The following is a 72,089-nucleotide window of genomic DNA, read 5'->3' on the forward strand; positions in this document are numbered from 1 at the left end:
GACTAGGGGTTTTTTTTTTACCAAAAAAAAGTTTAAAATTGGGGCTCGTCTTATACATGGGTAGAGCTGTGGGGTGTTTTCTCATTTTGGAGTCCCCAAAAACAGGGGGCATCTTATACATGGAAAAATACTGTATCTGTACTGGAAAAAATCACCACCCCATGCATGAACATGAAACAAATGAGTGTAACAGTAATATAATAGGCATGTTTGAATGATTCAGTTTAGAGCTGTCTGATGTGAGGAGGAAGATGAACCAATTGTTCTTCTATTAACTTAATTCACATACCTCTTTAAAGAATCCCCATTATTCTTAAAACCCAATGTATGTGCATAGTGAATAATCTAAAATAAACAGCCAACATTATTTGGTTTTATCCAGTGGCTCCCACTGAGCCCTCTTCTTTTCAGGAGAGCATTGAGTCAGTAGATTAGAGAAGGGGGCATATTCCCTTTCCACGTTGCAGACCCATATGCATCCTAAAAACTTACTCAGAAGGTGTTGCTGGGGTGGGGTCAGAGCAGTATGGAAAGTGGTGCCGATGGAAGGGGAAATTGGCAAAAAACTGTATCTTCTCCTACTCCAGCACCGTAAGACTCCAAAGAATTAGAAAGTCACAGACAAAATTTATTACATCCTCTGAATTTTCTTATGTAGCTAGCGGCCAAATCAAGATAATAAAGAAATAAAGTGTTGGTTCATTGGCCCCCTAATCTTACCATGACTTAGTGTCGTGTCTTCATTCTTTCTACAGAATGTGCTGTCATTGAGACAGAGTTTATATGAAGTTACCTGGGAATGGTTATTACTGAGTCCTAAAAGCTCCCAGCTGCATACCTAATGTCAGGGGAACCCAAGTCTCAGGTAAAGTCCTTCTCATCTCACTTTCATTGCCCAGAGAGCCAAAAGTACAGTGAGCATGCTCTGTAGCCATGGAATGCTGCTAACTCACTGTCGAGGGTGATGATGGTGGAAATGTGATGGGAGGGGTAATGGAATGACCTATCTTGCAAAAAGGGCATCACCAACGCATTGACATCTCCACTCTTCAACTGCCACAAAAGCATCCTCCTCTGCTTTCATTTATGTCCACCCCCACAACACTCACTTTCAGACCTTAGCTACAGACAATAGGTGTCTCTCAAGGGCTATTTAGAAACTGTTATGTACTAAGCATGGATCCTAGAACAATAGGCAAATAGGATCCTAGAATGCAACAACTGATTGGCTTGCAGGAAAAGACCAATCAGGCTCCAGGTGGAAGTTAATCAGCCTATTAGGCTGATAGGATAGTAGAATGCAACAACTGATTGGTCTGCAGGAAAAGACCAATCAGGCTCCAGGAGGGAAGCAGAATCAGCCAATCAGACGGGACTCATTGTGTAAATAATGTATATAAAAGCCTGAGGTTTGGGGGGCAATTCAATCACTGTTTTACAAGCTGCAATAAAGAGCATGAAATCACTACAGGACTCTGAATATATTTCAAAAACCAACACAGGTCATCCAAAATGTGAAGTTAAATGTATCTCTCTAGGTTTACAGGAATCATTTAAAAAAGAAATGGTAGCCACAGGTCAGGGAGACATCAGGTTGGGGTGTGGGGTGCTAACCTACGGACTCAGGGTCCAATCCATGATTCTATGAAAATCCTCTCCCCTACCTGCCAGCGTCTATTGGTATTTAGAAGAAAGCTCCCATTTGAGTCAAAGAAAGGGGCTGGAGAGAGATTTGGGTAAATAGCTGGGAGGGAAATGGTAAAAAACCTTCCATTCCCTCCATAGTTGTGAGCTGAATCATCATCATCACATTATGATGCAAGCATTTTAATATTTTTAAAATATTAACAATGTTGACCCTGATTTTTTGTTATTAAAAGTATATCACTTAGGCCTCAGTTATGAATTTTATAGCACTGCTATTTAATTCTTACATTCTTATCTCACCATTCCATGAATGGTTCCTGCCCCCATTTTATCTTCACAACAGTGAAGGATGTTAAGCTGAGAGAGAGTACCTGGCCCAAGGAAAGTTTCTGAGTTCTCTGGGGATATGAACCTTGCCCTCCTGGGTTTAAGCTCACCATGCCCTGCCCTAGACGCAACATGGCCTCTTCATTTCACTCCCCCATTTAAAGTACAGAGTCCGTAGAATCAAAACAAGAGAGGATTAAATTAGTCATCTGTTGCTCAGAATACATAGATCTTCTGGGAACCTATAATGTTGTGGGAACCTATAATGAGCCACAAATCTGACAAAACTAGATCTCCGTTCGTCAATATTTCTATACAGCTTTCAAATATAAAAAAGAAAGGAGATATTAGGGGGCTAATCATTCACAAATGTTGTCCACGGTCCTTTACAATGCAGTTGGCACAGCCACAATATTGAAGGCATGAAATAATTTGCAAGGTAAGCTTTAGGAAGGAGAGGTGGCTCACATCCTTTGTCAGGAATGGGGAGGCTGTGGCTCCGCAGATCCTTTTGGACTTCAACTCCCACACTCCTTGACCATTGGCCATGCTGGCTGGGGCTGGTGGTCCAACAACCTCTGGAAGACCTTGGGTCCACCAGCCACCTTAATTTAAAATGGACCCCCTATCTTTCTACCCACGATTATCGGGATATACAATGCACATTGTAATGTTTCTGCAGTTTTCCATGACAGCGGGAATGCCATTTGGAACCTTGACAGCCTGACTTCATAGTTCCAGCAAAGAGCTTAAAATGGTGCACATGGTTCTCTCGTTCCCATTCTTCATCACAACAAACCTGAGAAGTTGATTAGGCCAAGGTTCATGACTGTGTCAGGATTTGAACTCAAGTTTCCCAGGCCCTAGTCCAACACACTAAACACTGCACCATGCTGGTTCTTTTCCAAAGGTGACACACTTTAGAGTTACTGCGAGGATGCGGAGAAAAGATTTTCAGTAGCTTAGAATTTTATACCTATCCACCAAGATAAAAAGCGCACACAGGCTTAGATTCCTCCCTTTCTCCTCTTCCATCCACCTCTGCCTTTCTTATGCTTTACTCTTCTAGCCCTATGTGTGTGTGTGTGTGTGTGTGTGTGTGTGTGTGTGTCTGTTTGTCTGTCCGTCTGTCTGTCTAAATATAGTAAAGGTCGGCATCCATTTTCCTGCTTTGTGTGTTTTCCTCATGTTTTGTAGGGGCCATAGCCCAGCAGTAGAGATAACGGTTATCTTGATTGAACTCAATCCTCAACATCAACACCATTAAATAATTTCAATTGGCATATTTTAACTTGGGGGTTGCACATGCAATTGTCGACAGCTCTGTAGTGACGAAAATGATTATGAACATTTATTCATTTATGTGTTTGCTTATATTTATCACACCATTCATCCAAAGATCACAGGGCGGTTCACAACGTTATTTATTTCAATGTTATTTATTTCTGTCCATCACTTTCTTCTCCCACCCCATCTCCAGTTCTAAAGCAGGCATGAAATACAACCAAACAACAGTCAGTGAGTTTATTCTTCTGGGCTTCACCGACATCCGGAAACTGCAGCTCCTGTTATTCACCACCCTTCTCTTTTCCTACCTTCTGGCCATCCTAGGCAATGCTGTGATTATCATGGTTGCTCAAATAGATCACCGGCTACACACTCCTATGTATTTCTTCCTCCAGAATTTCTCTTTCTTGGAAATTGGCTTCACCACAGCAATAATTCCCCAAACCTTGGTCCATCTTTCAACCGGCAATAAAAACATCACTTACATTGGTTGCATGATACAGTCCTTCTTATATTTCCAGCTGGGAACTACCGAGTTCTTCCTCTTAGCTGTCATGTCCTACGATCGATATGTAGCCATCTGCAATCCCTTGCGATATCCAGCCATCATGAACCATTACTTATGCATCACGCTGGTTGTGTTTTGTTGGGTTGGCAGTTTTCTCCTGATCATTGGTCCAGCGGTGCTTTTCCTACAGTTTCCAATATGCAAGTCCAACGTCCTTGACCACTTCTTCTGTGACAATACACCGTTGATCAAACTCGTTTGTGGGGACACATCGCTTTTGGAATTCTTTGGGTTCATCACTGCTGTGCTTTCTGTGCTGGGAAGCTTGACAATTACAGTAATGTCATACGCCAATATAATCCAAACCATCTTACATTTCCCCACTGCCACAGGGAGACAGAAGGCCTTTTCCACCTGTGCCTCTCACTTCATTGTGGTGTCCATCACCTACGGGAGCTGCATCTTCCTTTATATCAAACCAACAAAGAGCAGCAAAGTGGAGTTTGGCAAAATGGTGGCCGTCCTCAATACTGTTGTGTCCCCTTTGCTCAACCCTTTCATCTACAGCTTGAGAAACAAACAGGTTCAGGAGGCCTTGAGAAATTTGTTTGGGCAACTCAAAACCATTGCTAAGGGACCAGGGACCATCTGAAAAGGAACTGTGAAAAGAGATCATCTGAAAAGAGACTGTGAAAGGAAATGGGCATTTTATTATTCTTCAGAAGTATCCATCTTTGCAGAAGCTCTGCCTAGAAAAATTAGTGTTACACACCATCTTGAAACATCATCATTACCAATTCTTTTTTCTGGGGGGACACAAGGTTATGCATAACCCTAATCATTTTGTGAATCTTTGTACAGTGATACCTCGGGTTACATATGCTTCAGGTTACAGACTCCGCTAACCCAGAAATATAACCTCGGGTTAAAGACTTTGCTTCAGGATGAGAACAGAAATCGTGCAGCGGCGGCGCAGCGGCAGCAGGAGGCCCCATTAGCTAAAGTGGTGCTTCAGGTTAAGAGCAGTTTCAGGTTAAGAACAGGTCTCCAGAACAAATTAAGTACTTAACCTGAGGTACCACTGTACTTTTGTCCATTTGCTGTATTTATTTTTCTCAATTTGAACTATAAAATGGTGATTTTCTTGAGTCAAAGCAAGACTACCCCTAAACATTTTTAGGAACAAAAAAACACTGATCATTACTATTATTGTTCTTTAATTCTGTTAAATAAATGTATTGTTTAATTTAATTTCATTAAACAGACAAACATATCCATATACTACATACTGTTCTGGAAGACGCATTATATATTATGTTATATAGCACAAGTTCTACTTTGAATTAGGCTTTGCCAGCATCCTGTAGCTGAGATGGTTTTTCATGCAATTCCATAATTTGAGATTGAGGAAAGTAACATTTCCCACACCTGCCAATGCAAAATGATGTGCTTGTTCCCTGCCACCAACCCCAAAGCTGATGGTTTTGAACATAGCTATTCTCATTTGCAAATTTGGTAAGGAAACAGGTGTTGTGAAAGCCACCCATCATGAGTTGGTTCAGATGCTCTTGCTCTGGACTTCCTGAATTGAACAAGGATTTGGATTATTTGGCCTAAAAGGTATAAAGAGAGGTTTTGCAAACAAAGGAAGCTTTTCTTTCCCCCCTTTTTCCTTTTTCAAAACTTTTTGTTACAGTTTTTGACATGCCACAAGAAGTATCACGGGCCTATTTGAATTGGTTCACACTTATCCCTCCTCTCTTTCTTTTGAACTACACCAGTTTATTTGTCCTTTATTAAATAAATGTCTGCAGTCAAAAAGCACCTTTCAAAGCATCTTTAACTTGCCTGTTCCTCAGGCTGTACACAAAGGGCGTCATAAGAGGACACAACACATAGTTAAGAAATGGCACTACTTTGTTGAAATTATGCCTATCACCCTGATCTGATATGATGTACATAGAGATGCAGCTTCCATAGGTGACAGTGACAACAGTGATGTGGGAAGCACAGGTGGAAAAGGCCTTCTGCCTCCCTGCAGTAGTTGGGATGTGGAGAACAGTTGAGATTATATTCACATAGGACACAACAGTGATAGGTAAAGTCCCCGGTAGTGTAAACACTGAAAGAATAAAGGCGGAGAGCTCCAGAAAATGTGTGTCACCACAGAGAAGATGGAGTAATGGTTTGCTGTCGCAGAAGAAATGGTCAATGATGTTTGAATCACTAAAAGGAAATTGAACGAATAGCATAGTTGGGGCCAAATCACAGCAAGTGACCCAATCCAAGAGAAGAGCACCAAAAGTTGCAGAACTTCTCATTCATGATGGTGGTGTATCTTAGGGGATTGCAGAGGGCCACATATCGGTCAAAGGACATCACAGTTGGCAGGAAGAAATCTGTGGTTCCCAGGAAGAAATAGAAAAACAATTGACTTATACATCCAGCATACGAGATTGTTTTCCTGCCAGTTGGAAAGTTGAACAACACTTTAGGGATGGCAGCAGTGGGTGTGTCCAATTTCCAAGTTGGCACAATTCCGAAAGCCATTTGTTTTATTTTGTTTTTGCCTTAATGGCTATCCCACTTGTCCTCCAACCAAGATGCCATATATAGTTCTGCCTTCTCTATTTCATCCATACAACCATTCTCTGAGGTAGGTAAAGCTGATACATTTTGAATGGCTCAATTTCATCCAGTGAGCCTCAAGAGTGAGCAAGGATTTGTGCCCTCATCTCCCAGATCCTAGTCCAAAAAATGTCAAAGAAAAATGAAAAGTCCATTACATACTTATAAGTCTGAAGGAAGAGGAAATCACACTAGTTTATTGTCCAATAAACAGCTTCCTGCTTTATTGGGTCAACTGGCATGTTTCTAGGAGTCATATCAGAGCACACAGTATGGGCCTCTGTGGCATGGCTGGGCCAAGGCCTAGTTGCTTACCTCTCTTTCCCTTCATTTCAGAACCATTGAACCACAGCTGTCAGAAGTAAGCACTGCTCATTCCTATGGAGCTAACTCCTCAAACATCTGACCTGGTAAGGTGGAGCTGAGCATAGCCTTTCTGTCATCTACCAGAAGAGGAAGAGCAAGGTGGCAGTCAAGTCAAGGCTGCATGTGTGCAATGGCAGGAGAGCTGTATTGACCCTGATGGTGGGGCCACACAGCCCCACCATCATCACCTGCCCTCCCTCCTGGTATGTGGCAGTGATCTCACTGTTGCAATCTGCCCCACTGGATGAACCACTCCTGGCTCCTTTCCAGGAAACCGTGCCTTGAATTGCAGTCTTTCTGACCCTCATACATTGGATAATATATTCTGTGTCCTTTGCCTCATGTGTATGTGCCTGTATGCAGATCATGGATTACCAATAAGATGCCCCTCAGAAGTTGTTGGACTACAAATCCCATCAGCCTCAGCATGTATAGCTATTGGTCAGGGACAGCAGTATCAACAGGCCAACGTCATGTGGAGGGCACCGTTTTGGCTACCACTGATGTATATAGTCCACACCTGCCCACTTTTGTGGACTCCTGTGTTGGGGTAGGGGCTGTCCTGATAGGTTCCTGCACTTTAGAACTGACCACTTCACCACTGTCTACATGCTGGTCTATGAGAAGGAGATCTGGTATTCATTCAGTTGTTTTCTGATTTCCTGGTATCAACCAAGGTTACTAGAGGTCAACATCATCATCATTATTATTTTTTAAAAAGTTTAAGAAGTTTGTTCCTAGCAATCATTCCCTAGAGAATTAATTACCCTAAAGTGAGAGGCAAGTTTTGATCCTTGGAGGCATCTCAACTTAGATGGTTTAATTTTTAAGAAGTTAATAAGTAGACTGGAGCTTGGGAACTAATCAGTTGTTTAAAAAAGGTTTGAAGTTAATTATCTGCCAAATTTCTAGCAATGCTCTATGAAAAGGTCTATGAAAACTAGATTTTTAAAAGTCCTTTGTAAAAGTGTAATTTAACATCAGTGTAAAAAGACATACTGTATATTTAAAATCAACATGCTTTTGACAAAGGTCCTCCTTCTGACAGGTAGAATGTCATGATTAGAGTTGAGGTGAAAGTACTCATGGCATTTCACAACCACTTCCAGCTCTGTCAAAATCACTCTTATGGCAACTTTAACTGTGCACAAAAAATATTTTTTTTGCTTAAATTCCCACCACTTGCCCACACTCTCAGTTCCTCACAATTGCCCTCAGTTATGCCAACCAGTCAAATCTAGGTGGCTGTAAGGGACTCTGATCTGCTAGAATCAACTAAGGTTGCTGGAGGTCAGAAATTATTCTGTCACAGTTTAATAAATTTGTTCCTTGTATTCATATCCCTAGAGAATTAAATACCACCCAGAAAATGAATAAGAAGCACACCTTGATTCATAGAGGTATTTCAGCATAGATACTACTACTACTATTATTATTAAGAAGTCAATGAGTAGACTTGGAGCTTAGGAAAATATATAATAAAGTTTAAAGTTTATTATATAGCAAAGTTTCCTGCAGTACTTTTAGATAGTCTATGAATACTGGGATTGTTGGTTTTTTTAACAAACCAAGTCCCCTAACTTAAACATCAGTGTAAAATGATATACCTTTTAAATCAGCACTCCTTTGCAAAACTGTTGTCATTTGTATTCATTTCTGAAAAAAGCAGCTCTCTTTAGAAATGAACAAACACTTTCCACTTTGACAAAATCACTTTTATGGCAACCTTTTCAGTATTCTGGAGAAAAGTAAAATTAAAATTAAACACCACTTGTCGGCACCCTCAGTTCCCTACTTTTGCTCTCAGTGATACCAGCTAGCCATATCTGGGGGAGTGCACATTTAGATACTTATAAAGTACTTTTGGAAAGCATTCAAGGAATGAGAGGAGAGATGGGCTACAAGGAAAAGTTAGCATCCATTGATGGCGGTCAGGCCACTGCAAGCATGAAGAACTGGCAAACAGCTATTTCAGGAAACTGAAACACTCACCATAAAACTGTAAACTCCACTGTAAGGGAGTGTACAGTTCATTTAAATAAATTAAATGTCTGCAAAGCATTTCTTGGGGAGGAAGGTGTGTAGAAAATGGACCCATTTTTAATCACTGCAGACCGTCACTTAAACAGGCAAAGGAGAGGGGTGATGTCTATAGACAGAGCAAGGGTAGCTAACCTGTGGTCCTACCAAAGTTAACCACCACTGATGTACAGAGATCCAAAGATACATTTTTGCCATCTTCTAGTTGTTTGCTTGCTTTGCTCAGCATGCTGACAGGTCTAGTGTGTATGTTTTGATATGTATAAATAACAATTGGGGACTTCCTGCACTCGGCCAATTGTTTCCTGTCCTTAGTTATGGGTGCAACACATTCCCGGGTTTCTCCATCCTCCACCAGTCGCGGCCTGTGGGCCGGGGGGGAGGGGTGGCCTTATTAATCCGGGAAGATTGTCCTTTCAGGGCTCTACCATCGCCATCGATCCCCAGCATTGAATGTGTTGGCCTGGTGTGGGGCTCCGAGGAGAGCTTGGCTGTCTGGCTGGTGTACTGACCACCTAGCGCACCAGCAGCCACCCTGTCAGGCCTATTGGAGGCGGTGGCCAGCTGGGCCTTGGAGTTCCCTAACCTATTGGTATTGGGGGACTTCAACATCCATGCTGATGCCACTCCCTCCTCACAGGCTCTGGACCTGGTGTCTTCCATGGCGACACTAGGGCTCTCCCAGTTTGTTTCGGGCCCCACACATCAAGCAGGCCACACGCTGGATTTGATCTTTGGCGTAGGTATAGATGTGATCATGTCTCCTTCGATGAAGGTGCCATGGTCTGATCACTACGCTCTGAAAGCCAGGATTGACTTTCCACCCCCACCCTGCTTAGGTGGCGAGCCGATTTGGGCTCGCCCACAGAGGCTGATGGACCCTGATAGAATCCGCCAAGCCTTGCGGGACCTTGCTCCCCCTGGCGACTCATTGACTGAGCTTGTTGAGGGCTGGAATATCCAGCTCCTGGCAGCCATCGATGAGATTGCACCTAAGCGCCCTCTGCGACCCTGCAGAAACCGGGCTCCCTGGTTTACCGAGGAGCTCTGGAAAATGAAGCGGGACCTCAGACGGCTAGAGCGAGTATGGCGGGGTACCTGTGACGGAGCCTCAAGAACATCTTATAGGGCTTTTATGAAAACCTACGAGATGGCGGTGAAGGCTGCTAAGAAGTCTTACTTCTCAGCCTCCATTGCATCCGCTAGCTCTTGCCCGGCGCAATTATTTAGTACAATCAGGTCTTTAACGTCCCTTGAGGGACAGCCAAATTTAAAAAACAATTTGACACACAGCTGTGAGGCATTTGCGAGCTTTTTTGCGGAGAAGGTCTTATTGCTCCGCCCTGACCTCCCTGCCAATTTGGATACAATAAAGGAACTGGAGGCCCCTCAACTGTCCTCGGGTCCAATATTGGACCACTTCAACCGGATATCCCCAGCTGATGTGGACAGACTCCTCCGAGCTGGAAAGCCCACCACCTGTCCTCTCGACCCGTGCCCGTCTTGGCTGATTAGAGCGTGTCCAGACGAGGTGCGGGCCCTCCTGGGGGATATCATCAATTTGTCCCTTGTCACGGGGACATTTCCAGGGGAACTGAAGGAGGCAGTGGTGCGCCCGCTCTTAAAGAAAACATCATTAGATCCTTTAGATCTATCCAATTACCGCCCGGTTTCGAATCTTCCGTTCCTGGGTAAGGTGATTGAGAGAGCAGTTGCTGAACAGCTTGGTGGGTTTCTGGATGAAACATCGGCTCTGGATCCAGCTTCCGCGCTGGTCATGGGACCGAGACGGCTCTGGTTGCCCTAAAAGATGATCTTCGTAGACAGCTGGATCGAGGTGGGTCGGGGCTGCTGATTATTCTAGATCTGTCAGCAGCTTTCAACATGGTCGATCACGAACTTCTGGACCACCGCCTTGCCGACGTGGGGATCCAGGGCACAGTCCTTCAATGGCTGCGCTCATTTCTCTCTGGTCGGGGACAGAGGGTGGTGCTTGGGGGGGAATTGTTATCGCGCCACTCCTTGGTGTGTGGAGTACCTCAGGGTGCAATACTCTCCCCGATGCTTTTCAACATCTTTATGCGCCCCCTTGCCCAGCTTGTCCGGAGTTTTGGGCTGGGTTGCCATCAGTATGCTGATGACACCCAACTCTATCTGTTGATGGATGGCCATCCTGACTCGGCCCCAGACACACTGACCAGATGTTTGGAAGCTGTGGCTGGATGGTTACGTGGGAGCCGGTTGAAGCTAAATCCTTCGAAGACAGAGGTCCTGTGGCTGGGACGGGACGATATGGGATTGGGGGGGCAACTCCCATCTCTTGTGGGGGCACAATTAGTGCCAGCACCGTCCGTTAAGAGTTTGGGTGTAATCTTCGACACCTCCCTTTCCATGGAGGCGCAGATTGCAGCTGCAACAAAGGCGGCATTTTTCCATCTCCGCCAAACTAAGCAGTTGGCTCCTTACCTCTCTCGCCCTGACCTAGCCACTGTGATCCACGTGACGGTCACCTCCATACTGGATTATTGTAACTCACTCTACGTGGGGCTGCCCTTGAGACTGACCCAGAAACTTCAGCGGGTGCAGAATACTGCAGCGAGACTCCTTACGGGGTCTTCGCTGTGAGATCACATTCACCCGGTGCTATACCAGCTGCACTGGCTCCCGGTGGAGTACAGGATCAGGTTTAAGGTGCTGGTTTTAACCTTTAAAGCCCTATACGGCCTAGGACCCTCGTACCTACGGGACCGCCTCTCCTGGTATGCCCCACAGAGAAACTTACGGTCTTCAAATAAAAACATCTTGAAGGTCCCAGGCCACAGAGAAGTTAGGCTGGCCTCAACTAGAGCCAGGGCTTTTTCGGCCGTGGCTCCGATCTGGTGGAACACTCTGTCACAAGAGACCAGGGCCCTGCGGGACTTGACATCTTTCAGCAGGGCCTGCAAGACAGAGCTGCTCCACCAGGCCTTTGGCCAGGGCACAGCCTGACTCCCTCCCTCGGCAATCTTCGCGGAGCTCTGGCCCAATGGTTGCCAGTGGCTTGAATTAATTAATTTTATAATGAATTATTTTAGAGTGTTGTTTGTGCTGTACTTTTGTACTGTTTTATTGTTGTTAGCTGCGCTGAGCCCGGCATCGGCTGGGGAGGGCGGGATATAAATAAAATTTATTATTATTATTATTATTATTATTATTATTCCACTGTGGGGGGCAGGGAGGGCTGAGTGGTAAAGCATCTGATTTGCACACAGAAAGTCCTGTATTCAATGGCTACCAACTTCAGATAGGCCTGGGAAAGAGTGGAATAATCATCAGTTCCTAACCTGAAGATTGAATTTGGGACCCTCTGAGTATGGCAGTGGCTGCTGGGAGCTGTGGTCCAAACATGTGGAGAGCATGGGTTGGAGAAGGCTAATCTGTGCAAATTAACACAGCTTTGTTCAACTTAAAAATGAACATCCTCCTCCCAAGGGACCTTTAAATAAAGCTTGTCTCACTAGTATTCCATGGAGAGGATGATGGATTTAAGTGCCATGATAAGATTTAAGTGACACAGAAAATCTGTATTATAGATCTGGTGCTGATAGCTGCGTCATACCAAGGTAAGGCATATTATAGCATATTATACTGCTTCGCTTTATAAAGGTATTCAGCGTTTTCTTATTTTCATTATGGGCAAACACATCAATTATTCCTTTTTCTGAGAGAGACATATCTAGGGTAGTATCAGTGCCAAACTATATGATTAAATAGTTAACTAGTACAAAATTTTGGCAAATCAGCTTGTATTTACATATTTTTTTAAGTCTTCATGAAAAAAATTCCCCTAATGTGCACATTTCTTCCTAATCTACATGTTTTTTTAAAGCAATTTATCATAATATAATGAACTTTGACATGTTATTGTCACCAATGTGTGCATTTTTATGGACTTCTTATCCTAGTATATGCACATCTGCACCTACTACTTGGCTGGAGAACAGCATTCCAAAATTTCGAGAGCTGAATTTTTTGAAAAATGACACCCCCCCCCCCCCGTTTATGTGTTATTAGCGTTATTAGGAAGTTTTGAAAGCCTTCAGCAACACACATTTAACAACAATGTAATGTGAAGAATGTTGACGCTTTCCTTAACAACTTTGCTCCCACGCTTTTGCTGACTTGGTTCTCTTTCTGTGGTGATAATGTCATAGACCATTTTTTCTGCAACTATGCTCCAATGATAAAAGTTCCTTGAAATCAGGTGCAGCTCCTTCTGGCTCTGGAGGGCATTCTGTCTGGACTGGTGTTAGTCATCTCCTTGTCTGTCATGGGTCTCTCTGATGTCTACATCATTGCAACCATCTTGCACATGTACTCCATAAAAGGTCAGCAAAAGATGTTTCCAACCTGCGCTTCTCATTATTATTACTATTACTATTTATAGCAGAATTTGACATATTTGCCATTATATTCATAGTATTCCCTCCCTTCCACCTGTGTTCCTTTAGGCACTGTGGCTGGACTCCAATTACACACTTTTTGAAATCTTAGAGCTCTCTCACAACCATTTTGGACAGGAAGGCTTCTATGTACTCTGACTTCAAGCCACAGACGCCGTACATGGTAATTTTCTGACCTGAGCTCCATGACAGTTAGCAAAGCTGTTGTAGCAATTTCCTGCCACAATCCCCTTGGCTAAGCTTGTGATTTTGGTAATCCAACCATTGTCACAGTGAAGTCAGACTCTCTTTCAGGGCAGAGGCAGTCACAATAATAATAATAATAATAATAATAATAATAATAATAATAATTTATTATTTATACCCCGCCCATCTGGCTGGGCTTCCCCGGCCACTCTGGGCGGCTTCCAAAAGAATATTAAAATACTATAATACCTCAAACATTAAAAGCTTCCCGAAACAGGGCTGCCTTCAGATGTCTTCTAAAAGCCTGGTAGTTGTTGTTCTCTTTGACATCTGGTGGGAGGGTGTTCCACAGGGAAGGCGCCACTACCGAGAAGGCCCTCTGCCTGGCTCCCTGTAACTTGGCTTCTCGTAGTGAGGGAACCGCCAGAAGGCCCTCAGTGCTGGACCTCAGTGTCCGGGTAGAACGATGGGGGTGGAGACGCTCCTTCAGATATACTGGACCAAGGCCGTTTAGGGCTTTAAAGGTCAGCACCAACACTTTGAATTGTGCTTGGAAACGTACTGGCAGCCAATGTAGGTCTTTCAAGACCGGTGTTATGTGGTCTCTGCGGCCGCTCCCAGTCACCAGTCTAGCTGCCGCGTTCTGGATTAGTTGTAGTTTCCGGGTCACCTTCAAAGGTAGCCCCACGTAGAGCGCATTGCAGTAATCCAAGCGGGAGATAACCAGAGCATGCACCACTCTGGCGAGGCAGTCCGCAGGCAGATAGGGTCTCAGCCTGCGTACCAGATGGAGCTGGTAAACAGCTGCCCTGGACACAGATTTGACCTGTGCCTCCATGGACAGCTGTGAGTCCAAAATGACTCCCAGGCTGCACACCTGGTCCTTCAGGGGCACAGTTACCCCATTCACGACCAGGGAATCCTCCACACCTGCCCGCCTCCTGTCCCCCAAAAACAGTACTTCTGTCTTGTCAGGATTCAACCTCAATCTGTTAGCCGCCATCCAACCTCCAACCGCCTCCAGGCACTCACACAGGACCTTCACTGCCTTCACTGGTTCTGATTTGAAAGAGAGGTAGAGCTGGGTATCATCTGCATACTGATGAACACCCAGCCCAAACCTCCTGATGATCTCTCCCAGCGGCTTCATGTAGATGTTGAAAAGCATGGGGGAGAGGACAGAACCCTGAGGCACCCCACAAGTGAGGGCCCAGGGGTCTGAACACTCATCCCCCACCACCACTTTCTGAACACGGCCCAGGAGGAAGGAGCGGAACCACTGTATAACAGTGCCCCCAGCTCCCAGCCCCTCTAGACGGTCCAGAAGGATGTTATGGTCGATGGTATCAAACGCCGCTGAGAGATCCAGCAGAACTAGGAAACAGCTCTCACCTTTGTCCCTAGCCCGCCGGAGATCATCAACCAGTGCGACCAAGGCAGTTTCAGTCCCATGATGAGGCCTGAATCCCGACTGGAAGGGATCCAAATGGTCCGCTTCTTCCAGGCGTGCCTGGAGTTGTTCAGCAACCACTCGCTCAATCACCTTGCCCAAGAATGGAAGATTTGAGACTGGGCGATAGTTGGCTATCGTGGCCGCATCTAAAGATGGTTTTTTAAGAAGCGGTTTAATAACCGCCTCTTTCAGCGGGTCTGGGAAGGCTCCCTCACGGAGGGAAGCATTCACCACCCCACGAAGCCCATCGCCCAGTCCTTCCCGGCTAGCTTTTATAAGCCGGGATGGGCAAGGATCAAGGAGGCAAGTGGTTGGTTTCACTCGTCCAAGCAGCCTGTCCACATCCTCGGGGGTAACAGATTGGAATTGATCCCACACAACTTGACTAGACAGGACTCTAGCACTCTCCCGCCCCGGCCCTGCTCCCACGGTGGAGTCTACCTCTTCTCGAATCTGAGCGACTTTATCTGCAAAAAACTTTGCAAAGTCATTGCAGGAGATCATGTGGCCGCTACAATGGACATGGTGAGATGAGGTATTACGGAGCATGTGGCAAAGGGCAGGATGCCACCTTCCCTCCAGCTACAGAAACTGCCTATACTGTGGCAGCTGACTCTTACATCAACACTGGTGAAACAGTGAAGTCCTCTGCCAAACTTTAGCTGAAGGAATATATGGCAAGGCTTGTGGTATCCACAACTCTATCCTCAACAGTGCACTGATACCGTTCCGCTTCTGTTCCATAAGGTAACTGCTTCACTCAGCCTAAGTTAGGACTGAGCATGGTGATGTGCAAATTCAGTAACTGTCTTCCTCACACACTATCTCACAAACACTGTTATTAAGTCTTCATTAAGTGGAAGTACTAACCATTTGTGTGAATGTCAATTACCAATAAATATTGGTGGTCCCAATGAATTTCTTTGCAGATATGTTGTCAGACAAGGACTTTGCAAGTGATCAGTTCAGTGTTTGCATGTGTGCTTGACTCTTTGCATGTGTGCTTTGGATAAAAATGGCACTTTTATATGGACATTTTGCCTCTGTCTTTGCAGGTATGGTCAGTTGCATCCAGTTGTGTGAATTTCCCCTGAATATTTAGCTCAGCTGGAAGAGCATGAGACTCTTAATATTATGGTCTTGGCTTCAGGTCCCACACTGGGCAAAAAGATTTTTGCATTGCAGGTGTTTTGACTAGATGACCCTTGTGGTCCCTTTAACTTCATGATTCTATGACTCCGATTCTGAGTCAATGTATGAAACAGGAGGCTGAAATATATGATTACCTGGTCTGATCCAGGCAGGCTTGGCTTAACTTCATAATGATGATGAGGAGGATGATGAGACTTATCTATACTCACCTTTTGCCAGCAGATAACTCATGAAAGTCAAGACTTTATGGAGAACCAAACAAAGATCAATGAGTTTTTACTGCTGGGATTCACTGAGAACGCCAAACTAGAGATATTTTTCTTTGTCCTCTTCTTAATCATGTACCTGATGGCTGTAACGGGAAACATGATCATTATCACCGTCACTCTCATGGATTTCCGCCTCAGGACACCCATGTATTTCTTCCTGCGGAATTATGCCATCTTGGAGATTGGATACACCACTGCTGCCATCCCAAAAGCATTGTTCAACCTTGCATCTGGCAGGAAAACAATTTCATATGCTGGATGTATAAGTCAATTGTTTTTCTATTTCTTCCTGGGCACCACAGATTTCATCCTGCTGACTGTGATGTCCTTTGACCGATATATGGCCATCTGCAATCCCCTAAGATACACCACCATCATGAATGAGAAGTTCTGCACACTTTTGGTGCTCTTCTCTTGGATTGGGTCGCTTGCTGTGATTTTGGCTCAAACTTTGCTATATATTCAATTTCCTATTTGTGGTTCAAACATCATTGACCATTTCTTCTGCGACAGCAAACCATTACTCCATCTTCTCTGCGGTGACACACATTTCTTGGAGCTCTCCGACTTTATTATTTCGGTGTTTACAGTACTGGGGACTTTCGCTATCACCGTTGTGTCCTATGTCAATATAATCTCAACTGTTCTCCACATCCCAAGTGCTGCAGGGAGGCAGAAGGCCTTTTCCACCTGTGCTTCCCACATCACCATTGTCACTGTCGCCTATGGAAGCTGCATCTCTATGTACATCATACCTGAGCGGGATGGTGGGCAAAACTTCAACAAGGTTGTGGCCATTCTTAACAATGTGGTTTGTCCTCTAATGACCCCCTTTGTGTACAGCCTGAGGAACAAGCAGGTCCAAGATGCTTTGAAAAATGTGTTTGCCTGCAAGCATGTATTTAATAAAATGCAGAGAAACTCATGCAGTTTGAAATGATGGAAGGAAGAGGGAGTTATGAACTGGTTAAAATAGACCCATGATACTTCTTATGGTGTTTCAGAAGTCAAAATAAATAGTTTTCTCGTTAAAACAAAAGCCTTCACTGGTGTGGAAAACCTCTGAATTATCACCAGACCCTTATTTCATATTCGGAAGATCATAGAATCATAGTTTTAGGCAGTGTTATTTTTCTATAAAAGAGAAGACGGACATCATGGAGTTTGAAACAACGGGAGGAAGGGGAAACGTGAACTGACTAAAATAGGCTCATGAAACATTTTGTGGTATATCTGAAGCCCAAATAAACCAATTTCTTTTAAAATAATCATTGGTTTCCAAAAGTCAATGAACTTGGCATTTCATGTGTGCCACTTGAATTTTAAGCAACAGAAAACTCTGTTCTACATAACTGGATACTGGTAATCACTCTTACTCCCAGTATGGTTGTTTTAAGAAAACTTAAGCTTTTTGTGGACATTGTGTTTTTATTCCTTTCACACATACCAATCACTGTATCTTTTTCAAGGAAGAACTCTTTACTGTAGAAGATTAAATAGCCCTTTAAGTGCCACTAGGGGGCAGCAAATATAAGGAAATGCTATGCAGTTTTGTCAGCACAACAACCGTCTGAGGCAGGAAGCCTGTGCCCCTGTTCATATATTCTGCCAGGGTGGTTCCAAGTCACTGGTCACACCTATAGCATACATTTAATGCACTCCTATACCACTTTAAAAACCATGGTTTTCCCCAAAGATTTCTGGGAACTACAGTTTACTAAGGGTGCTGGGAATTGCAGCTCTGCAAAGGTTTGACTAGCAACCCTCATGCGACCTCCGTTCTTGTGAAAACTGGGCCTTCTGGTTGGAATACCCTATTGTGAAAATGGACCCATTTTTATAAACTGCAGACCATCACTTAAACAGGCAAAGGAGAGGGATGATGTCTATAGACAGAGCAAGGGTAGCTAACCTGTGGTCCTACCAAAGTTAACCACCACTGATGTACAGAGATCCAAAGATACATTTTTGCCATCTTCTAAAAGGGTCCTTGGGCAACATATATAACCACTCTTTCTAGTTTGCTCAACATGCTGACAGGTCCAGTGTGTATGTTTATATATATATATATATATATATATTTAAATAATATTTATTAATAATTTCAGAATTACAGAAAGAAAAAACAACAACACTGCAATACATAAAAAGAAGAAAAAACACAAAACATAAAAACCAATACAACAATACAGCAAAAAAGAAAATAAAAAGGGGAAAAAGACACAAATCCCATATTGCATATCTTTAACTTCCATTTGCTTGTTTCGTTGACCTCCTCACACCTCCCTTTTTGTATTCTAGTTTAGTTAGTTTTTTCAGCAAATTCTTTTCATCTTTCTCAATTTTTATTAGATGATTTATCTTAACAATTTAACCTATTAATTAACTCGACAGATCCTTTCCATCTCTCCCCATATTCTGTTATTCAAATTACCTTAATTTATTTAACCTTATCTTACCATAAAATACCTTAAAACTTAAAACTTAATACTCAGTTATACATAACTCCTGATATCATTTCTGCTAGAGTCATATAGTTTCATTCCAAAATTTTCCATAATTTTCATTAATTTTAGGCTAATTCCCTAAATAATAAAAAAAATCTTTATAAATTTTCTTCCAGTCTTCATCCAACGTCTCTTCTTCCTGGTCTCGGGTCATGTCAGTTCTTACTGTCCATTCCATCTAGTCCATCAACCTGGTAATCTTATGTCCGAGGCCCTTAAGTCTCTTCCATGTCCCTTCTGCAGATCTTCTTCTTCTTGTTTATACTTGCACTTTTCCTTGTCTTTTGTTGGTCTCTCTCTTAATTTCTTTCCTTTCTCATTGAGGAGTAGGTCTCTGGGGGGTTCCAACCCAAAGTTATCTCCGTCTCCCTTCATCAAACCAACCCATTCCCCACAGTCCCACTCCCCACAGTCATCAATATAATCCAAAAAATATTTACGAGCATATTTTGAAGTCTCTCCAAAGTTAAAAGCCTCCTCAGCTCCAGACTCCCCCTGGCCCACTCCAACTTCAATCTTCAAAAACAGCGGCTTATGCTCCTGTAGGGCCTTGGGCCTCTCCATTTGTATTATTTGAGGTGCAACCTCAGCCTCCTCCATTATCTTCTGCACTTGCCCAATCAATACAGGTTCCTGAGTTGGATCCTGGATGGTTTCTGTATCACTATTCACTATTTGTCCACAGTTATTGGCCACAACAGTCATCAAATCCATTTTCTCATTCATCAAATCCATCTTCTCATGCATCTGTTCCAACAAAGCACTTGTCTTGCATAAAGCAAGCACCAAAACTTCCTTCCAGCTCATATTTAGTCAAGGTCAAAAGGACCAATCCCACGATCTTAATCTCACAGCTGTGGAATCCTCAAGTAGACTGCAGCAACAATTTAGCAGGCTCCCTCTAGAGGAGACAATCTTTTTAAGGCAAGTCCAACAAAGGAAAATTACTTTCATTTTTCAGATATTTTGTTTCTTTAGAATGCAAAAGGCAACATTGGAATCAGTTTATTTCTCTTCTTCAGCTATCTATCAAAGTATTCCATTCACAGTCAATGAACCTCTCCAACAATTTCTGTCTCTGACACCCCGTTCCCAGGTTAGAGACGGTGGAAACTTATCTTTCTTCACTCCCTCTCCTGCAGGCGTTACACAAAGTCCCCCCCCCTTTTCTCCTGCTTCCAAGGGGGTTTCAGTAGTTATAAATGAAGGAAATTTAGGCTTTTTTAACGACTTTCCAGGCTTTAGCTTACAAGGTTTTTTCTTTAGTCTATATACAAAAAGTGGAAGGCGGACTTCCTGTTTTGAACCTTCCCGCTTCAATGTCAAATTAAGATATTTCTTGATCCAATTTTCCGTTTCTACTCATGGGTACTTGTTTTAAATCCAATTGTCCACAGGAAAAAGTCAGCGCTCTCCGGCGATGGCTGTGCGGCTTCACTCCGTGAAAGTAGCAGTCAGTTCGCAGCACCGCGCTGCTCACCCCACTTCACTCCGGAATCCCAAAAAGGGGTTCCCTGTGAGTAGGGGGGCGCTCCTGGTGCCCTGCTGAACCCCACATTCCCAGGCTTCCTCCTCCTGGGAATTTTAGCGGGTCCCCACCTTTGCCGCGGCGGGAAGACCCAGTTTCCACGGAGCCAGTTCCTCCGGTCGGAGGAACTTCGCCATTCGCCGATGATGCTAACCCGGAAGTCTATATATATATATATATATATATATATATATATATATATATATAACAATTGGGGACTTCCTGCACTTGGCCAATTGTTTTCTGTCCTTAGTTATGGGTGCAACACATTCCACTGTGGGGGGCAGGGAGGGCTGAGTGGTAAAGCATCTGATTTGCACACAAAAAGTCCTGGGTTCAATGGCTACCAATTTCAGATAGGCCTGGGAAAGAGTGGAATAATCATCAGCTCCTAACCTGGAGATTGAATTTGGGTCGCTCTGAATCTGGCAGTGGCTGCTGGGAGCTGTGGTCCAAACATGTGGAGAGCACGGGTTGGAGAAGGCTAATCTGTGCAAATTAACGCAGCTTTATTCTATTTAAGATTGAACATCCTCCTCCCAAGGGACCTTTAAATAAAGCTTGTCTCACTAGTATTCCATGGAGAGGATAATGGAAGACACCCAGCCGTGATAAGCTTTAAGTGACACAGGAAGTCTATATTATAGATCTGGTCAAGGTAAGGCATATTATAGCATATTATACTGCTTTGCTTTATAAAGGTATTCAGAGTTTTCTTATTTTCATTATGGACAAACACGATAATTATTACTTTTTTGAGAGAGAGAGATATCTAGGGTAGTATCAGTGCCAAGCAATCTGATTTTATAGCTAACAAGTACAAAATTTTGGCAAATCAGCAAGTCTTCAGGAAAAAAATTCTCTTAATGTGCACATTTCTTCCTAATCTACATGTTTTTTAAAGCAATTTATCATAATATAATGAAGTTTGACATGTTATTGTCACCAATGTGTGCATTTTTATGGACTTTTTATCCTAGTATATGCACATCTGCACCCACTACTTGGCTGGAGAACAGCATTTCACAATTTCGAGAACTGAAATTTTTGAAAAGGACCCCCCCCCCCAATTTATGTGTTATTAGTTGGTTTGAAAGCCTTCAACAACACACATTTAACAACAATGTAATGTGAAGAATGTTGATGCTTTCCTTAACAACTTTACTCCCACGCTTTTGCTGACTCGGTTGTCCTTCTGTGGTGATAATGTCATAGACCATTTTTTCTGTGACTATGGTCCAATGATAAAAGTTCCTTGAAATCAGGTGCAGCTCCTTCTGGCTCTGGAGGGCATTCTGTCTGGACCGGTGTTAGTCACCTCCTTGTCTGTCATGGGTCTCTCTGATGTCTACATCATTGTCACCGTCTTGCACATGTACTCCATAAAAGGTCGGCAAAAGGCATTTCCAACCTGCGCTTCTCACAGCAGAACCACGTCCATCTTTTATGGCAGTGCAATATTCATGTACTCCTTGCCCAGCCAGGGATGATCTTGGGATGTCCAGAAGGGACTTGCAGTCCTTACTGGAGCATTTACACCATTTTTGAACCCTTTTATTTATAGTCTAAGTAATGAGAAGGTCAATGAAGCCTTCAAAGACTATCTGAAGAGGAGGAAATCTGAACATGTGTGGCTGGCAAATTAGGGAGGCTCTAGGGTGGTGAATTAGTGGCAGCAATGTTTGTAGTAGGTTGATGGCCCTTTCCTTTGGTACAAAGATACAGATCCCATCTTCCAACTGGCAATATCAAGGCAACCTACAACCTGTTATATGCCTACAGGAAAGCTGTATGTAGGACCTGAGTGCAGCAGCACCCAGAAAGCAGAGTGGTGGCTAAAAATTTCCTCGCTCTCCTTTCAACTTATTTCTTTTACACCCCCCCCCCAAAAAAAACATTTTTATTGCAGAAATCCTTAGCAATTTGGAATGGAATGGTAAACCTGCCATCGACCCAACATGCCTTTACCTACCCTAAAAAGTCACTCATAAATCCTGCCTTTTCTGGGGGACAACTGATCTCATGAACAGGTATGTGTCCAGCCCTGTATAAATATCAGGAAAGCACACATTTAACTGCATAATAAGGGATTTATCAGTGTGTGAGAGTATATCTATATATCTGTGTTTATCTGTTTAGGAGGACTATTATTTTTAAAGGATCAAATTGATGTAGAAACAGAATTAAGGCATGTGAATGAGATGTGAGCCAAAATCCTATTTTGATTACATATAGTACATCTATAATACTCCCCCCTCCCTCTCCCCAAAAAACACCCTCAGATTGAAGGGGAAAGACTTGAGGGGTCAATTCCAGCTATGCTCTTTTGAAGGAAGACAGCTGAAGGCAGCCCTGTATCAGGAAATTTTTAATGTCTGATGTTTTACAATTTTTATATATGCTGTAAGTGGCCCAGAGTGGCTGGGGAAACCCAGCCAGATGGGTGGGGTATAAATATTTTTTTGTTTTGTTATTATTATTATTATTACTATTACTATTTACAGCAGAATTTGACCACTTTTGCCATTATATTCATAGTATTCCCTCCCTTCCACCTGTGTTTCTTTAGGCACTGTGGCTGGACTCCAATTACACACTTTTTGAAATCTTAGAGCTCTCTCACAGCCATTTTGGGCAGGAAGGCTTCTATGTACTCTGACTTCAAGCCACAGACACCATACATGGTAATTTTCTGGCCTGAGCTCCGTGATGGTTAGCAAAGTTGTTGTAGCAATTTCCTGCCACAATCCCATTGGCTCAGCTTGTGATTTTGGTAATCCAACCATTGTCACAGTGAAGTCAGACTCTCTTTCAGAGCAAAGGCAGTCACAATACAATGGACATGGTGAGATGAGGTATTACGGAGCATGTGGCAAAGGGCAGGATACCACCTTCCCTCCAGCTACAGAAACTGCATATACTGTGGCAGCTGACTCTTACGTCAACACTGGTGACACAGTGAAGTCCTCTGCCAAACTTTAGCTGAAGGAATATATGGCAGGGCTTGTGGTATCCACAACTCTATCCTCAACATTGCACTGATACCATTCAGCTTCTGTTCCATAAGGTAACTGCCTCACTCAGCCTAAGTTAGGACCGAGCATGGTGATGTGCAAATTCAGTAACTGTCTTCCTCACACACTATCTCACAAACACTGTTATTAAGTCTTCATTAAGTGGAAGTATTAACCATTTGTGTGAATGTCAATTACCAATAAATATTGGTGGTCCCAATGAATTTCTTTGCAGATATGTTGTCAGACAAGGACTTTGCAAGTGATCAGTTCAGTGTTTGCATGTGTGCTTGACTCTTTGCATGTGTGCTTTGGATAAAAATGGCACTTGTAAATGGACATTTTGCCTCTATCTTTGCAGGTATGGTCAGTTGCATCCAGTTGTGTGAATTTCCCCTGATTATTTAGCTCAGCTGGAAGAGCATGAGACTCTTAATCTTAGGGTCTTGGGTTCAGATCAAACACTGGGCAAAAGGATTTTTGCATTGCAGGTGTTTGGACTAGATGACCCTTGTGGTCCCTTTCAACTCTGTGATCCTATGACTCCGATTCTGAGTCAGTGTATGAAACAGGAGGCTGAACTATATGATTCTGTGGTCTGATCCAGGCAGGCTTGGCTTAACTTCATAATGATGATGATGAGGATGATGAGACTTATCTATACTCACCTTTTGCCAGCAGATAACTCATGAAAGTCAAGACTTTATGGAGAACCAAACAAAGATCAATGAATTTCTACTGCTGGGATTCACTGAGAACGGCAAACTAGAGATATTTTTCTTTGTCCTCTTCTTAATCATGTACCTGATGGCTGTAACGGGAAACATGATCATTATCACCATCACTCTCATGGATTTCCGCCTCAGGACACCCATGTATTTCTTCCTCCGGAATTATGCCATCTTGGAGATTGGATACACCACTGCTGCCATCCCAAAGGCGTTGTTCAACCTTGCATCTGGCAGGAAAACAATCTCGTATGCTGGATGTATAAACCAATTGTTTTTCTATTTCTTCCTGGGCACCACAGATTTCTTCCTGCTGACTGTGATGTCCTTTGACCGATATGTGGCCATCTGCAACCCCCTAAGGTACGCCACTATCATGAATGAGAAATTCTGCACACTTTTGGTGCTCTTCTCTTGGATTGGGTCGCTTGCTGTGATTTTGGCTCAAACTCTGCTATATGTTCAATTTCCTGTTTGTGGCTCCAACATCATTGACCATTTCTTCTGCGACAGCAAAGCATTACTCCATCTTCTCTGTGGTGACACACATTTCCTAGAGCTCTCCAGCTTTATTCTTTCGGTGTTTACGCTACTGGGGACTTTAGCTATCACCGTTGTGTCCTATGTGAATATAATCTCAACTGTTCTCCACATCCCAAGTGCTGCAGGGAGGCAGAAGGCCTTTTCCACCTGTGCTTCCCACATCACCATTGTCACTGTCACCTATGGAAGCTGCATCTCTATGTACGTCATACCTGAGCGGGATGGTGGGCAAAACTTCAACAAGGTTGTGGCCGTTCTTAACAATGTGGTTTGTCCTCTAATGACCCCCTTTGTGTACAGCCTGAGGAACAAGCAGGTCCAAGATGCTTTGAAAAATGTGTTTGCCTACAAGCATGTATTTAATAAAATGCAGAGAAACTCATGCAGTTTGAAATGATTGAAGGAATGGGAGTTATGAACTGGTTAAAATAGACCCATGATACTTCTTATGGAGTTTCAGAAGTCCAAATAAATAGTTTTCTCGTTAAAACATAAGCCTTCATTGGTGTGGAAAACCTCTGAATTATCACCAGATCCTTATTTCATAGTCAGAAAATGATAGAATCAGAGTTTTAGGCAGTGTTATTTTTCTATAAAAATTAATGCCAGAACTCGCCATGAACCTCTCTCTTGCTCTCTTATAATGGCCATGGTGCCCACCTGAGAGGTGCCAGAACTGAGTTTTGATGAACTTTGGCTGACAAGGACCCTCGTAGCTTTGGGACCACCTCTCCTGGTATGTCCCACAGAGGACCTTTCAGTCTTCAAAAAAAAACAACATATTGGAGATCCCAAAGCCTTCACTGGTGTGGAAAACCTCTGAATTATCACCAGATCCTTATTTCATATTCGGAAGATCATAGAATCATAGTTTTAGGCAGTGTTATTTTTCTATAAAAGAGAAGGCGGACATCATGGAGTTTGAAACAACCGGAGGAAGGGGAAACGTGAACTGACTAAAATAGGCTCATGAAACATTTTGTGGTGTATCTGAAGCCCAAATAAACCAATTTCTTTTAAAATAATCATTGGTTTCCAAAAGTCAATGAACTTGGCATATCATGTGTGCCGCTTGAATTTCAAGCAACAGAAAACTCTGTTCTACATAACTGGATACTGGTAATCACTCTTACTCCCAGTATGGTTGTTTTAAGAAAACTTAAGCTTTTTTGAGGAAATTGTGTTTTTATTCCTTTCACCCATACCAATCATTGTATTTTTTACAAGGAAGACCTCTTTACTGTAGAAGATTAATTAACCCTTTAAGTGCCACTAGGGGGCAGCACTATGCAGTTTTGTAAGCACAACAACCATCTGAAGCAGGAAGCCTGTGCCCCTGTTCATATATTCTTCCAGGGTGGTTACAGTTCTCTGGTCACACCTATACCATACATTTAAAGCACTTTTATACCACTTTAAAAATAATGGCTTTCCCCTAAGATTTCTGGGAACTGTAGTTTACTGAGGGTGCTGGGAACTGCAGCTCTGCAAAGGTTTTACTAGCAACCCTCTGTTCTTGTGAGAACTGGGGCTTCTTTTGGAATACCTATTGTGAAAAGTCCAATTTGTGAGAGAAACAAATCACATAAAATGGGTCACCATGTGCTTCTAATGCATACACATTTTTGCCAGCATCTACACAACATTGTTGGCATTCAGAACCCCCCACCCCCATTTAATCTGGATTTATCCTTTCAGGGGGAATTCTAATAAACCACACACACTTACAATATCTGAACAACTCCTTTTATAATACTAAGAGTTGTCTTCAAAGTTAGTCCTACTCAGAGTAGACCCATTGAAATTAATATAGCTACCAATTTAGGCCAATTAATTTCAGTGGGTAGAACTTAGTTTGCTACAGCCCTAAGCTCACATCCGGAGGAACCCAAAAGAGGCTCCTATCAGGTATCCTGGTGAAAAAATAGTAAAAATGGCTGATCTGTTGCTAGCTATAAAGGGACTCCTGTTGTGGTGAGGCCTTGGACCATCAGCTGGGTGAGGACTGCAGGGCCTGCTCCCTTCCAGGGCCTTTTCCAACTGGCCCAGGGGGCGTGGCCCAGGCCCTTATTTGGAACAAACTTTTGGGGAAGTGTGGGAAGTGTTCTGCCATTTCTTCCCTGTTCTAGGTGGTTAATGTGCTTTAAAATGTCCTCAAGCAGTCGGTGGGAATTTAAATTTTTATTCCTTTTTCCCCTTTTTTCCTTTGTTGGGGGTGGGTGGGTGGGATGGATAGTTGGTTGGGGATTAATTTTAGTATAATTGTTCTGTTCCTTTTTGTTGTTGTTGTTTTATTGGTTCTGTATAGTTTGTGTTTTGTTTTTAAGGGGTGGGATCAGGGCTGCCTGGGAGTGGCTCCCCAGCCAACACGATGGCTGGGACAAGTTCCACAGGGGGGGAAGCACTGGGACATCCGATCTCGGTGATCATGGGCAGGAGGTGGAGTTACGCTAAGACCAGACCATGTCATTACCGAGGAGGCAGGTTTAGTCGTTGTTTGAAGACTATCCCTGCCTCCGGGTCTGGCCTTGACCGGATGGATACTGGAATCAACAGGGGAAACCCACATGACCTGAAAGTGTTGCTGTGCGATGCCAGGTCAATGATGAATAAAACCACTGCCATCCACGACTTGATTGTGGATGGAGGATTTGACCTGGCATGTGTGACAGAGACCTGGTTGGAGGAAGCAGATGGGCCTGTCCTTGCCGCTGCTTGCCCACCAGGTTTCTCTTACGCACAGCAACCCAGGTCATGTGGGCGGGGAGGGGGGGTTGCAGTGATTTTTAGGAAGTCACTAGCTTGCACCAGGCGTCCTACTGGGAAGATCCAGTTCTCTGAGTGCATGTTCTGGAAGCTGGGCAATAGGGGCAGTACAGGATTCCTTTTGGTGTACCGACCTCCCCGCTGCACCAAGGATTCCCTGTCCGAGCTGCTTCAGGTCGTGGCGGATTTTCCCCTGGAGACACCTAGTTTGGTTGTCCTAGGGGATTTTAACATCCATGCCGACACGACCTTACAAGGGGCCGCTCGGGACTTCGTGGAAAGCATGGCCTCCATGGGGCTGTCCCTGAATAAGTTTGGCCCAACTCATAGTCATGGACATGCCTTAGACCTGGTGTTCACCTCTAGTGACGTGGGTGATCTGACACTAAGTAAAAGTGAAACAAAAGAAGTGCCATGGTCAGATCACTTCCTGGTGCAACTGGACTTCTCCACGACCCTTCCCCTCTGCAGGGAGGTGGGACCAATTCGGATGGTCCACCCCCGCCACTTAATGGATCCAAATGGTTTCCAGAGAGTGGTAGGGGATGCTTTAGCCCATGTTGATGGCCTTTCAGCTGATTCCCTGGTGGCCCGCTGGAATGCGGAGTTAACCAGGGCTATCGACTGTCTGGCTCTGAAGCACCCTCTCCGATTGCATGGATCCTGGACAGCCCCATGGTTTTCTTCGGAGCTGAGGGCGATGAAACAATCGCTGAGACGGCTAGAGCGTCGGCGGCAGAAAACTCACTCCGAATCTGACCGGACACAGGTTAGAGCTCAACGTCGAGCCTACCAAGTGACGATAGCGACGGCGAAGAAGACTTTCTTCACCGCCTCTATTGCATCTGCAGAAAATAGTAGCAGGAGACTCTTTCAGGTGGTTCGCAATTTAACGGAACCACCTTTACCACCGGGGCCTTGTAAAGACCCCAAGATCTCCTGCAACGATTTTGCAAAGTTTTTTGCAGATAAAATCACTCATATTCGGAAGGAGCTAGACACCACCGTGGGAGCAGGGCCAGGGCGGGAGAGTGCTAGAGCTCTGTCTGGTCAAGTTGCATGGAATCAATTTCAATCTGTTACCCCCGAGGATGTGGACAGGCTGCTTGGACGCATGAAACCAACCACCTGTCTCCTTGATCCTTGCCCATCCTGGCTAATAAAAGCAAGCCGGGAAGGGCTGGGCGATGGGCTCTGCGGGGTGGTGAATGCTTCCCTCTGTGAGGAAACATTCCCAGATCCGCTGAAAGAGGCGGTCATTAAACCGCTTCTTAAAAAACCATCTTTAGACCCGGCCAGTATGGCCAACTATCGCCCAGTCTCAAATCTTCCATTCTTGGGCAAGGTGATTGAGCGCGTGGTTGCTAAACAACTCCAGGCACGCCTGGAGGATGCTGACCATTTGGATCCCTTCCAATCGGGATTCAGGCCTCACCATGGGACTGAAACTGCCTTAGTCGCGCTGGTTGATGATCTCCGGCGAGCTAGGGACAAAGGTGAGAGTTGTTTCCTGGTTCTGCTGGATCTCTCAGCGGCCTTTGATACAATCGACCATAACATCCTTCTGGACTCTCTAGAGGGGCTGGGAGCTGGGGGCACTGTTAAACAGTGGTTTCACTCCTTCCTCCTGGGCCGTGTTCAGAAAGTGGTGGTGGGGGATGAGTGTTCAGACCCCTGGGCCCTCACTTGTGGGGTGCCTCAGGGTTCCGTCCTCTCCCCCATGATTTTTAACATCTATATGAAGCCGCTGGGAGACATCATCAGGGGATTTGGACTGGGTGTCCATCAATATGCAGATGATACCCAGCTCTACCTCTCTTTCAAATCAGAATCAGTGAAGGCGGTGAAGGTCCTGTGTGAGTGCCTGGAGGCGGTTGGAGGATGGATGGCGGCTAATGGATTGAAGTTGAATCCTGACAAGACAGAAGTATTGTTTTTGGGGGACAGGGGGCGGGCTGGTGTGGAGGACCCCCTGGTCCTGAATAGGGTAACTGTGCCCCTGAAGGACCAGGTGCGCAGCCTGGGAGTCATTTTGGACTCACAGCTGTCCATGGAGGCGCAGGTCAATTCTGTATCCAGGGCAGCTGTCTACCAACTCCACCTGGTACGCAGGCTGAGACCTTACCTGCCCACGGACTGTCTCGCCAGAGTGGTGCATGCTCTAGTTATCTCCCGCTTGGACTACTGCAATGCGCTCTACATGGGGCTACCTTTGAAGGTGACTCGGAAACTACAACTAATCCAGAATGCGGCAGGTAGACTGGTGACTGGGGGCGGCTGCCGAGACCACATAACACCGGTCTTGAAAGACCTACATTGGCACCCAGTACGTTTCCCAGCACAATTCAAAGTGCTGGTGCTGACCTTTAAAGCCCTAAACGGCCTCGGCCCAGTATACCTGAAGGAGCGTCTCCACCCCATCGTTCTGCCCGGACACTGAGGTCCAGCACCGAGGGCCTTCTGGCGGTTCCCTCATTGCGAGAAGCAAAGCTACAGGGAACCAGGCAGAGGGCCTTCTTGGTAGTGGCGCCCGCCCTGTGGAACGCCCTCCCATCAGATGTCAAAGCGATAAATAACTACCTGACATTTAGAAGACATCTTAAGGCAGCCCTGTTCAGGGAAGTTTTTAATCTGTGATATTTTACTGTATTTTTGGTTTCTATGGAGGCCACCCAGGGTGGCTGGGGAGGCCCGGCCAGATGGGCGGGGTACAAATAATAAATTATTATTATTATTATTATTATTATTATTATTATTATTATATAGATATGGTTGCTTGTTACAATCTGCTTCATTGCATCAACGGTGGACAAACTTGATGAGCCTTTCTCCCTCTAATATTTTTCTCATGAAATCTGCCAGTGATAACTACTGTGTGAAAAATCAGCTTTGGACAGGGAAAAGGCACTGGGATGATGTAAGAAAACCACTCAGATGTCATACCCTCCGAATTCTGGAGATCTGATACCAGGATGTTTGTCTTCTGGGATGCACACCCATGCAAGTCATGTGACCCACTCCTCACTGTACCCTGATAAAAGTGCTTTTTCTTGCATGGGGGAAAAAGGGATGTCCCATTTTTTCTGGGATACACAACCGGTATGTGATGTTTCAAAGGTAAATCTTAACGTGGAAACCAGCTCCACAATCAAAATTTGATGAGGCCTAAGTCAACCTGAACCTTCCCCTAGAAACAACTTTGAGAGCAGCTAGCTTGTGCAGTCCTAACTTTGGACATAGGATGGAGCTGTACCATTATGAAGATTGGTGGCAATTCAGAATTACTCCTTCCTTAATGTTGTCCCCTTTCCCATCTTGAAATGGGGGGGGGGGGAGAGAAGAGAGGGAGGGAGGGAGGGAGGGAGGGAGATACGAACTGGATTGGACCTTACTTTTGAATGTTTGGCCCAATTCTTCTTGTTACCCGGTGCAGTGGAGACCAAAGGCTTGAAGAGGCTCTTAGGAGACGTAGCTCCTGGGAAGAGGGATTGATTGTTAAGCCACTCTGAGAACTGTAGTCCAGAATGGGGAATAGGAGTCACCTAACAACTCGCCCTGCCCTTAACAGACTACAGTTCCCAGGATGCTTTTGGGGAAGCCATGGCTGCTTAAAGTGGTATGATACTGTTTGAAATGAATAGCGCAGATGGGGTCTAAGTTAGGATGAGCACATGAAATCAAACATCTTAAAGCTTCTGATATGCATACACACACACACACACACACACACACACACACACACACACACACTATATATGTATAATTTTATAGCAGGAAAAAAACCTCTTGCTGCATTTACAGTAGGAGAAAAGTTAGCAAAATCCTTTTGATCATCTCCCTTGGCAGAAGTTTCAGACTGTAGAGCACTTTAATTAATTCAGTAAGTTTTGTAGGCCTTTGGGTGTATCCTGCAGAACTGTGAACAAAATTAATCTATAGGCATGGGACTTAATCAGGCAACAAAGTTTTGAAGAGTTAGTAGCAAACTTTTTGTTCTCTTGGTACATCAGGGGAAGCAGATAATGAGGTTGGTTTGGAAGGGGAAATCAATTAGCATTTGTTTTGCTACCTGCACAATAATTAGAGAATGAGGCAGAAAAGTTTTGTGTGTGTTTGTTTGTTTTTTTAATTGAAAACAGCAGAGTTAGATTGCCCATCAAGAGTCAAGTGGTAAAGTGGTAGATCAAACTAATACATTTGTGATAAAAATAACATACCCCCAAAAAACACCCAATGAATTAATGTCAAATAACAACATTCACATAGGAAAAATCTTATTCTATTTATTTTATTGTAAATATTATTGCATTTCATATCCCACATTTCCTCCAAGGAGCTCATTATTCTCCCCCTCCCCCTTTTATCCTCACAAGAATCCTGCAAGGCGGATTCGAGGAAAAGAAAGTGACTGATCCAAAGTCACCCAGTGATTTGGTCTTTCGGGTCCTAGTCTGGCCCTCTGAACACTGCGCCACCCATTGGCCACTAGCCCATGACCATTAGCCTATGATAGCACTCACCATAATGACTGTATGTGTCAGGGAACTGTCATCGGAAGGAAGGGAGGTGAAAGGGCTCACACAGGTTGGGAGAGACTCAGCAGCTGAAGAGGGAACCAGTAGGGGGAGAGGAGGTGAGCTGAGGGAAAGTGAGCTGGAGGGATGGCTCAGAGACACTTCCAGCGAAAACAGTGGGGAGGTTTCAGGACCTCCTGTAGGGACACCCACTCCTCGCCGGAAACTGTCACGCAGAGAGTCCAGAAGACGTGTTTCCGTTAAGGAGCTTTTATGTTGGAAGCGATTCCGAAAGCAACCACTGTCGGAATCTGCCAGCGACTGACGGAGCCATGTTTAAGGGGCTCCGTTACAGACAGAGGTTTGCAAACTTGACCAAACTCTGAGGGACTAGGATTTTACACACAAGCAGCTCATCGTCCCATCACAGCATTCCGACAGTCTCCGTGAGCAGCTTGTGCAGGAGAAGGCATCATGAGCAACCCAGCCGGAACCGGAGAAGCAGGAGCTGGAGCGGGTCCAAGCCTGGAAGAAAGGTACCGGGTGTTGGAGGTCCAGCTAGCGCTGCAGACGGCGAGGCTTGAGGAGAGGAGGGCTCAGGATGCAGACAAAAAGGGGAAAGCCACCCAGCTCGTCAGAAAGGTACCAGGATTGGTGCAGAAGTTTGGGGGGGAGCCCAAAGACTATCATGCCTTTCGGACAGAGATGCAATATGCCCTCAATCTGCAGTTTGATGAATTCCCTGACGAGGAATCACGAGTGGCTTTCGTGATTGGGCATCTTGAAAAGGGGGCGAGAGACTGGGTTAGACCCCTGATGGCAGCGAATAGTGACGTCCTAAAGGACACGATGAAGTTCTTTCGCGCCATGGATCTGATGTTTTCCAGCGATATTGAGCAGGGAGTGGTGCGCAGACAGTTAATGGCTTGCAAACAGGGGAGCCAATCTGTCCGTGAGTACTGGACTGAGTTCACCATGCTGGTTCACAGATTGGGGTGGGACTTATCGGCGGAACCCATTCAAATGCTATTTGAAGAAGGGCTTTCTTCGGCTGTGAAAGACGAACTTTCCCGGGGCCCCAGGGCGGATTCTATGGACCAGCTGACCAAATCTGCGCTGACCATAGGAGCGCGCCAGGAGGCGAGAGCATTGGAGAGGCGGGAAGGGAAGGGGGAACGTTGGAAGGAGTTCCGCATTCCAGACATTCCAGAGCCAACTTTCCCGCCGGCAGAGCCGATGGAAATCGGAACAGCGCGCGCACGCGCAGTTTCAAAGCCCAGTGAGGGGGGAAAGAAGGAGGGAAAAGGCGCCCGGAAATGCTATCTCTGCCAACAGCCAGGTCACTTTGCCAGAGTCTGCCCCCAGAGGAAGGAATGGCAAGGGATGGTAGGAGCTGTGGAGGGAAGAGAGGAAGAAATACCGGAGCAAGTAAAAGCCAACGCCTGGCTGCCACCGTCGGGGCACAGCAGCCAGGCCAAAGAGCAGTGAAAGTGCCCATGCCAGAACCTCCTAAACCCGCCCTAGTGATAGAAGTGGCGCTAGAGCTGCCAAACGGACACCCTCTAAAGATAAAGGCGCTGTTGGACTCAGGCAGCTCCTGCAATTTCATGAGCAAAGAGTTTGCAGCTGAACACCAGATACAGACGATCCCTTTAAGCAACCCCCTGCAGGTGACCACGATCGATGACAGGGAGCTGTTGGGAGGAGAAGTCAGCTTGCAGACCGTCCCAATGATAATGAAGGTGGCAAGGCACACCGAACTGATAGCGTTTAATGTGGCCACCTTGGGAGGAGCTCCCATTATATTGGGGATGAGCTGGCTAGCGTTACATGATCCGCTGGTGGGCTGGCATCAGAGAGTGGTTTCTTTTGGTTCAGCACATTGCTTAGAACACTGCAAAGAGGGAAAGGGTTTGGCAGGGGCCCAAGCCACCCTAGCAGGGACTGAAGTAACGGAGAACGTGAAGGTACCACGACAATACGCAGATCTCCGCGACGTCTTCAGCGAAAGGGAAGCTGACCAACTACCCCCGCATAGACCCTTTGACTGTCAAATCAATTTACTCCCTGGGGCACAGCTCCCTGTAGGCAAGCTGTACGCCATGTCAGACAGAGAGATGCAGGAGCTAAGGGAGTTCATTGACAAGAACCTGAAGAGAGGGTTCATCAGAGAGTCCAGGGCGGTGGGGGGCAGCCCAGTGTTTTTTGTGGATAAAAAAAACACGGACAAGCCGAGGCTGGTGTGTGACTTCAGGGCCTTGAACGCAGTGTCAGAACCAGTGGCCTTCCCTATGCCCAGGATTGACGACATTTTGACAAGGGTGCGGAAGGGAAAGATTTTCACAAAGCTGGACCTAAGGGGGGCGTACAACCTGATACGAATAAGGAAGGGGGATGAATGGAAAACCACCATGTTCACCCCTTTAGGGGCATTTGAATATCTCGTTATGCCCTTCGGCCTACAAGCAGGCTCCGCGTGCTTTCAATCGTTTATGAACCACGTCCTGGGGCCTTTGCTTTACAAGAATTGTGTGGCCTTCTTAGACGACGTGTTGGTGTATTCTGAGAATGAGGAGCAGCATGTGAGAGACGTCAGAGAAGTGTTGAGCAGGCTGCAAGCCAACCAGCTGTGGGTGAAACTGGAGAAGTGTCAGTTTCATACCAAGGAGGTGGAATTCCTGGGGTATCGCCTGTCAGACAAGGGATTGGCCATGGATCCTGGCAAGGTCCAGGCGGTGCTGGAATGGAAAACACCCAAAACAAGGAAGGATGTGCAGAGGTTCCTAGGATTTGGGAACTTCTATCGTAAGTTCATCCGAAACTTTGCCCACCTGACGGCGCCCATTACGGACTGTCTCAGCAGTAAGAAGAAGTTCGTTTGGACTGAGGAGGCGGAGCGAGCATTTGAGGAACTAAAAAGGGCCTTCGCCTCGGAAGGACAACTCCTGCATGTGGATTTACAAAAACCGATGAGAGTGGAAACTGACGCATCAGACAGAGCGATTGGGGCGGTGCTTCTGCAGCCAGGGAAGGAGGAGTCAGAGTGGAGACCGTGTGCCTTTTTTTCGTGAAAGCTGAACAAATCCGAGAGGAACTACACGGTGTATGACCGAGAACTACTCGCCATTCATGAGGCGTTCCGGAGATGGAGGCACCTGCTAATTGGCGCACAACATAAGGTGCAAGTGTGCACTGACCACAAGAACCTAGAGTATTGGAGGACGGCACGAGTGCTCAACCAACGGCAAGTGAGATGGGCCCAGGAGTTCTCCAAATTTAACTTTGAGATTTGTTACGTGCCAGGCCCAGAGAACATTAGGGCGGACGCTCTCTCACGCAAACCTGAATATTTGGAGGGGGAGGGAGCACCCGAAGAGAGACATGTCATTCCAGAGGACCGCTGGGTGTGTGGGGCGGCATTGGTGGGACAAAGAGAACTGGTAGAGGAAACAGAGAATGATGAATACGCCCAGAATAAGCTCAGAGGTCTTAGGGGTGAGGGAGAGGAACCAGGGGGTTTCGAGGAAAGAAATGGAGCTTTGTATTACAAAGGGGCACTGTATATCCCTGAAGGAGACTTAAGGGGGAGGGTACTCAAGCAGTTGCACGACAGCCCCACGGCGGGGCATTTTGGACAACACAAAACCATGTGGTTGGTCACCAGGGAATTTTGGTGGAGGGAATTTTGAAGAGGGAACCAGTAGGGGGAGAGGAGGTGAGCTGAGGGAAAGTGAGCTGGAGGGATGGCTCAGAGACACTTCCAGCGAAAACAGTGGGGAGGTTTCAGGACCTCCTGTAGGGACACCCACTCCTCGCCGGAAACTGTCACGCAGAGAGTCCAGAAGACGTGTTTCCGTTAAGGAGCTTTTATGTTGGAAGCGATTCCGAAAGCAACCACTGTTGGAATCTGCTAGTGACTAGATGAGCCATGTCTGAGGGGCTCCGTCACAGACAGAGGTTTGTGGACTTGAACAAATTCTGAGGGGATACGATTTTACGCACAAGCAGCTCATCATCCCATCACAGTATGCTATCTCCAGGACCAGAAGCATCATGCTTCTGGCATTTATTTCACTTGTACCGAAAACAGAGACTGAAAAGACACAGCTTAAGAACTACCGCCCTATATCATTACTTAATGTGGATTACAAAATTTTTGCAGACATTTTGGCCAAGAGATTTAAAAAAGTGTTGATGGAAGAGATTCACAAAGACCAAGCGGGCTTTCTCCCAGGAAGACATTTGTCTGACAATTTGAGGAATATAATTGATATTTTGGAAAAACTAGAAGTGAACATAAACACTAAAGCAGTTTTGATATTTGTAGACGCGGAGAAAGCCTTTGACAACATTTCTTGGAACTTTATGAAGAAGAATCTTCAGGGTATGGGGGTAGGCCAAGGTTTTGAGAATGGTATAAGTGCAATTTATTCAGAACAAAAGGCTAAACTAATTGTAAATAATGTTGTGACGGAAGAACTTAAAATTGAAAAAGGGACACGACAAGGTTGCCCAATTTCCCCACTTCTTTTTATTTCAGTCCTGGAGGTTTTGCTGAATATGATTAGAAGGGACCAGTTGGTTAAAGGTATACAGGTCGGAACTAAACAGTACAAATTGAGAGCATTTGCAGATGACTTAGTATTGACGTTACAGGAGCCAGAATCTAGTACTAAAAGGGTTTTAGAACTGATTCAAGAATTTGGTCAAGTGGCAGGATTTAAACTGAACAAGTCAAAAACTAAGGTTTTAGAGAAAAAATTAACACCGATTGAAAGAGAGAGGTTTCAGAATGAGACAGGTTTAACAGTGGTTAAGAAAGTTAAATATTTGAGGATTAACATGACAGCAAAAAATGGGAACTTATTTAAAGATAACTATGAAAAATGTTGGGCGGAAGTGAAAAAAGATTTAGAAATTTGGTCAAATTTGAAGCTTTCACTGCTGGGCCGTATTGCTGCGATAAAAATGAATGTATTGCCTAGAATGTTGTTTTTGTTTCAAACTTTGCAAATTGTGGACAAAATGGATTGTTTCAAGAGGTGGCAGAAAGATATTTCTAGATTTGTCTGGCAGGGCAAGAAGCCCAGAATAAAATTTAAAATACTAACAGATGCAAAGGAAAGAGGTGGATTTGCCCTGCCAGACCTCAAACTTTACTATGAATCAGCAGCTTTTTGCTGGCTGAAAGAATGGTTACTTCTTGAAAACACTGACATTTTGGACTTAGAAGGTTTTAACAATGTATTTGGATGGCATGCATATCTATGGTATGATAAGGTCAAAGCACATAAAGCATTTAAAAACCACATTGTCAGGAAAGCGCTGTTTAATGTTTGGATAAGATACAAGGATTTGTTAGAAAATAAAACCCCAAGGTGGCTGTCACCAATGGAAGCGAAAGCCTTGAAAAAGCTCAATATAGAGGTCAAATGGCCGAAATATTGGGAAATTTTGGAACAAGATGGAGATAGACTGAAATTGCAGAGTTTTGAAAAACTAAAAAACAAAGTGTGAGACTGGCTTCATTATTTTCAGATAATGGAGGCATTTAAATTGGACAAGAAAATTGGCTTCCAGGTGGAAAGATCAAAATTAGAAACTGAACTGTTAGAACCCAAAACTAAGATTTTGTCAAGAATGTATAACTTGCTGCTGAAATGGAACACCCAGGATGAAACGGTGAAATCTGTTATGATTAAATGGGCACAAGACGTTGGACATAACATTATGTTTGCTGACTGGGAACAGTTGTGGACCACAGGTATGAAATTTACGGCATGTAATGCCTTAAGAGAGAATATTATGAAAATGATATACAGGTGGTACATAACCCCAGTCAAGCTTGCAAAAATCTATCATTTGCCCGATAACAAATGTTGGAAATGTAAAGAAACTGAAGGTACATTTTTTCACCTTTGGTGGACGTGCCCAAAGATTAAGGCGTTCTGGGAAATGATATATAATGAATTAAAAAAGGTATTCAAATATACCTTTCCTAGGAAACCAGAGGCCTTTCTCTTGGGCATGGTCGGCCAAATGGTGATAAAAAAGGATAGAACTTTCTTTATGTATGCCACAACAGCAGCAAGAATACTTATCGCAAAGTATTGGAAGACACAAGAACTTCCCACGCTGGAGGAATGGCAGATGAAACTGATGGACTATATGGAACTGGCGGAAATGACTGGTAGAATCCGTGACCAGGGAGAAGAGTCGGTGGAGGAGGATTGGAAGAAATTCAAAGACTATCTACAGAAACACTGCAAAATTAAAGAATGTTAGAGTGATGTTGGATTGAAAATAAGTGGTTTCCAGCTGTACAGGATTTAAAGTTATAGATAGATTAAGATTAAAGATTAGGATTAAAGAAGTTTAAGGAAATGGAAATTTGGTATTTTAAGAGGTAAAATTTTAATGCTATATTATATTAAAGATTAAAGACTGGGATTAAAAAAGTGGAAAAGAAATTGCTGGACAAACAATTTGGACTGGAATACAAAAGAGGGAGGTATGAGGAGGTCCAGAAAATAAGTAAATTTAAACACGGAAATGAAAAGGTGATTGTTTTTAATTGTTCTGTTTCTTTTTTTTCTCTTTGGATTATGTATTGTGATTTGTGTATTTCTTTTTTATGTGTATTTGTGTATTTCTTTTTTATGTTTTTCTGTTTAATTTTTTACTGAAAACTTAATAAAAAATAATTAAAAAAAATAAATAAGAAGCATCATGCTTCTGAATACAGTTGTACCTCTAGTTACGAACGTAATTCATTCCAGAGGTCCATTCTTAACCTGAAACTGTTCTTAACTAGAGGTGTGCTTTCACTAATGGGGCCTCTTGCTGCCGCTGTGCCGCCGGCACAAGAATTCCATTCTAATCCTGGGGCAAAGTTCTCAACTAAAGGTAACTCTTCCAGGTTAACGGAGTCTTAACCTGAATCATTTGTAACATGAGGTGTTTGTAACTCAAGGTACCACTGTACCAGACACAGGGAGACAACTGTGAGAGAGGGATCATGGGCTTTATAAATGATTCTGGTTGACCACTGTGAGGAAGAGGATGCTGGAACAGATGGACCTTTGGTTCTGATGCAGTGGAGCTCTTTTTGCATTCTTATGAATTCTCAAACATTACTACAGAGAAGGATGCTTAAGTCTTACTCACTGAAGGGCCTATTTTTAAAAAACAAAACAAAACATTGGATAGCATACTTCTCTAGCAAATAGCTGAAATTTGGTACTTCACACATAGTGCAAGATACACATAATCCTCCTGAGGAAAGCTTATGATGAATATTGCTGTAAAAAAAAATGCCTTGGAGAGGTAACATCAGTAACCTTGGAATAGGAAAGAGGAATTAATTGACCATAGGACCTGAGATTCCTCATCTGAAAACTTCCCAAGCCACGTGAGCAACTGAATGGCTACAATCCACAGGGAATATTTCCACTTTCCACTGCAGGAGGCAATACACCTCTGAATACCAGATGCTGGGAATCACAACTGGGGAGCAGGGGTGCCCTACTTCTGCGTCCAAGCCACCCCCCCAATAAAGGCTGCCTCGCTTGCTGGCTGTGGAGGGCGGCGCTGAACTCCTTCCCTCTTGGAGGCAATACTGCTCCCATCTTCTGCCTTTTCTCATTGACTTTGTGGGTGCCTGCCCCCCCCAATTATATTATTGTGGGTGCCCAAGCACCCCCGGCCCCCTGGAGTTGGCTCCTATGTTGGGGAGAGTGCTGTTGTACTCAGGTCCTGTTTGGGGGCTCCCTGTGGGCACTTGTTTGGTCACTGTGAGTACTGGGCTAGATGGGCCATTGGCCTGGTCCATCAGGTCTCTTCTTATGTTCCTCTTCATACATAGCAATAGTTCTCAGATTGGTGGGGGTGACAAAGCAAGGGCAGGTGAAATAGACTTTACATGTATGGAATGTCAACTGTGTTTTCTATAAATACAAACACTGAAACACAGAAGTAACTTCCATGAATTCTGGTCATGGCCACTGCTTTGGGCGGTTTCAATAGGGTTTTAGACAAATCCATGGAGGATAAATTCTATCAATGGCTGCTGGGTCCACAAGAGCCAAATTTCCAGAGGTAGTGTGCCTTCATCGTTACGTTCTTATGGGTCTCCTTGAGCCACCTCATTGGCCATTGAGGAATGTAGAATCCTGGAGCAGATGGATATTTGGGCTTGATCCATCAGAGCTCTTATGTTCTCATAGAATCTGTCCAGGTTAGGGGAACTTCACCTTGCCATTGACCCACTTGCTCTGTGCACCCAGTGACAATGTTGTATGGATGCAACAGCTGACAGTATACTGTAGAAGCAAAGGACTCAAAAAAGATATTAGATAACAGGAGTGGAAAATATGAAAGGTGATCCTGCATTGAGAAGCATCAAAGTTGAGCCTTCATTGGGCTAAACGACCTCCAAGATCCCTTCCAATATTTCAGTGTCTTGTATTTTTCACTAATCTGAAAATGTCATTAGCTTCAGTCTTTGTTTGCTCTCTAAAAATATGAGATCAACAACAACAACAACAACAACAGGTTTCTGCAATCTGCTTTACAAGATACCATTTTGAGGCTCTCGGGCCTATTTTCAGACCATGTGGTTGCCGTTCTGAAACAACCACCTGTGGTTCTACACCAGCTTCCACTTCATTTGAATGCTGAATGCCGGAAGAACGGTAGCAGCTGAAACTGAAAAGCTTTGAAGCATGGCCACCCATGAATGTTCAGCAAAGTGGCAAACCCCCAACTAAACTTCCAGATGTCATCTGGCTTGTTTGGAGCACTGGATGTAATGACATAATTTTAGAAAAAACGCAAGGTAGTCCTCTTGATAGACTGCGCTGGAAAGCTACACTGAATCCAGAGAGACGGGAGGAAGTTAGGGGTTTCAAAGAAAGACCTGCAGACATCTGGTCTAATTGCAATGCACTCTATGTGGAGCTACCCTTGAAAACTGTCTGGAAGCTGGGGCAGAATGCTTCTGTTGGGGCAGAAAGCTTCTTCAAGGAAATGGGACAATTTATCACAGGTCCTTCAAGCAGTACACTTCTATGTGCTACTGGGCCTGATTAAAAGTTTCAATACTAGAGTTCAAAGCCTCAAATGGCTCAGGGCCCAAGTTCCCAGCCCTTGATGTACAAAGCCCCTAACAAGTTGGGTCCAGGATAGCTTTAGGACCACCTGAACCCTTCACTCAAACATATATCACTGAGATGTGTTTAAGGAATATTGTTAACTGAATGTGGCATCCTTGAAAAACCGAGCATCTAGCATAGCTGGCCCAGCAATGTGGAATGTCTTTCTGATGGCAATCTTCCAGGCACCCTCATTTCATACTTCCAGATGCCTTCTGAAGACATCCATGTGTCTACAGCTCTTTTGAGTTGCATGGATTCTATGTGAATGGCTGATGCCTTCCAATTCCCTCCATTGCTTTTATATTGTTCTTATTGTGTTATTTATATCCTATCTTCTTGTCCAAGTAGCTCAAAGCGGCTTACATAATCCTCATCCTCTTCATTTAATTCTCACAATAACCCTGAGAGGTAGGTTAGGCTGAGAGGAAGTGGCTAGCCCAAGGTCACCCAGTGAATTTCATGGATGAGTGGGGATTTGAAGCCTGCTCTCTCATACCCCAGTCCAACTCTCTAACTACTGCACAACACTGTCTTTTTTATATTTGCCATACACCACTTAAATATTTTCTATATGAGGTAGTGGTATATAAATATTTGTAAAAGTAAAAAGTCATACTCTCCAACCCATACTTTGATATATACCAGTCTATTCTGCGTTGGTCAGACCACACCTGAAGTACCGTGTCCAGTTCTGGGTGCCACAATTTAAGGAGGATATTGATAAGCTTTAACGTGTGCAGAGGAGGGCAACCAAGATGATCAAGGGTCTGGAAACCAAGCTTATGAGGAACGGTTAAAGGAGCTGGGACAAGAGGAGACAAAGAGGAGATACGATAGCCATCTTCCAATATCTTAAAGGGTTGTCACATGGAAGAGGGAACAATATTGTTTTCTGTTGTTAGAGAGGGTAGGACCTGAACCAATGGCTTCAAGTTAGAAGAAAGGAGATTCAGAATAAACATTAGGAAGAGCTTTCCGAAAGTAAGAGCTATTTGACAATAGAACAGGCTCCATCAGAAGGTGGTGGACTGTTCTTGGAGGTTTTTAAGCAGAGGTTGGATGCCCATCTGTTATAGATGCTTCATCTGAGATTCAGTTGAAGGTTGACATTGATGCCAAAATCCAGCATTGCCTGAACTCTGCAAGTGCAGCTTTCTCCCAATTGAAGCCCAGAGTGTTTGAGGACTGGGATATTCACAGGGAAACCAAAATGCTTGTTTACAAAGGTATTGCACTACCAACCTTACTGTATGCTTGTGAAACATGGACCACTTATAAACACCATCTCGTAAGATTCCATCAACAGTGTCTCCGAAAAATTTTACACATCACTTTGGAAGACAGATGAACTAATGCCAGTGTACTGGAAGAAGCAAAGATCACCAGTGTAGAAGCAATGGTTCTTCAACATCAACTTCATTGGACTGGCCATGTTGTGTGGATGCCTGATTATTGTATTCCAAAGCAACTACTCTATTCTGAACTTAAAAATTGCTGGTATTGCTGGTGGTCAACAAAAGAGGTTTAAAAACTCTCTCAAGGCAAATCTTTAAAAAATGTAGTATAAACACTGGCAACTGGGAAACACTGGCCTGTGAGTGCTCCAATTGGAGTACAGCCAAAGGTTTCATGGGCTTTGAAGATGCTCGAACTCAGGACGAAAGGGAGAAACGAGCTTACAACCGTGTTTACGAAAGACAATCTTACTTAACTATGAGTGATCGCCAAAGAAGAAGAAGAAGAAGTTGAGATTCCTGCATTGCAGGGGATTGAACTTAGAGGACCATTTGAGTTCCCTTCCAACTCTACGTTTCTATCGTTCTATCTGCAGTGGAGGCTAATGGACAGTGACTCACAACAGGGCCTTCTCTGTGATCGCACTACATTTATGGCACTCTGTTCCCAGGTGACGCATCTGTCTATTACACTGTTGCTGTTTAGGGCAGCATAAAGGCCTGTTTGTTTATCCAGCCCTTTAAGATGTGAATGTCTATTGCAATCTCAGCAGCTGCAGTTACGATATATTCTGAATATTTTATATATTATATATATATATATCATATTGTTTTGCTGCTTGCTGGCCTGGTCTCCCATGAGAGGAAAAGCAAGCTAAAAATGAAATTCATGCTAGTTCACAGTTAAAGGGGCTAAATTATGCAAAGTTTAGAAATTGTAAGAAGGGAGGGCAAAAAAAAAAAAGGTTGTTTCAATCGCAGCAATAAGCATCAATAAAGCTATTATATGGTATAAAAGAGGAACCATACAAAATACTTTCTTAAAAAAATATACCCAATTTTTGTTTGTTTGTTTGTTTTGCTTCTGTAATTTAATCTTGACTATGGCTATATACATATTAACACCTTGAAATGTCTCATGTTGTTTCCCCTATTGCTTTTCAAGTAACTTTTTAATGTTGTGGTTCACACCAGAAAAGGGGCAAGGTGGTATTCTCCTGATGTCCATTACCTGATTTGCTTCGAATTCACTGAAATTGTCATGTCCTGTGTGAGTGCCTGAAGGCGGTTGGAGGATGGATGGCAGCTAACAGATTGAGGTTGATTCCTGACAAGACGGAAGTACTGTTTTGGGGGGGGGCAGGGGGCGGGCAGGTGTGGAGGACTCCCTGGTCCTGAATGGGGTAACTCTGCCCCTGAAGGACCAGGTGAGCAGCCTGGGAGTCATTTTGGACTCACAGCTGTCCATGGAGGTGCAGGTCAGTTCTGTATCCAGGGCAGCTGTCTACCAGCTCCATCTGGTACACAGGCTGATTCCCTACCTGCCCGCAGACTGTCTCGCCAGAGTAGTGCATGCTCTAGTTATCTCCTGCTTGGACTACTGCAACACGCTTTATCTGGAGCTAACTTTGAAGGTGACCCAAATACTACAACTAATCCAGAATGTGGCAGCTAGACTTGTGACTGGGAGTGGCCGCCAAGACCATATAGCACTGGTCCTGAAAGACCTACATTGGCTCCCGGTATGTTTCTGAGCATCAGATGTCAAGGAAATAAACAACTATCTGACTTTTAGAAGACATCTGAAGGCAGCCCTGTTTTAGGGAACTTTTTAATCTTTGATGATTTATTGTATTTTTAATATTCTGTTGGAAGCTGCCTAGAGTGGCTGAGGAAACCCAGCCAGATGGGCGGGGTATTATTATTATTATTATTATTATTATTATTATTATTATTTACAATGGCTGCCTGACACATCTCAGTTCTACCATGGCTTCTGTTTTCTAATCAGATGGAACCTAGTTGGAGAGTAAGGGGTCTTTCTAAAGGAGCTACATAATACTGAAGAATTGTGGCGAATGTCATGTGCACTTGGCTTCAAACACCAGTGGTTCGAGTATTTTATTATTAATCTGCACCTTCCCAGATACATGCAACCTCTAGCGCACACAATGGAGTCTCTGCATCCAACCTCTAGCATAGTCACCTACTAACAAAATGGAGAATCCCAGAAATTGTAGCAAAACAACTTTACCACCATTACACTATGGTACAAATTGTTTTCCTGGATCATTGCCTCTCTCTGTGTATTTTTCCCCCCTACCCCACTTTCAAGCTCATTTGCAAGGATATACTAAAAATGGCTTTCAGTCTCTCGGTCACTGCTTTCAAGTGCAGTCATGATCGGCAGATGTTTTCAGAGCAAAGGAAACCAAACTGAATCATGCGCATCTAGGCCTGCATCTGTGGTCGCTTCCTGTCTGAAGCTCTATAGAGGGCTGACACCCCAGGCTGGAGAGAGAAATGATTAATAAAATTAAATGCCTTGAGAAAGACATTAAAAAATAAATGAGTGGCAATCCTTCTAGATGTGAGATGAGCAAATAACTGAAAGACATTCACAGGTCACTTCTCCTAATCTTTCTTTCTGTCTTTCTTTCTTTCTTTCTTTCTTTCTTTCTTTCTTTCTTTCTTTCTAACGAATCCCACCCTTCATAGGAAACTGGTGTCATGAAGCAGCTTTTGCATCTCTAAAACACATGAAAATACCTTTACAAAATGTACGAAGAAGAAGAAGAAGAAGAAGAAGAAGAAGAAGAAGTAGAAGTAGTTACAATTACAAATTTTGCAATGTGCAGCTGCTTGGGTGGGGAAATTGGATCTGACTTAAAAAATATGAATTCCTCAATTGGTGTAGTGGTTTGAGTGTTGAACTAGGCCCTAAGAGACCAGGGTTCAAATATCCACTTGGCTATGAAGCTCAATGGGTGACCCTGCCTCTTGGCCTATCCTAGCTCACAGGGTTGAGGTAGGAATTAAATGAGGGGCAGGAGAATGGTGTAAGCTCCATGGAGAAAAGGTGGGGTGTAAATGAAACAAACAAACAAACAAACAAACAAACAAACAAACAAACAACAGCTCTCCCATGTCAACATCTACATTGTATTATGATTATTGAAGAGAAGCCCCTGGCACCAAGTGGCTGCTCATAGTTCCAACAGCTCAGGGATTCAAAATGTTTTGCCTTCTATCTGGGAAAGAAAGTTGTCCACAGAGAAACAGCTTTGTGGGGCAGGTTGAGCACTGGAAAGCGTTGCCAAGTTGCAGAGATGCTAAGGGAGGCAAAGTTCCTCAAAACAAGGTGCTAGGAGAGAAGGTGTTCAGTGGGATTGGTAGGAACAAACAGAAATCTAGCCTAGCTCGAAGAGAAGGAACACAGAATCAATGACTTTGAGACACAGTGGCTATGCCTTTGCTGGGAATCACGAGTGGGGAGAGGGTTGCTGCACTCAGGTCCGCTTTCAGGCTTCTCATGGGCATCTGGTTGACCTATAGGCCTCTGGAGGGCTCTGTCATGAGGCAGATTGAGGCGGTTGCTTCAGTCAGAAGAAGCCCCTAAGATGGCAGCCCCATCGGTATCCTGGGCATATCTTGTGGGGCAGGTTCAATGAGATCTCACCCAAAATTAGTGCTGATGCTAGTGTTATTTCTCGGCCAGCAGCAGAGGCAGCACGGTGGGGAAACAGTGCTGGTGGCAGCAGGCACGGTTGCTGCAAATCACCAGTGGGAAGAACACTGCAGCTCTTGAGTCCTGCTTTGGGGCATCTCATAGGCATCCGGTTAGCCACTTATTACTTTTTAAAATGCCATTGAATTACTTATTTAGAGAATTGTTGACTTGAGTTTCTATTTTGTTTTGTTAAGCACATAGGAAGAGCCTGCAGGATCAGGCCCATGACCATTCTAGTCCTGCATCCTGTTCTTTGTTTGGCCAACCAGATGCCTGTGGCAAGTAGGACCCAAGCACAAGAGCACTCGCCCCTCCTCCACTTTCCAGCTGCAGGCATTCAGAAACATTACTGCCTCTAACCACGGAGGCATAGTTTATCCATCATGGCTAGTAGTTTTTATTGTCTTCGCTTCCATGGAGTTATCAAATACCGTATTTTTCGATCTATAGGAAGCACTTTTTCCCCTCCAAAAATGAAGGGGAATTGTGTGTGCGTCCTATGGAGCGAATGCAGGCTTTCGCTGAAGCCTGGAGAGCTAGAGGGGTCGGTGCGCACCGACCCCTCTCGCTCTCCAGGCTTCAGGAAGCTATCTGCAAGCCTTCGGAGCACGGCGGGAGTTCCTGCCGGGCTCTTCAGGCTTGCGGATAGTAGCCTGCATCCCGAAGCCCGGGGAGCGCTCCACAGCGCACCCCCGGGCTTCGGGCAGATATCTGCAAGCCTGGGGAGCCCGGGCTTTTTTTCTTTATTCCCCCCCCAAAAAAAAACTAGGTGCGCCCTATGGTCCGGTGCGCCCTATAGAGCGAAAAATACGGTACCCCTTCAAAGCATCCAAGTTCTACATTGGCTCCCAGTACGTTTCTGAGCACAATTCAAAGTGTCGGTGCTGACCTTTAAAGCCCTAAATGGCCTTGGCCCAGTATAGCTGAAGGAGATTCTCCACCCCCATCGTTCAGCCTGGACTCTGAGGTCCAGCTCTGAGGGCCTTCTGGTGGTTCCCTCACTGCAAGAAGTGAGGTTACAGGGAACCAGGCAGAGGACCTTCTCGGTAGTGGCACCCGCCCTGTGGAATGCCCTCCCATCAGATGTCAAGGAAAGAAACAACTATCTGACTTTTAGAAAACAACTGAAGGCAGCCCTGTTTAGGGACTTTTTAAATGTTTGATGTTTTATTGTGTTTTTAATATTCTGTTGGGAGCTACCCAGAGTGGCTGGAGAAACCCAGTCAAATGGACCGGGTATAAATAATAAGTTGTTGTTGCTGCTATTATTATTACTACTACTACTACTACCACTACTACTACTGTTACTACTATTGTCACTATCACTACCTCCTGTGGAAACAAGTTCCATAGTTTAACTGTGAAAAAATACGTTCTTTTATCTGTCCTTAATCTTACAACATTCAGCTTTATTGCTCCAGCTACAACATTCAGCTAAAATTCCCAGAGTGGTTTAACAACCAATCCTTCTGCCCAGGGAACTCTGGGAATTGTTGTGTTCCAAGGAGAATACGGGTCTCCTAACAACTCAGTGGTCCCTTAATAAATGACATTTGCCATGATTCTTTGAGGAAGCCATGACCATTTATCATGGAATGATGCTACTTTAATGAATATTGCAGTTGGGGCCTAATACCAAACAGTAGGTTTATTTTCCCAATGTATCATTTTATTGCCTATTTCTTTTTTTAAAGGGTGGTGCTTGAGAACACAACTTGTACAGCTGGGATTCTCACAAACCTCTTTCGAAGCTTAAACCTCATCTTTCGTTACAGTGACAGAAAGCATTGCTAAAAACTCAAGCACACACGTAGAAAAGAATTACCCTGATTAGCACATTTGCGGTTGGTGGCCGTTGGCTCATGTTATCACCTCTGAAATATTTTTGTCTAGATATTTCTCAGAATCCTGACACCTGGGTATTTCAGTAGTGGCCACTGGATGTCATTTGAAAGCTCCATCAAGAACAAACTGGTTGAGATAATGAAGTTATGAGAAAGCAGAAATACGAATCACCGTTATTCAGGGTCTAAGGAGGAGGAGGTAGTTTTGGTTTCTTGATGAAATATGCCTAGTTCAGAAATAGGTCTAATTTTTGACAGTTTTAACAGGGTTCCCCCCACCCTTAATTGGACACCTGTTCCTTTTGGGGAAATATGTGTAGTTGTAATAATTTATTACCTGGACACAATAAAGTTGATCATCATAGTCTAATGATAAATTGCATACAGTAGTAACTGAAAATATCTTGTTGGCATCCATCTGTTTCAGGAGACAATGGAGCGAGCCATTTTACACAAACCAATATATTAGCAGCACCAAAGTGACATTCCTGGGGCGCAAGCGTGGACAGTGTGTATGGAGGTTCTGGGCTGCCCAGACAAGACCACCCCCTCAGCCTGGCTGATGTGGTCCAAAGGAAAGTAGAGCAATACATTTGGCACCAGCTTGGCTTCAGGAGTTGCCAGAAGGAGGTGTACAAGGCATCATCCAACCATCTAGGGCAGGCATGGCCAAACCTGACCCTCCAGCTGCTTTGGGACTACAATTCCCATCATCCCTGACCACTGGTCCTGTTAGGTAGGGATGATGGGAGTTGTAGTTCCAAAACAGCTGGAGGGCCAAGTTTGGCCATGCCTGATCTAAGGACTCCACTCCGGAATTGTGTAGGGTTTACTCCTTAGATAGGGTTGCCATATTTCAAACATTGATGAGCATTTTTCTGCCAAATCACATGAAAAAGTGATGTTTTATGCTATTTTTTATGGAAAATCAGCAAAAACTACCGTATTTTTCGCACCATAGGACGCACTTTTTCCCTCCTAAAAAGCAAGGGAAAATGTGTGTGCGTCCTATGGAGCGAATGCAGGGGGGAGGCAGGCGGGAAAAGCCCTCAAGAGCCGCACACAAGCTTCGTGCGCTCTTGCGGACTTTTCTCTAGGAGGGAGAAGGGACTGACTGGCTGCAGCAGTCCCTTCTCCCTCCTGGGGGAAAAGCCCCCAAGAGCGGCACCCTCTTTAAAGGCTGCGCGGCTCCTGCGGGCTTTTCTACGAGGTGGGGGAATCCCCCCACCTCCCAGAAAAGCCAGGAGAAGCCGCACAGCCCCTTTAAAGAGCGCGCGGCTTCTGCGGGAGTTGGGGGAAGCTGCAGCAGATTCCCTCCTCCCGGGCTCCCTTTGAAGCGGCAATGTGGGAGGGGAGCAGCTTACACTCGTGTAAGCAGCTCCTCTCCCACTTTCCTGCTTCAAAGCAACCACGGAGGAGGGAAAGAGGGGACTCATGGATCCTCTTCGCTGCTCGAGGCTGCAGCAGATTCCCTCCTCCCGGGCTCCCTTTGAAGCAGCAAAGTGGGAGGGGAGCAGCTTACACTCGTGTAAGCAGCTCCTCTCCCACTTTCCTGCTTCAAAGCAACCACGGAGGAGGGAAAGAGGGGACCCATGGATCCTCTTCGCTGCTCGAGGCTGCAGCAGATTCCCTCCTCCCGGGCTCCCTTTGAAGCAGCAAAGTGGGAGGGGAGCAGCTTACACTCGTGTAAGCAGCTCCTCTCCCACTTTCCTCCTTCAAAGCAACTACGGAGGAGGGAAGGAAGGGGACCATGGATCCTCCGCTGCTGGAGGCTTCAGCGGATTCCTCCTCCGTAATTGCTTTGAAGCAGGAAAGTGGGAGGGGGGCAGTTTACACTCGTGTAAGCAGCTCCTCTCCCACTTTCCTGCTTCAAAGCAACCACGGATGAGGGAAAGAGGGGACCCATGGATCCTCTTCGCTGCTCGAGGCTGCAGCAGATTCCCTCCTCCCGGGCTCCCTTTGAAGCAGCAAAGTGGGAGGGGAGCAGCTTACACTCGTGTAAGCAGCTCCTCTCCCACTTTCCTCCTTCAAAGCAACTACGGAGGAGGGAAGGAAGGGGACCATGGATCCTCCGCTGCTGGAGGCTTCAGCGGATTCCTCCTCCGTAATTGCTTTGAAGCAGGAAAGTGGGAGGGGGGCAGTTTACACTCGTGTAAGCAGCTCCTCTCCCACTTTCCTGCTTCAAAGCAACCACGGAGGAGGGAAAGAGGGGACCCATGGATCCTCTTCGCTGCTCGAGGCTGCAGCAGATTCCCTCCTCCCGGGCTCCCTTTGAAGCAGCAAAGTGGGAGGGGAGCAGCTTACACTCGTGTAAGCAGCTCCTCTCCCACTTTCCTCCTTCAAAGCAACTACGGAGGAGAGAAGGAAGGGGACCATGGATCCTCCGCTGCTGGAGGCTTCAGCGGATTCCTCCTCCGTAATTGCTTTGAAGCAGCAAAGTGGGAGGGGAGCAGCTTACACTCGTGTAAGCAGCTCCTCTCCCACTTTCCTCCTTCAAAGCAACCACGGAGGAGAGAAGGAAGGGGACCATGGATCCTCCGCTGCTCACGGCTGCAGCGGATTCCTCCTCCTTGATTGCTGGGAGTTTCTCTGGGCAGGAATTCCCTCAGCTTAAGTGGGGTGGGGGAAGTGTGGCAGGTAGGGGGGTACTGAGAGACACATGTCTCTCAGATGAAAATTGGGAGTGGGCATTGTGTGAAGTGGCTGTGGATCTCCTGCCGCAGAACTGTAGGACTGTATAGAGTTGGGAGGGCCACCCAAGGGTCATCTAGCCCAGCCCCCTCACAATGTAGGAATCACAGCTAAAGAACGCCAGGCAGACGGTCCCCCAACCGCTGCTTAAAAGCCTCCAGTGGTGGAGACCCAAACACCTTCCGAGGTCATAGAATTGCAGGGTTGGAAGGGAACCCCAGGAGTCATCTAGTCCAGCCCCGGTGGACAGCGGGCGCAATCCATCCCGTTGCGCAGGACTAAAGATGCTGTGCAAGGCTAAAGAAGAAGCCAAGGCAGTGAGCGGGATGGATCGCGCTTGCTGCCTTGTCTTCTTTAGCTGCACTGGAGAGGTTTAGCTCCTGGCTGGAGAGGTTGCGCGGCTATAGATCCCGCGCACTGTCTTGGCTTCTTTGCTCTTTGGGGCTGGGGGGGGGGAACCCGGGCTTCCCCCGCAGCCCCGAGAAGCTCTGGGAGAAGTGGACAGGCTGCATGCAGCCTGTCCGTTGCTCTTTGGGGCTGGGGGGGGGATAATATTTTTTTCCTTGATTTCCCCCTCTAAAAACTAGGTGCGTCCTGTGGTCCGGTGCGTCCAATAGAGCGAAAAATACGGTACATTGCCGACATGAGTTGCCACATGTCCGGATTTCCCGGGACATTTTGCTGATTTCCGCCCAGACACTGCTACCAACTACAGTATTCTGGATATGTCTGGGAAATTCCAGACATATGACAACTCTGCCTTAGGCTTTTCTTCTCCCAAAGATATCCCACAAAACAACAGTGGTGGCAGCCATGTTAGTGTGCAAAAAACACTACAGTTTGGTGATACAAGACATTTTATGGCAGCGTAAGCTTGAACCTTGCATCTAAGTGAGCTCTGATCCAAACAAAGCTTTTACCATAACGTGTGGGTTAGGTTGCATTCATACAGCAGTTTATTCAAATTCATGGATGTTTCCCTGTGGAGATTATGTTTTTGCTGATAAAGAGTTAACTCCATCTTTGAACTGTGTGATTTACTGACTGGCACGCTCTGAGACAGTTGGAATGGGTAGCTATGGGGTGCTGTTTGTGGGGCTTTTAGATGCCCAGTTATTCTACTTTCTTTTTTTTTTTTATAAATGATTTTTATTAAAGTTTCAATAGAAAGTTAGACAGAAAGACATAAAAAAGAAATACACAAATACACAATACATAATCCAAAAAAGGGAAGATAAACACAAAAAAAACAAAAAGGAGAAAAAACAGAAAAAAACAGAACAATTAAAAACAATTAAAAACAATATCACTTTTTCATTTCCGTTTTTAAATTTACTTATTTTCTGGACTTCCTCATACCTCCCTCTTTTGTATTCCAGTCCAAATTGTTTGTCCAGCAATTTCTTTTCCACTTTTTTAATCCCAGTCTTTAATCTTAGTATAATATAACATCAAAGTTTTACCTCTTAAGTACCAAATTTCCATTTCCTTAAACTTCTTTAATCCTAATTTTTAATCTTGATCTATCTATAACTTTATCCTGTACAGCTGGAAACCACTTATTTTCAATCCAACATCACTCTAACATTCATTAATTTTGCAGTGTTTCTGTAGATAATCTTTAAATTTCTTCCAATCTTCCTCCACCGACTCTTCTCCCTGGTCACGGATTCTACCAGTCATTTCCGCCAGTTCCATATAGTCCATCAGTTTCATCTGCCATTCCTCCAGCGTGGGAAGTTCTTGTGTCTTCCAATACTTTGCGATGAGTATTCTTGCTGCTGTTGTTGCATACATAAAGAAAGTTCTATCCTTTTTTAACACCATTAGGCCGACTATGCCCAGGAGAAAGGCCTCTGGTTTCTTAGGGAAGGTATATTTGAATACCTTTTTTAATTCATTATATATCATTTCCCAGAAAGCCTTAATCTTTGGGCACGTCCACCAAAGGTGAAAAAATGTACCTTCAGTTTCTTTACATTTCCAACATTTATTATCGGGCAAGTGATAGATTTTTGCAAGCTTGACTGGGGTTATGTACCACCTGTATATCATTTTCATAATATTCTCTCTTAAGGCATTACATGCCGTAAATTTCATACCTGTGGTCCACAACTGTTCCCAGTCAGCAAACATAATGTTATGTCCAATGTCCTGTGCCCATTTAATCATAGCCGATTTTACCGTTTCATCCTGAGTATTCCATTTCAGCAGCAAGTTATACATTCTTGACAAATTCTTAGTTTTGGGTTCTAACAGTTCAGTTTCTAATTTTGATCTTTCCACCTGGAAGCCAATTTTCTTGTCCAATTTAAATGCCTTCATTATCTGAAAATAATGAAGCCAGTCTCGCACTTTGTTTTTTAATTTTTCAAAACTCTGCAATTTCAGTCTATCTCCGTCTTGTTCCAAAATTTCCCAATATTTCGGCCATTTGACCTCCATATTGACCCAATTATTCTACTTTCTTGTGTCTGGGCTAGAGAGACAGAACATTCCATGTCCATCATCTAGACTTGCAGAATATTATTATTATTATTATTATTATTATTATTATTATTATGCCAGAGATGGCAAATCCATGTCCTTCCAGATGTTGCTGGACTTCAGCTCTCATCATGATGGTCTGGGGCTGATGGGAGTTGGAGTCCAATACTGGGAGGTCTAGATGTTTCTCATCCCTTCATGGCTTTCCAATTTCACAGACCTCATCCAATTATTAAAGGAAGGGCTTCAGGTAGGGATAACCATGAGATGTAAATGCTGGTCACCATTTATGATGGTCATTTTTTAAAAAATCCTCAATTATTTAATAAGGAAACATATTTTATTCTCCAAAGCAAAGGTATCAGACTGCTATTTTGCCACTAGGAAAGAGCAGGTGACAGTTTCAGATGTATTGGGAAGTACCAAGACTTTTAGGTTTTGAGTTTCATTCTAAGTGCAGAAATATGAAACTGAGAAGCAGAACTAATGATGAATGTTTGAAACAGTTGTAGTTGTGCCAGGTGTATGAGAGAGAAGAGCAGAGAGAGAATGTTAGGTATAGGATGGGGACATTTCATGGCCCTCATTCTTTAATTATTTTAGCATCATGTTTAACTCATTAATCCTCCCAGTGTCATGGCTTCATCCACTTAACAAACACATGCATTTCTCTCTTTCTTAATGTATATACATAGACATTATGTACGGAGTATGTAGACAAGAGAGCAAGAGAGGGAAGCAGAATTCAATAAATGCACACAACTGATGAAGCACTTCTTCAGCTTACACAAATGTTTGCAACTTCTTTTTTATAACTTCTTTTTCTTAACTTCAGGTCTACGAAATCCTATTCCAATTTTCACTATGGATGAACTAATTTTGACAGTTTGTTGGCCCAGTGTCACTGTTCAAATCTCAATTTAATCCAAGGTATCTCTGAAATATTTCATTCTTCATCCTCATGCTACTTCTTCATTCCTCGTCTCTTTGTGTGCTGAGATTAACCCAGGAAGTCTTCCATTAACCATAGTTAACTGTTCCATCTGAACCAATAAACTATCATTATAAGATTTGGAATAAGCTAGGCTCTTAAACTATGGTTTAGAACGGGTTTAAATCTTGGTTTGCCCTGATCCTGGTGAACCTAGCCTGTTGGTTCATATATAACTGGAGTCTATGGTTAATGGAAGACTTCCTGGATTAATCCAGCACACTAAGAATATGGAGAGAAAGGGCATAAAGCTTGTGCATATTTCAGTTCAATAAAATGAGTTATATATGTTTGAATCAGATCATTAACTGCAATAAAGACACCACAGAATACAGGAAGGGCATCTCATAAATAAAAGTATGTATATGTTTAAAGTACTATGCATCTACACATGTACCCAGACAGCAGTGAGAATGGAGGCAAAGATGTCATCCAATCATCAACATTATTTTATTTCATTGCGTATTAATCCCACCACAACCAGTAATTTGAGGGACGGCCTTCTCTTCTGCAGAACACCCAAGTCAATGTGTTATTCTTAGGCTGCTACCAAGTCTGGGCGGACTTACAAACACTGTTCTTTGGGGGTTCCAGACTTACTTGTTATGTGGTCAAAGATGCTCATAATTTATGAAGTGCAAAGGTCTTCCTTCCTAATGCTTTTTGTGAAGCATCTTTGACCTCATTGTTCCTGATGGTGTATATGAAAAGGTTCAGCACTGGGACGACGATCATGTTCAATACAGACACAACTTTCACCAACTTGAATGAAGCTCTTGTGACAGTAGCTCTTAAGTAGATGAAAAGGACTGCTCCATGCGAGATGCTGACCACAATGAGATGGAAGGCACAGGTGGAGAAGGCCCTCTGCTGTCAGTGATGTTGGAGATGCAGAAGGAAAGCAACATCACCACAACAATCATTGTTTATGTGCCTCTATAACAAACTCTGTGTCCACAATACCTGCCCCCCAAAAAAGCTGTACATAGAAGGGTGTTGATTTTCTTTTCTTTGCTTAGATAAAGAACCAAGGGCAGAGGTAAAACCATGTTTCCTTCAACAGTGCCCATCTTTCAAGGAGATTTAACCAACTTTCCCTGTAAAAGATATTTCATTGATGGTCTAATTGCACTTCTGATTCACACATGAAAGGGATATTTCATCTACACCTTGCAAAGCCCTTCTTACAAATCGTATAACACTAATGAAAAGTTATTTCACCAGTCACACTTCTCTGAAGTCTCTCAGCCTCACTTACCTCACAGAGTGTTTGTTGTGGGGGAGGAAGGGAAAGGAGAATGTTAGCCGCTTTGAGACTCCTTAGGGTAGTGATAAAGCGGGATATCAAATCCAAAAACTCCTCTTCTCCAAAAGTTCTGGGATTCTGTCTCTAGGGCTGTGCCCCTTTGAGATTTCCCATCAGAAACACCCAAAGCTGAAGGTTGGATCAGGTAATGTTGAGTCAGCCAGGCCCCACATGTGTTGATGTTCCGTAAAGAATTCAATGCTTTATTTGTCATCCTTCACATATTCTAAAAGTCTCCATTTTCCCATGTATTTTTTTCTGGAATTTCCTTTAGAGTAATGTATGGAAGCAAGAATTCAATCATGCAATATTTTACACAGGTTTCATGGCTGTGTAAGGTTCAAAGGTTGGCTACAGTAGCCCAGGAGTGAGGATCCTTTTTCAACTTGTGTCTCATTCCCTACATGGCAGTGATGTGCTTAGAGCTTAGAAACTGCAAAAGTCTTACTTCCTAAGTCTTATTTTAAAGCACCTTTGACTTCATTATTATGCATTGGTATTGTGGAAATCCCTTTGGTATTTCTTCTTTGGAGATGAAAAGCTGTTTAGAAATCATTTAATAAAAGAAAACTTTGTCTTCCTGGCCACACTATCTTATTACAGCTGGGGTGAGGAATCTGTGGCCCACTAGATGCTGTTAGACTCCAAATCCCAACACGAGTCCCAGTCATCATAGCCAATGAGCAAGGATGATGGGAGTTGTAGTCCAGCAACATTTGGAGGGCCACAGTTTCTTTATCCCCATAGCATCTTCTGAGAGTGCCACCAAGTCTGATAGGACTTCCAGACACCGCTCTTTGGTGTCCCCAGACTGATATGCTATGTAGTCAAAGCTGCTTCGATGCAGGGTCTGGAAATGGACAAGACACCCAAAGAAGGTGGATGAAGCCAGGTATTGGCTTTACTGAGACATTACAGAAGTGTTCTCAGGTTCAGTCCCCATCATCCACAGGTAGGACTGGGGAAAACCTTTGTCTGCAAGCCAGTATTGGTCCTGCCAGTCAGTGTGGACATATCTGACCTAGATGGACCAAGAGTCTGATTCAAAGAAGGCCAATTAATCAGCTATCTCTTGCCGTTATCTGGTAAGTTGGGACATAAGAAGGTAGATTACACTTTCTATACCCATCCATCTATCCATCCATCCATCTCCTCTAATCATCACTAAATTGATTGGCAATGGCACCATTTCAGAATAGAATCAGAGCTGTGGTAAACTTGGATCCAGAGGAGCACAGGGTAAAATTACAGGGGATGATGATGATATATTTATATACTGCCCATCTGACTGGGTTGCTGGGATTCAGGTCTCTGAGAGCACTGAGATAGACAGCAGTCCTTTCCAACCCTAGTCAGTGCTTAGAACTTAGAAACTGCAAACGTCTTCTTTCCTAAGGCTTTTCGTAAAGCATCTTTGACTTCATTATTCCTGATTGTGTATATGAAAGGGTTCAGCACTGGGACGACGATCATGTTCAATACAGACACAGCTTTGACCACACCTAAAGAAGAGCCCTTGACAGAAGGTCTCAAGTAGATGAAAAGACTGACCCATACAAGATGCTGACCACAATCAAATGGGAGGCACAGGTGGAGAAAGCCTTCCACTGTCCACTGGATGAAGTGATACGGAGGATCGTGGAGATGATGAAGATGTAAATTACAACTGTCAAAAGCAGAGAGCTCAGGATCACAGACACAGACACAGCAAAGCCAAGGGCTTCAATGATTTTTGTGTCCCCCCCTGCAATCTTTAGCAAAGCTCCAACATCACAGAAAAAATGATGTACAATGTTGGAGCTACAGAAAGGAAGCCTCACAGCCTTCAACACCTGGAAAATAACTGAGAAAAAGCTGCAAGCCAGGCAGCCAGTGAAAGCTTAAGGCAAACCTGAGAGGTCATGAGGGTGGGGTACCTTAATGGATGGCAGATGGCTAAGTATCTATCAAAGGACATGATAGAAAGAATGAAAAACTCTGTGACACCAAAGAGGAAGTAGAAGAACAACTGTGCCATGCAACAGTGGAAGCAGATCGTGTTCTTTGCCAACAGGAAGTTGACTAGCATCTTCGGCATAAACACAGTAGTGTGTCCAATCTCAATAATAGAGAAGTTGCTAAGGAAGAAGTACATTGGCTTCTGGAGCCGATGGTCCACAGTCATGATGAGAATGACAAGACCATTCCCTGTAAGGCTCAGAAGGTAGAGCAGGAGGATCACCACAAACAAAAAGATATCCATGCCCTGAAAATGGGGGAATCCCAGAAGGATGAATTCTGTCACTCTTGAGCAATTTGTTAAGTCCATCCTTTGAGTCTGCAAGTAGACAGGAGAGAAAAAGAGCTAATGAGGAAAATAGGAAGCTGCCTTCTGGTGAGTCAGACAATAGGGTCATCTAGCTCAGAGTGGTCTATCACACAGTTCGAGGGCTACATGCTTGATCTTGTAAAAGCTTGACCTTGCAACTGTTCTTACAGTTGTGCAGTAACAACAGTTGTGCAGCCCATAAGCATCCCACCATGACCACTCACAGATGGTACGGCAGCAGAAAGCAGACTTAGCATCAGCTCCAGGCATGCTAGCACGGACAAGCCAGGGCAAACCAAGTAGTGAAAAATCTGCCCATTTTGGTTCTCCAAGTTTACCTCCTTCCAAATTTAAAATCCATTAGCTCTTTGCTACAAATTTCTCCCAATCACCACATTTACATATGCAGTTTGGGTTAATATACAATCTCTGTCCATTTAGGGGAATGTAGAATTTGTGTTCCTGGCATTGGGTAATCAGGACAGATTATGGATTCTGCTGGTTTTCTATGATGGCTGTGTGTCTAAACCAGAAACAGTTAAAAACATTCCCTTAACCAGTGATCTAAGGAACAGGGGGTAAACCGAAGTGTTTTCAAATTCCTCCTAAAAGTGAATAATGATGGAGATGGCTACACCTCTCTAAAGAGTGCATTCCATAAATGGGGAACCACCACTGAGCAGACCCTATCATGCAGTGGCGTAGCGTGGGGGGTGCAGGGGGGGCCGGCCGCACCGGGCGCAACATCTGGGGGGCGCGCGCTCGCACTCGCAGCTCTCTGCCCCTACTAAAATCCACGGGTTAGGGGGCACAAATTACTTGCCTTGCCCCGGGTGCTGACAACCCATGCTACGCCACTGCTATCATGGGTCTACACCAGCCAGGCTTCCCTAGTTGTTGCACCACCAACAAGGCCTCACTGGATGATCTCAGGGCCTGAGATAATTGATATTGTAGAAGGTTCTCTTTTTCTGTACTTGGGCTCCAAGCCTTTTTAATGGCTTTATATGATAGCACCAACAGCTTGAATTGGTCCCACCAGCTCACTGGCAGCCAGAGTTTACAGGACAGTGACATGTGGTTCCACTGGACTATCCATGTGTCTGGTGAAACCCAGTATCATTAGTGCTGTCTACATGCACAAGGTTTGCAGAAATATGCTTTAGAAAAAATGTAAGCAAGGGAACTGCAGCATAATGCAATGAGGACTCATCATATTCAGCGGCCACAGAATTCTGAGCGTCCATTGTGTGCATGTGTAGGAGGGAGAGAAAACCTTTCAGGGGATCATGGAATGGTGTATTTCAGAAAAGAGCATGGCTGACTGACTGTAACTTTGAATTCTGCAATATCCTACTGCAGATCTCACCTGTAATACATTGATTTCATTTGAAAAGCCTACCCTCCCAATACAGTCATACCTCGGGATAAATATGCTTCAGGTTGAGCGCTTTCAGGTTGCGCTCACAGAGTGAGTTACTTCCGGGTTTTGCCACTCACGCATGTGCAGACAGTCAAAATGACATCACACGCATGCGCGGAAGCGGCGAAACACGACCCTTGCACATGCAGACGCGTTGTCGCATCTTACGTTCTATTCAGGATGCGAACGGGGCTCCGGAACGGATCCCATTCGCATCCCAAGGTACCACTGTATGCCTAATCCAGTCCATTACAGATTGAGCAGTCTGTAGCTTCAACATTTATCATGTTAATAGGCAAGGAACCATTAAATTGGCTTTAGATGTTGTAATAATATGGAATATGGAATTAAGAAGAAGAAGAAGAAGAAGAGTTTGGATTTGATATCCCGCTTTATCACTACCCGAAGGAGTCTTAAAGCGGCTAACATTCTCCTTTCCCTTCCTCCCCCACAACAAACACTCTGTGAGGTGAGTGGGGCTGAGAGACTTCAAAGAAGTGTGACTGGCCCAAGGTCACCCAGCAGCTGCATGTGGAGGAGCAGAGACGCGAACCCGGTTCCCCAGATTGCAAGACTACTGCTCTTAACCACTACACCACACTGGCTGTGCCTTTCACATTCTTTAAGGGTGATGAAGAAGTCCTAAGAACATATGAGAATCCTGCTGGATCAGGCCAGTGGTCCATCTAGTCCAGCATCTGGTTCTTACAGTAGCCAATCAGATGCCATGGGGAAGACCAGAAGCAGGACCTGGGTGCAACAGCTAGTTAAGAAATAAGTGCTTAATTCAAAAGCAAATTATTTTTTAGTTAGGTGAATTCAAAACTATTTGTAATGCGGAATGTTGATTTCCCTTATGGGAAATTACAGAACTTATCATTAGAGAGCGAATCCATAAACATTACGCAGAAGATCCATAGATAGCTCCTCATTTGCACCGTATAATTTGTGGGAAAGTTTTTAAACAGTGCAGATAAATTTAAACAGATACACCAAATTGCAGACACAGCATTGTGCATCTTGATGTTTCAACACATGCTTTGCAGGTCTAGGGAGCAATAATCTCAAGGCAATCTTCAGCAGGGTTGGTAGATAGAGGCAGGAGATCAATCAGAACAGATATAGCTATGTAGCTGACACTAAGGGAAAGGACAGGATAGAATGGCAGCTGGATAAAACTCCAAGACTTCTGAAGAAGAAAATCCATAGGATTTCATTTCAGTAGGATGATACATTTGGAATATGACTGGCAAAAATGTATGATTGGCTATCTGATTGTTGGCCTGAACATGCACTATTGGCACGTTTGTGATGGATCCAATAGCTATAATGTGAGTATATAATCCCCCACCCATCCCTTTTTAGAAAATATGCTTTGTAGTCTTAAAGCAAATACTCATTAGTTTTCAGTCATGCGTTCATTTCCTGCAGAAGCACCCTCTTGCCTTGCTTTGTATCATTTCTCAGATTCTCCAAACCTAGACCTGAAAACAGCACTTATTTGAAATGTTTATTCTGCTAAAAGAATCTGTATTCTGCTAAAAACAACAACAACAAACCTCTCCCTCCCTTCTCACTTCCCCACTGACTTCATCTGTGGTTTCTTTTCAAAATTGTGTTGATCGAAGCAGAAAGTAGATATAATTTTTTGTGTGTTTTACTGGGGGCTTCTTGTCTCACTCCGCCACCCATTATGAGAACTCTTGCCACTTTGTATTCAGAGGAATATTAGAAGTACAACATAGCTATAGTGGTTAATATATGTAGAAACTTGTATGTGTGCCCAGCTGGATCTCACCAAAGGCCCATAGAGTCCAGCATCCTCTTCTCATAGTGACCCACTAGATGCCCCTTATAAGAAGCCCATGAGCATGATCTAAGTGCAACAGCAGCTCTATCCCCACCTGTGATCCCCAGCAAGTCTCAGGCTTCAGGGAATTGGCTTCCTCCCCCTCCCCCTTTGACAGTAGATAAGCAGAACAAAGGAAAAGGAGTCTCCTCACAAGTTAGAAACTTTAATGACCACAGAAAGAGAACAAAGAATCCATTTCCTAGGAATGAAGGTGCTCCCAATTAAGGGTCCCACCCACTTCCTCCCTAGTCACCCACATCACTACTGCATCTTGCAACCTGAGCTCGTAACCACTGTGCTTCTGTGCAGGCACCTTAACTGTTCTCCTTGACCTTGAGCTGAGCAGATGGATGCTTTCCAGAGACAGTTAATCTCTCTCTCTCCCCCAGTGCTTCTTCTCCATCCAGAATTTCCCAGCTTCTGCCTTCTGAACTATGCCCCTCTGCAAACCACTGATCCAAATCTATACTGTCCTCCTGCTCCTGGGAAGCTTCAGGATGTTGATCATGAGCAGGGGGAGGGGGAGTCTCCAACCATTTCTCCTCAGTGCAGGGTCAGCAAGTGGCATTCAGAGGCATATTGCCTACAACAGCAGAAGAGGAATACAACCAGTGCAGCTAGTAGCTATTAACTAATGCATGTAAATAGTACTTTTAAAACAAGAGAGGACCACCTGCAACTCTCCAGCTGTTTTTGGTCTTCAGATCACATCAGCCCCCAATCAGCATGGCTTATGATCAGAGATGATGGGAAATGATGTCCAGCAACATTTGAAGGGCCATTGGTTCCCCACTCCTGGAACATATAAGTGTCTAAATTAAACATGTTTTCAAGAGCTACATTGTTCATTTATTTTAAATATTCCATGGCTGCCTTTTCAAGGCCAAAGCTTCCACAAGGCAGCCCATAAGAAAAATGGAGGTTGGTAAAAACATAATTCCAATATATACAGTGATTTTAAATGAGCAGTTAAATTAAGTTAAAACATTGTACAGTAATACCTCCGTGAACGTCCATTCTGGTGAATGTCCACAGCAAACCCGGAACTACCAGAACAGGTTACTTCTGAGTTTTCCGCTCGCGCATGTGCAGAAGCGCTAAATTGTGCTCCGCGCACATGCGCAGTCGCAACACTTCACCCTGCGTCCTTTTCGGCTAGCAGCCAGGGCTCCAGAACGGATCCTGGTCGCAAAACAAGGTACAATTGTACAGGCAGGCCAGAACCACACTCATATAAAATAAATGTAAGATCAATGGGATGGAGCATGTTAAAGTCAATGTGTTAAAAGAAAAACAGCAATGAAAGTAATTAAAAGCATGCAGCATTGCATCTCAACTGAAAGAAGTCTAGAGTAGGATTTCATAGCCCATTCCAAAGCCAGCATAGATGTATCTCCCTCGGGAGGAATTTCCACAAATGTGGCTTGAGAACAAAGCCAAAACTCTTGGATCCAAGTTTGGATTCAGTTAAGTTCTAGAAATGCAAACTGAATCAAATTCATTCTCCATTACTTCTGAGACCAGGGAGAAGAGTCGGTGGAAGAAGACTGGGAAAAAATCAAAGTATATTTACCGAAATATTGTAAAATTAATGGATGTTAGAAGGATGCTGGAATGAAGTTAGATGGCTTTAGCAGAAATGTTATAAAGAGTTAAGTAAAAATAGATTGTTAATGGGTCAAAGTGGAAAATTTAAGGTTAGATTGCGTTAAGATAAATTATAGGGGGAAAAATTGAGAAAGATGGAAAGGATTTGCTTTAATAGCTAATTGAACTAGAATACAAAAAAGGGAGGTGTGAGGAGGTCGATGAAACAAGTAAATGAAAGGTAAAGATACGGAAATATTGGATGTGTTTTTAAATGTTTTTGTTTTTCTTGTTGTTTTGCTGTATTGTTTTTTGTTTTTCTTTTTATTTCTGATGTACTGTAAGGTATTGTTTTGTTTTGTTTAACTTTTTATTGTTTGTTTTCTCTTCTTTCTGTAACTATTAAACCTTTAATAAATATCATTTAAAAAACAACAAAAAACAAATTCATTCTCCATTACTAATGCCAGTATTTCCTTCCAACAAATTCCATCAGCCTACAGAGGGAGGGAAGAGAACTAGGTGTGACTTATTGCCTCTGCTGAAATACTGTCACCTGGCAGCAGGCATTCCCATCAGGCTACTGAACCTATTTCTACCCTGGTAACTTTAAAAACAGGTCTCTGACCTTGATTTTTCACTCCTCGCTCCTTATCCCCATTTCTTTGTGTGTCATGAATTTTAGATTGTGTGAAGAAATAGACTATCTTTCACCTGATCTTGCATGAACCTGTGGGAGCCTCTTTTTATGTTTCATTTTGCTGAAGAGTGGGATAGACATGCTTTAGCTAAACCCATTAAAATAACGTGGGGATATGGGAAATCCAATGAAATAAGGAGAGAAAATGTATTCTGCTCTCTATTTTGGTGCAGGATGAATTGAATATCCAAATAATATTTTTTAAAATTTCCATCGCCTCTGTCTTATCAATCTTGGTGAGCCCAGTTATGGATTTGACCAATTGCACAAGAGTGTCAGAGTTCATCTTGCTTGGATTCCCACATATTTGGGGAATGAACATCACCTTGTTCCTCGTGGTCCTCCTGCTCTACATTTTGTCAGTTGCAGGGAATGGTCTCATTATTGTCATGGTGAGAGTGGACCGTCGGCTCCAGAAGCCCATGTACTTCTTCCTTAGCAACCTCTCTTTCCTGGAGATGTGGTACACCACTGCCGTTGTTCCCATGATGTTGACCAACCTCCTGTCGGCAAAGACCACCATCTGCTTCTATTGTTGCATGGCCCAGTCCTACTTCCACTTCCTCTTTGGCATCACGGAGTTTTACATCCTCACAGTCATGTCCTTTGACAGGTACTTAGCCATCTGTCAGCCGCTCAGGTACACCACCATCATGACCTCCAATGTCTGCCTTCAACTTTCGCTGGTTACATGGCTAGGGGGCTTCTGCACCATCCTTTTGCAGACAGTGCTGGTCATAAGGCTTCCCTTCTGTGGCTCCAATGTTGTCAACCATTTCTATTGCGACATTGGGCCCATGTTGAAGATCGCCGGTGGAGACACGCATCTTATTGAAGCCCTCGGCTTCCTGATTGCTGTGGCTGTGATCCTGGGCTCCCTGATGCTAACGGTGGTATCTTACATCTTCATCATCTCCACGATTCTGCGCATCCCATCAGCCAGCGGACAACGGAGGGCCTTCTCCACCTGTGCCTCCCACCTGACTGTGGTCAGCATCCTGTACGGGGCAGTCCTTTTTATCTACTTAAGACCTTCTGCCAAACACTCATCTTTCAGTCTCAACAAAGCCATCTCTGTGCTGAACACTGTGATCACTCCAGTGCTAAATCCTTTCATATACACCATCAGGAACAATGAAGTCAAGGAGGCTTTACGGAAAGCCTTAGGAAAGAAGGCACAGAATCCACTTATACTGTGAGATCTGGACTGTATTGGGAATACTTACAGAGCAATCTAGTGCTAGGGATAGAGAAGGTTTCCATGTGGTCCACATTTTTAACCAAACCGCCCAAATTTGCACCTCTCAGACTAGCAGGTGGGTCAGAAGAACATCTCACTTCTCCAAATTTCTTGGCTTATTTTTTTAAAAAAGGTACCCAAATGTCTAAAGGGCATATTCTATAAATGTGCATATTGTGTTCATATATGTCCATTGTGACAATAACACTTGGCTGTGTTTAGATTAATTCCTCAGATAGAGGTATCCCAAGATGGAGATAAATAATTAAATACAGATCAAAGATAGAAATGGATTAATTGAAGCCACACAGAGTAGACAGAAGTCAACAAACCAACAAATTAAAAAAGGGACTCAATCCAGTATGAGGGGCTTTGTGAATAGAATACCAGTAGAATACCCTGGTAGTGGTTTGAATGAATTAAATCTTGCTTTTTGTTTAATAGGGCATTTTAGTTTTGTTAATTTTTGGGTTTTGTCATCGTTCAATTTTCTCTCCTCCCCTCCTTTTCTCTCTCTCTTTTTACTTCTTTTATATAATACACATTTATTTTGGATTCTTGACAGTTCAATTATATATGCTGTAATAACTATCTAGAAATATCTAATGCATGATTAGTTTGTTTTTTGCTTTTTTGTATGTTATGCTTGTAATATTTGTTTATATATATATATATTTTTTTTAAAAAAAGAAAGATATAGACTGCAGTTTGCTGATTCCTGCATTGCAGGGGGCTGGACTAGATGACTATGTACAGTTCTACGATTCCCTGAGAGAGAGCCAGTGTAGTGTAGTGGTTAAGAGCGGTGGACTCATAATCTGGTGAACCGGGTTCGATTCCCCGCTCCTCCACATGCAGCTGCTGGGTGACCTTGGGCCAGTCACACTTCTCTGAAGTCTCTCAGCCCCACTCACCTCACAGAGTGTTTGTTGTGGGGGAGGAAGGGAAAGGAGATTGTTAGCCGCTTTGAGACTCCTTCCGGTAGTGATAAAGCGGGATATCAAATCGAAACTCTTCTTAGAATCATAGAATCATAGAGTTGGAAGAGACCACAAGGGCCATCGAGTCCAACCCCCTGCCACGCAGGAAACACTATCAGAGCACTCCTGACATATGGTTGTCAAGCCTTTGCTTAAAGACCTCCAAAGAAGGAGACTCCACCACACTCCTTGGCAGCAAATTCCACTGTCGAACAGCTCTTACTGTCAGGAAGTTCTTCCTAATGTTTAGGTGGAATCTTCTTTCTTGTAGTTTGGATCCATTGCTCCGTGTCCGCTTCTCTGGAGCAGCAGAAAACAACCTTTCTCCCTCCTCTATGTGACATCCTTTTATATATTTGAACATGGCTATCATATCACCCCTTAACCTCCTCTTCTCCAGGCTAAACATGCCCAGCTCCCTTAGCCGTTCCTCATAAGGCATCGTTTCCAGGCCTTTGACCATTTTGGTTGCCCTCCTCTGGACACGTTCCAGTTTGTCAGTGTCCTTCTTGAATTGTGGTGCCCAGAACTGGACACAGTACTCCAGGTGAGGTCTGACCAGAGCAGAATACAGTGGCACTATTACTTCCCTTGATCTAGATGCTATACTTCTTCTGAGTCAGAAGAGGGATCATCGTTTTTCAAGGAAGGACTATATTGCTAATGATTCTCTGACTCCTGCAGTGGAAATGCATGACAAAAGTGATACTAACAGTGCAAACCTGAAGGACTGATGCTAACCAGTGTGGAAAATTTAGATTGGACCACTGTTGTGACCCCAGTATAAAGCAGCTTCATATGCTCCTATGAGTAGTACTCAATCCTGAAATACGGGAGCTTATAATCACAGTCACTCATAGAGAGCCATTGTGGCGTAGTGGTTAAGAGCGGTAGTCTCATAATCTGGGGAACCGGGTTCGCGTCTCCGCTCCTCCACATGCAGCTGCTGGGTGACCTTGGGCCAGTCACACTTCTCTGAAGTCTCTCAGCCCCACTCACCTCACAGAGTGTTTGTTGTGGGGGAGGAAGGGAAAGGAGATTGTTAGCCGCTTTGAGACTCCTTCCGGTAGTGATAAAGCGGGATATCAAATCCAAACTCATAGGCACACATCCCCATGGAGAATCCAAAAATGCAGGCAGCTTTGCTGATCTTATAGTGAGCTGACAATTGATGGTATAGTGGTTAGCATGGTGGATTTAGGCTTGAAGACTGGGATCCACAACCCTGATCATCTGTGACATTCACTAAGCGACCTTAAGGCAGTGCCTGATTGATCCTGGTCTATCTCACAGTCAGCATAAAGTGAGGTGACCCAACCCTTTTTCTGCGCCACTCTGGTGTCAGTGGAAAGTGGAACACAAATGTCAACTCTATTAAAGCATCATGTGGTCCATAGACTGCCATTTCTCATGATGGCTTGGTTTGAATGGGAGAACAATTGCTTAATGCTGTACCATATATTGAATGCAATGAAAGTGCCTTTTAAAATAGCCAAGCAAGTCTTTTGCCAGGTTAACTAATGAAAAGAGAACTTGTTTAACAACCCTGCTCCCCACTGCCACCAAGTTCACAATACTGGCAAATATAACTCCTGTTAATCCACTCTGAGAATTCTGGGGAGGGCAGAGGAGTAACAAACCATACTTCTCATTATTATTTGAGGGAGGCTTAAAGTGGTGCCTGGAACACCTAAGCTGTAACAATTGCTTGTACCGCCTCACAACTACATTTTGTACTGCAGAAGCTAGAAAGAAATTTCATACACTTTTCTACAAGATGCCTGTTGCACTTCACAAGTGTTGTTACGACACCTAGTGGCCAGACCCAAACAAAACACAAACCTTAAATTAGACGCAAGCATTATGCTATAAGCAATACAGTGGTACCTCAGGTTACATACGCTTCAGGTTACATACGCTTCAGGTTACAGACTCTGCTAACCCATAAATAGTGCTTCAGGTTAAGAACTTTGCTTCAGGATGAGAACAGAAATCGTGCTCCAGCAGCTCGGCAGCAGCAGGAGACCACATTAGCTAAAGTGGTGCTTTAGGTTAAGAACAGTTTCAGGTTAAGAACGGACCTCCAGAATGAATTAAGTACTTAACCTGAGGTACCACTGTATCTTCTTCTTCTTCTTCTTCTTCTTCTTCTTCTTCTTCTTCTTCTTCTTCTTCCTCCTCCTCCTCCTGCTGCTGCTGCTGCTTTCTTAACCACCCAGGATGAGCTACAACAATTTAAAAATACAATATTAAAATTAGTTAAAGCAAGTTACTGTCAAGTTGGAACTAAAATATATAATTCAGGCATCAAAGGCAAAAAATAAATTGGGTGCAATTTCAGCATACAACAAGCAATACATAATCAAGGTGCCAGATTCACTTTTGTGGGGAGGGTATCCCACAGATTTGGGGCTGTCACAGAGGAAATAATAATAATAGTAATAATAGTAATAGTAATAGTAATAGTAATAGTAATAGTAATAGTAATAATAATAATAATAATAATAATAATACAATGAGAGATGCAAACTAAGGTCAATTTTTTTAATTCACCGCAGCAATAAAAAAAAGAGTGAATAGTTGTGCTGGTTAAAAAAATGCATTGCCACAAGAGGGCAGTAAACAATTTAATAGCACATTGGAATATAATAAGAAAAAAAGTGTTGAAACACCCTCCAAACACTGAAGAGAGTGTTCACCAAATCTTCTTAGGAACAGAGTTCCATGATCTTGGGTGCTGCTCACATACCAGGTGCGGACGCCAGCCTTGCTGAAGATTGTCAGAACAATTCATTCCTTTGCTTGCTATAACATCCACCATAGTCAATAGCATCACATTCATAGCATACATTTAAAGCACTTTGACAGTCACAGGGAATCCTGGGAGCTGTAATTTGTTAAGGTATAGCTTCCAACATGCCGCAGAAGAAAATCAGGATTTACATCTTTTGGGGCCATGCTCCCGAGTGAATCATATGACTCGCACAAGATGGCACGCACCCCCCAAATGTGCTTCTTTCAGGGTTTCTCTCTTGTGGGAGCCAGGTGACTCATGCAAGAGTGCAGCCTCCCAAAATGTGCTTCTTTCAGAGCAGTGCTCTTGGGGCAGCCAAAACGGAACATCCCAGGATCCAATCAGAAGACAGGATGGCTTCTGTAACTCTAGGATGTCCTGCTCAAAACAGGACAGTTGAGAGGTATGGTTTAGGATGCTGGAAGTTGCAGCTCTGGGAAATTAGCACCATTAACAGCCTACAGTTCCCAGAATTAGACATGACTGTTAAAGTGGAATAGCAGTGCTTTAAGTGCTCATCTGCACCTATATTAACCCTGTTAGGTTTCCCCAGGGAAACCCAGTCTTTAGCACTGAATCAGAATGTATGACAATTGGATTTTTGATGGATGGCTGTTTGTTCTTATTTAGTGCTAAAGTGCAGGTTTTCTGGGGGAAAGCAGTGGGGCAAAGGCAACCCACTCTGACTCATGCTTAGATAGCACGGGACAAGTAGAAAATCACTCAGATCTGTGATTTGTGGGCACAGGGGAAGCAGAAGTGTGGACAAGCCCAAAATGTATGGTATGGATGTGACCTCAATTGAGAAAATGAACCCAGGAGGATCACATTTGAGAGCAGCAGAGATCATACATGGGGGCAATCAATTGGTCTCAGATTCACCAGTCAATAATTAGAATAAGAAAAAGGACTGCACTGGAAGCCACATGGGCAAATATCTAATCTTAAAATTAGACCAGCCTCTTGGGGGCAGCAAAGGCCTAGAAATTAGAGGTAGCCGTATTGTTTTCTAGTTCTTGTGTGTGAAAACCACAGAAAGTTTCATATAACTTGTTGAGCCATACTTTCCTTCACCACCACCACAGCTGCTACGTTGGGGTTTTATAAATGAATTGCAGACTCTGTTTTTTATTGTTGGTGGGGGAGAAGCTGCTGTTTGCTTGCAGCGCTGTGGGTGGCGATGTGGCTCCATGGAAGGCAAAAAAAGTTAAGGTGAGGTTTGCAGAAAAGTGGCTTTCGGCAAACAGTGAGTAGAAAGTGGTTTCCTTTTTTATTGCTAAGAGGAAGGCTGCTTTTAGGATGCCTACCCCTACAAAAGTATATTATTATTATTATTATTATTATTATTACTACTACTACTACTACTATTAATTTATCCCCCACCCATCTGGCTGGGTTTCCCCAGCCACTCTGGGCGGCTTCCAACAGAATATTAAAAACACAATAACAAATCAAACATTAAAAACGTCCCTAAACAGGTCTGCCTTCAGGTGTCTTCTAAAAGTCAGATAGTTTTTTCTTTCCTTGACATCTGATGGGAGGGTGTTCCACAGGGAAGGCACCACTACCAAGAAGGCCCTCTGCCTGGTTCCCTGTAACCTCACTTCTCACAGGGAGGGAACCGCTAGAAGGCCCTCGGTGCTGGACCTCAGTGTCTGGGCTGAATGATGGGGTTGGAGATGCTCCTTCAGGTATACCGGGCTGAGGCCATTTACAGCTTTAAAGGTCAGCACCAACACTTTGAATTCTGCTCAGAAACGTACTGGGAGTCAATGTATGTCTTTCAGGACTGGTGTTATATGTTCTCGGCAGCCACTCCCAGTATGGTTTCAGGGGGTAGTGAGGAATGGATAAATTTAAATGTCTCCTTTGAAAAGTTCCCCATGCTAAAACCAGTTCTCCACACCTGGGTTTCAATTATTCTGATCTGTGAAGCTTGCAGACTAAATGAAGAATACTAGAAGAGTCCTATTAAATCAGAACAACATCCCACGTAGTCCAGCATTATGTTCTCAAAATAGCCAGACAGTTGCCTCTACGAAGCCCTTAAGCAAACAGAGGAAGTTTTTTCTTCCCCTGACACACAGCAAAAACATGAACCAGCATCTTTAGAACTGATATAATTCACTAATGAGCCATAAAGAAAGGGTTTTCCAAATAGTTAAGGAATTTTGTGGAGTTGTCCTATTTTCTGAAGGTCCTGAAGGTCCTGCTTCTAATTAGCTTTGGCTTGAATTAAGTTTGTGGAACTTGTGGCCCTGCAAATGATTTGGACTCCAACTTCCATCAGTCCTAGGCTCCATGGCCAGAGACCTTGAGAGTTGTAGTCCAATAGGGTGCTGAGAAGTGAAGCTTCCCAGGATTCTCCATCACTGCTAAAGTTCCATGGAGAATCCAGAGAACTGTACTTTTTTGAGCATGCTGGGAATTACAGCTCTGGGAGACTATCACACTGAACAAACTATAGTTTTCAGGATCCTCCTTGACTTTTAAAGTCGATACAAGGGTGGTTTCAATGTATAATGCAGATGCCACCTAGAAATGATCACTTTGATGGCCAACTACTTAGGGGCAGAAAACATACATGAACAGAAGGGCAATCCATTATGCTCACATCCACCACAGTCTACAATTAGAATAAGAAAATGAGCTAAGCTGAATCACATTGGAGGAGGACCACTTGAGGCAAGATCTCATCTAACACTGGATGACAATTCTCTTGGGGGCAGCAAAGCAGTACTAATTAGAGACAGCTGTCTTATTTTGTAGTTTCCGTTGTGAAAACCACAGAAAGTTTCTATATAACTTGTTAAGCCATATTTTCACCTACCAGCACTCCAGCTGTTACTGTTGGGTTTCACAAATTAGTTGCAGACTCTGGTTTGTTTTTTGTTGTTGCTGCTGTTGATGGGAGAGGCGCTGTTTTGTCACATGGCTGTTGGTGGCACTGTGGCTCCATGGAAGGCAAAAAGTTTAAGATGAGGTTGCAGGAAAATCACCTTTGAACAACAAGAAGAAAGTGGTTTTCTTTTTCTATTGCTAAGAGAAATGAGAATGACAACTGTGGGCAGTATAGTCCTACGAAAATACAGTTTCAGGCGACAGCGAGGAGTGGAAACATTTCCCTGCAAAGTTTCCCAAGCTAAGACATAACTGTGTTTCAGTTCATCTGACTGTGAAGCCTCCAGACTAAACTCAGAATATAAGAAGAGTCCTACTGGCTCAAACCCAAAACCCACCTAGTCAAGGGTTCTGTTCTCACAATGGCCATTCAGATGTGACCAGGAAACAGAGCAAAATGATCTTCCTTTGTAACTGACTAAGGCAGCAACCCTATCCACAAGAAGCTGGCATAAAGGTACACCAGATCCAAATCCTGCTCACAGTGGGGTTATAGCCACTTTCCTCTTAAGGCCGGCAAAGGAAAAACAAGCATTTAAAATAGTGTTCTGTGCCAAGTTGCCAAGTCATATGGCTGAGTTGAACTGGCTTAAGGTTCAGCCTAACTCCCCACCACCAAAAAAAAAAATTTCTGATACTACCATGCCCCTGGAAAGCTGGTGTATCTTCAACAAGGTATGCTTGTGTATCTTCAGCTGAACTAGGGTTGGGGACTTAATGCTGTCTGAGCCAAGATGAACAAAGAACCAGCCATCTGAGTGGGAGATCTGCTGCATCCAATGAATCTTGCCATAGGATTGCACTTTAAGGAGCCATAAAAACAGTCCACAAGGAAGGGTTTTTCCATTGGCTAAGGGATTTTGCAGAGCTGCCCTGCTTTCCCAAAGGTACACAGCATTGCCCCCCCTCTCTCTACACACACACACACCCCAGTGGCTGATGGAATGTGCAATATGGTTG

General features: G+C 44.1%; 4 protein-coding genes, 1 long non-coding RNA gene and 1 pseudogene across 6 annotated transcripts; 4 read left to right on the forward strand and 2 right to left on the reverse strand.

Annotated features, from left to right (window-relative positions):
- Positions 1–3,467: 3,467 nt before the first annotated feature.
- Positions 3,468–4,421, forward strand: LOC308461921 (olfactory receptor 6E1-like; the record flags this gene model as incomplete). Its single annotated transcript, XM_080979091.1, has 1 exon — positions 3,468–4,421. The coding sequence occupies one exon, from the start codon at positions 3,468–3,470 to the stop codon at positions 4,419–4,421; it is 954 nt and encodes a 317-aa protein (XP_080835217.1).
- Positions 4,422–16,282: 11,861 nt separating this feature from the next.
- LOC308461922 (olfactory receptor 6C75-like) lies at positions 16,283–17,245 on the forward strand (the record flags this gene model as incomplete). The annotated part of the gene is made up of 1 exon (XM_080979092.1): positions 16,283–17,245. One exon carries the CDS (start codon positions 16,283–16,285, stop codon positions 17,243–17,245), a length of 963 nt encoding a protein of 320 aa, XP_080835218.1.
- A 6,814-nt stretch (positions 17,246–24,059) lies between these two features.
- LOC308461923 (olfactory receptor 6E1-like) lies at positions 24,060–25,022 on the forward strand (the record flags this gene model as incomplete). The annotated part of the gene is made up of 1 exon (XM_080979093.1): positions 24,060–25,022. One exon carries the CDS (start codon positions 24,060–24,062, stop codon positions 25,020–25,022), a length of 963 nt encoding a protein of 320 aa, XP_080835219.1.
- Positions 25,023–48,804: 23,782 nt separating this feature from the next.
- On the reverse strand, positions 48,805–51,190 carry LOC308461730. Its single transcript, XR_013978958.1, has 2 exons — positions 50,519–51,190; positions 48,805–49,953 (listed from the first exon to the last, which is right to left on the reverse strand). It is a non-coding gene; the product is annotated as an uncharacterized lncRNA (long non-coding RNA).
- Positions 51,191–56,703: 5,513 nt separating this feature from the next.
- On the reverse strand, positions 56,704–57,673 carry LOC308461924 (olfactory receptor 6X1-like; annotated as a pseudogene). The gene has a single exon. The product of its transcript is annotated as an olfactory receptor 6X1-like (transcript).
- Positions 57,674–63,528: 5,855 nt separating this feature from the next.
- Positions 63,529–64,413, forward strand: LOC308461925 (olfactory receptor 6X1-like; the record flags this gene model as incomplete). Its single annotated transcript, XM_080979094.1, has 1 exon — positions 63,529–64,413. One exon carries the CDS (start codon positions 63,529–63,531, stop codon positions 64,411–64,413), a length of 885 nt encoding a protein of 294 aa, XP_080835220.1.
- Between the last annotated feature and the right edge of the window lie 7,676 nt (positions 64,414–72,089).

The sequence above is a fragment of the Podarcis pityusensis genome (genome assembly GCF_964106645.2).
Source record: "Podarcis pityusensis genome assembly, chromosome: 13".
NCBI classification, from domain to species: domain Eukaryota; kingdom Metazoa; phylum Chordata; class Lepidosauria; order Squamata; family Lacertidae; genus Podarcis; species Podarcis pityusensis.